The sequence below is a fragment of the Heterodontus francisci genome, chromosome 23 (genome assembly GCF_036365525.1).
Source record: "Heterodontus francisci isolate sHetFra1 chromosome 23, sHetFra1.hap1, whole genome shotgun sequence".
Lineage (NCBI taxonomy): Eukaryota > Metazoa > Chordata > Chondrichthyes > Heterodontiformes > Heterodontidae > Heterodontus > Heterodontus francisci.
Genome location: NC_090393.1, coordinates 14670509 through 14742597, shown reverse-complemented (window position 1 = coordinate 14742597; position 72089 = coordinate 14670509).

Here is a 72089-nt window from a genome sequence, read left to right as displayed (position 1 = left end):
TCCGATGCCAGGACAGATCTGGAGGTGCCCTTCAGTAGTCACTAGCCAGGGTTTCCAGAATGGGTGTGGTGTGCTACACTTTGCACAACACTGCAAAGCAGCAAGGTTTGGATCTGCAGGGGTAACAAAGTGCAGAGAACAGAACCTCTTCAGATGATTCCGAGGAGGAGGAGGTGGAACATGATGCGGCCAATGCATCAGCAGCGGCAGTCATTATTGTAGGATGCAGAGTCATAGAATCATTTAGGGCACAGAAGGAGGCCATTCAGCCCATCAAGTACATGCCAGCTCTCCACAGGGCAATCCAGTCAGTCCACTCCCCCACTCGATCCCCGTAGCCCCGCAGGCTTATTTCCTTCAAGTGCCCATCCAATTTCTTTTGAAACCATTGATCGTCTTCGCTTCCACTACCCTCATGGGCAGCGAGTTCCAGGACACTACCACCCGCTGCGTAAAAAAGTTCTTCCTCGTATTCCCCCTGCATCTCTTGCCCAAAACCTTCAATCTGTGTCCCCTAGTCCTTGTACCATCAGTTAATGAGTTAATGGGAACAGTTCCTTGTCTAACTTACCTATGCCTGTCATACTCTTGCACTCCCTTCAATCTCCCCTGCCCTCAGGAGAACAACCTAATCTTGTATCTAAAATCCCCCATTCCTGGAACCATTCTGGTAAATCTCCTCTGCACCCTCTCATGGACTCTCGCATCCTGCCTAAAGTATGGTGGCCAGAACTGGACACAATACTCCAGTTGAGGCCTAACCTGAGCTTTATAAAGGTTCAGCATAATGTCCAAGCTTTTGTACTCAATGCCTCTATTTATGAAGCCCAGGATCCCATATGCTTTACTAACCACACTCTCAATATGTCTTCTCACCTTCAAAGATCGATGGACATGCACCCCAGGTCCCTCTGTTGCTGCACTCCCTTTAGAACTGTGCCATTAAGTATATAATTAAGTATATAATTCCTTCTGCCAAAATGCATCACCTCACACTTGTCAGTATTAAATTCCATCTGCCACCTGTTTGGCCTTTCCGCTAGCCTATCTGTGTCCTGCTGCAAGTGGTTCATTTTAAAGGCCTGCTACCTGACCTGAACCCAATGGGACCCAACAACATGTGTCGGGCTGGGTCGGACACGCTCTATCACAGGTAAATGGCTCCGCTGTTAGTTTAATTTTTGGACTAGAAAGGTGGTTTTGTTACAATTATTTTAAGCTTGCGGAAATCAGCAACAAAGTGAAAAATGGAAGGTAAGTTAACTGATGGTCGGGTCGGGTCGGGTGCGGGAAAAAATGAAAGGACTCGGGTCGGATTTTTTTTTTGAAGACCCGAGCAGGCCTTTAGTTCATATCATTCTCACTGTTTGTCATGCCTCCATTTTGGTGTAATCAGCAAATTTTGAGATTCTACTCTGTATTTCAAGATCTGAGTCAGTCATATATAGCAAAAAAAAGCAGTGGTCCCAGCACTGACCCTTGGGGAACACCATTGTCTACTATCCTCCAGTCTGAAAAACAACCATTTACTCTATTATTTTTTGTCCTGAAGGCTATTTTTTATCCATTGGACACTGATCCTCTTATTTCATGAGCCTCAATTTTGTTAACCAAACTTTTATGTGATACCTTATCAAATGCTTTCTTAAAATCCATATAAACAACATCCACTGCATTCCCTTCATTAAGAGTCTCTGCTATTTCATCAAATAATTCAATTCGATTAGTCAAGCATGATCTCCCTTTTACAAATCCATGCTGGCTATCCTTAATTAACTCAAACTTCTCCAAGTGTCCTTGATTAATGTTTCTAAAGCCTTATCCATCACTGATGTTAAATTAACTGGCCTGTAGTTGCTAGGACTGTCCCTACACCCTTTCTTGATTGAGGGTGCCACATTTTTCACTCTCCAATCCTCTGACACTTCCCCCGTATCCAGGCAAGATTGGAAGATTATGGCAAGCCCTTCCGTTATTTCCACCCCCACTTCCTTTAGCAACCTGGGATGCAAGCCACCTGGACCAGGTGACATATCTACCCTAAGCATTCCCAGCCTCTTTATAACCTCTCAATTTTTACCCTATCCATTGCTTCTACTCTCTCCAATTCTACCGATATTTTTCCAGATTCCTCTTCCTTTATGAACACTGATACAAAGTACTCACTAAGTATATTAGCCTTGCCCTGCACCTCTAAGCATATAATACCCACTTTGTCCCTAATAGGTCCCGCTCCACCTCTTACTACCTGTTTACTATTTACATGCCGGTAGAAGATTTTTGGGTTCTCTTTTATGTTGGCTGCCATTCTATGCTCTCATTATTGTGAGGTTCACTTAGCTTCCACCAGCCCACCCATATGATAACCACATGCAAGAGTCACTTTCCTCATCCCTCCATTCTCCCACATTATGCAGTCCTGCAAACAGCTAAACATCCCGTTCATAGCCACAAAACCCACCCCTTCCCCCCACCACCTCATTGCTCAGCATCAATCCATGCCTTACCATTCATCACAAGTGAATAGGCCACTTGCTAGACAGCAATCAAAAACATGGGAAAGTAGTGGAAAAATAGTATTTACATGGCTGAAAGGTGAAACAGAAACTTAACAATCTAACAATGTGTATTAGATCTATGTGCATATCTAGTGCAACTACAAATCTTTACTCTTCCTCTTCCTAGCACTTCTGCATGGTGCAACCCCTATGGCATCAGCAGATGTAGAGGCCTGCTGCTCAGATCACTGCTTTGACTGCTGAGATGCTCTTGACCAATGGCCTTGGGGTTTGGAGCCTATGATGATCCCAGCAAAGACTGATCCTCCTTTATCCATGCAGAGCAGACTCGGCCATTGGGACATGAGGCATGTGTGGTACTAACAGAGGAAGGGAGGAAAAGAGGTGGCACAGGGAACAGGTGGGAAGTGGAAGTGCTTTGAGCCAACTACTAATTTCCATGTTCCCTTTCAGCATCATTCCTCTCATGGCCCACCCATTCTTCCCTGCTAGCAATGAGCTGGAGAATACTTTGCCCCACATTAGTGGGGCGATGAACAGCTAATGCTAGGAAATCATCCATCTTATTTAAGGTATTTATTTAATAGTATGCAAGCCATTGATGAAGGTCTGCATTCATTCATTTGATTGCAGATGGCCACACTTTCCTCGGACAAAGTCGCTATCACGAAGACCTGCAACATCATGCACTCATACTTGAAAAGAACTACTCCAATCTCTTTGTAAGTACTCACAGTGCGGCTGGAAAACTTGACAATACATTGCACAGTCTTTGCTGCTTCTACAGAAGTATCCTCTTCATCGCTGGCTCCCGAGGTTCAGCGTCTGCATCCAGTTGAGCAGAGCATGGAGCATCTGCAGCCTCCAGCACGGACTCTCCATTGCTGTCCCTGTCTCTACCATCTGCTCTTGCTCACTTTTACCATGTGAATCACCAAGTGAAAACCCAAGCATCTGCCTTATCAATCCCACCATGTATGAGTATCTGAACTGGTGCATGGTCTGCGTGAGTCCTGTGACAGTGCACCCTCAGAGCAGGTGCGCTCTTGCACCACCTCCTGCAGGCTGTTTGAAGGCTCTGTGGAAGATTAAAGACCTGAATTAGAACTGTCAAGATAAGAATGTTTTAAGTGATCATTATGCACATGATCATATTTCACTCATTGCTGACACCAAGTCAACATGAGTGAGTGTTGTATGCCGTCTGATATTTAGTTCTGTCACCAGGTACATGGGAGGCCCCCATCTCTAACTCCAATGGCCAAGCATGCCGAGAGTCCACTGATGTTCAGTACCTCCTCCTCTGCAGCTGTCAGTTGCAAGATGACTGGAGGGCCACCTCCACTTCTCTGTCTCTTCCTCATATTCTGTGCTCTCTTCTGCAAGGAGAGAAAGAAGAGACTTCTGAGTGAGGGTAATGGCAGGTGTAGAATAGATGGATGGAGAGCACTGGTTGTGGGTGACTATGAGGGAGAGGGGTGGAATTGCATAAAGATGGGGGTAGGTGTCAGTGGTAGATGAACGAATGAGGATGTGAGAAAGTACATAAACAGAGAGGGTTGGGTTTACCCGCAAGGTAAGTTGGTGTGAGGATTGATGTGCTGGAGTAGGCTTGAGAAGGCAGAGTGAGGGGTTTGAAATGATACATACATCAGGATTTAGGTGAAAGTGCTATTGTACTGACCTTTCCTATGCTGCTTAGGTCATTAACCACTTGCGGCATTCAATCCATGAGCCTGGCACCATGCTCTTGCTACTGAACTCACGGGCAATCTCCAGCCACACCTTTTTTGTTTCATGACAGGCTCCTTCCTCCCGCCAGTTGGGAAGAGCATCTCCTTGCAGGCCCTTACAACCCCCAGCAACAGATCCAGGGAAGCATCCCCAAAATGAGGCACAGCCTTTGAACGTCTGGACTCCATTCTATCAATTTCTTCCATTGTTCCCCCAACTCCAAACTCCATCAAATGATGTGTTTGGAGTGTCCCTTTAAATACTGGAGTTGAATTCGATTCATGTGCAACATCATTGCACCCATTCACGCTAATTGGTTGGAAAACACAGAAATGATATGGTAATGTAATATTGCGATTAAAAAGCCACTGACAGACGTGATGCATTTACTTGCATGCTTCCCGTGCATTACAAGACCTCACCACCCCCACTCCCACTTGCTTTGCATCAGGAACATACAATCCAGCCCACATATACGTGAATATTAGTCCTGCATTACAACAGTGATTACACTTCAAAAAGTATTTCATTGGCTGTAAAGCACTTTGAGACATCCAGTGGTCATGAAAGGCGCTATATAAATGCAATTCTTTCTTATTGTATTGTTTCACCCACCTTACTCAAAGTTTGTCACTCGCTAGGGGTCAGCTATAGCTTCGTGTTAGCACTCTCATTAGTCAGACGGCGGTAGGCTCAAGTCCCATTTCAGAAACTTAAGAACAAATCTACTGTGTCGTACACTGCAGTGCTGAGGGAGTGCTGCCCTGTTGGAGGTGCCATTACTAAAACAGGTAATCTAGTCATTCTCACATTGCTGTTTGTGGGAGCTTGCTGTGTGCAAATTTGTTGCTACATTTCCTACGTTACAACAGCGACTACACTTCAAAATTACTTCACTAATTGTAAAACGCTTTGGCTAATGCAAAAGGTACTATATAAATGCAAGCTTTCCTTTCAAATGATTATAATTATTTGTAACATTTCAAAGGGTGAATTCTCAAGAAGAAATTATCTTTGAAAATAGCGCCAAATTCAATCTAGGGGCCGATGGGTTAGGTGAGTAACGATCCTATTTTTACATGGCGATAAATACAAAACAGTTGGCAAACCATCTGTCTCCAGAATTTTGGCTTAATTCTTCTTAGTTCATGTGTTTCATTTATTAATTAATTGGGTCACTGAGAAAGACGCATTCTGCTTCCATATGTGTAAAAGCTTAAGCTGCCCAAGAATCCAATCCTAGTATATGCTGCAAAATTTTAATAACAAATTGAAACAGCAAAGTTGACAACAATTTGCATTTATATAGGGTAAAATGTTCCGGGGAGCTTATATTTAGTCATTTAAGTTGGTAATGCATTGCTGACTGTATTACTGCCTTAAAACCTACCTCAATGACCAAGATTTTGGTCACCTGTCCTAATGTCTCCTTGTATGACTCAATGTCTGATTACGTCCTATTTGAAGCACCTGGAATGTTTTACAATGCTAAAAATGCTAGATAAATGCAAGTTGTTGTTGTTGATGCATACGGACAGGAAGGTGATCAGGTTTGATCCCCGCTCTGTGCTCATCCTATGGGAATGGTAGGGATGCCACAGTTGACCTCAGTGCCCATGAGCCAGGGAAATTAAATCTGAAATTAAAATTCCAAGAGAAAACTGAAACAAGGTGAAAACAGCAATGCTGCACAATAACATATTGAAACTAATGCTATCCATTACCTAAATGTGTCTTGGCAGAAAGTGACATGGACTGAATACATGCAGTTGCTCAGAAACTGTCAGAAATATAGTATGAATGGAAGAAGGCTAATTGCTGTGTTGTTCCTGTGAAGTGCCTTGGAATTTTTTTCTATGTTAAAGGTTCTATATAAATGTCAGTTGTTATGGTGGCCAATACTCAGTAATATGATCAGGCTGGATTTTATGGCACCAGCAGGGCTCCTGGTGTCAGGCCACAAAGTTGGGGATCTCCGCCTCGGCCTTTCTGAGCTCTCCCCGGCATGATCTTGTATTTTTATGGCACTTAAGTGGCCGGCACTGGGATCCCAGTCCCTTTAAAGAGGGGGATCCCACCTCCAAGAGTTGCCAGCCAATCACAGGGCCTGAAACCCAGCAGTATCGGTAGTGCCACTGGGAGCGGTAGCCACTGCTGGTACTGCAGAGGCCTTGGACCCAGGCCCAGCCCTGGAACCCCGGACCTCAGGTAAGTGAGGTGGGCTCATACAAACATACAAACATATGAATTAGGAGCAGGAGTAGGCCACTCGGCCCCTCAAGTCTGCTCTGCCATTCAACAAGATCATGGCTGATCAGATTGTAATCAACTCCACATTCCCGCCTACCCCTGATAATCTTTCACCCCCTTTGCTTATCAAGAATCTATCTACCTATGCTTAAAAATATTTAAAGACTCTGCTTTCACCACCTTTTGAGGAAGAGAGTTCCAAAGACTCACGACCCTCTGAGAGAAAACATTTCTCTTCATCTCTGCCTTAAGTGGATGACACCATATTTTTAAATAGTGACCCCTAGTTCTAGATTCTCCCACAAGGGGAAACATCCTTTCCACATCCACCCTGTCAAGACCCCTCAGAATCTTATATGTTTCAATCAAGTCATCTCTTACTCTTCCAAACTCCAGCAGATACAATCCTAGTCTGTCCAACATTTCCTCATAAGACAACCTACTCATTCCAGGTATTAGTCGAGTAAGCCTTCTCTGAACTGCTTCCAATGCATTTACATCCTTCCTTAAATAAGGAGACCAATACTGAACACAGTACTCCAGATGTGGTCTCACCAATGCCCTGTATAACTGAAGCATAACCACCCTACTTTTGTATTCAATTCCCCTCGCGATAAACAATAATATTCTATTAGTTTTCCTAATTACTTGCTATACCTGCATACTAACCTTTTTTGATTCATGCATGAGGACACCCAGATCCCGCTCCATCTCAGAGCTCTGCAATCTTTCATCATTTAGATAGTATGCTTCTTTTTTATTCTTCCTGCCAAAATGGACAATTTCACATTTTCCCATATTGTACTCCATTTGCCAGATCTTTGTCCACTCACTTAACCTATCTATATATTTTTGAGGCCTCATATTCAGCTGGCCTCAGACACCGGAAACATCAGAGGAATGTATGATGGCATGAAGAGAGCTCTTGGGCCAACCATCAAGAAGATCACCCCCCTCAAATCTAAATCGGGGGACATAATCACTGACCAACGCAAACAGATGGACCGCTGGGTTGAGCACTACCTAGAACTGTACTCCAGGGAGAATGCTGTCACTGAGACTGCCCTCAATGCAGCCCAGCCTCTACCAGTCATGGATGAGCTGGACATACAGCCAACCAAATCGGAACTCAGTGATGCCATTGATTCCCTAGCCAGCGGAAAAGCCCCTGGGAAGGACAGCATTACCCCTGAAATAATCAAGAGTGCCAAGCCTGCTATACTCTCAGCACTACATGAACTGCTATGCCTGTGCTGGGACGAGGGAGCAGTACCCCAGGACATGCGCGATGCCAACATCATCACCCTCTATAAAAACAAAGGTGACCGCGGTGACTGCAACAACTACCGTGGAATCTCCCTGCTCAGCATAGTGGGGAAAGTCTTTGCTCGAGTCGCTCTGAACAGGCTCCAGAAGCTGGCCGAGCGCGTCTACCCTGAGGCACAGTGTGGCTTTCGTGCAGAGAGATCGACTATTGACATGCTGTTCTCCCTTCGTCAGATACAGGAGAAATGCCGTGAACAACAGATGCCCCTCTACATTGCTTTCATTGATCTCACCAAAGCCTTTGACCTCGTCAGCAGACGTGGTCTCTTCAGACTACTAGAAAAGATCGGATGTCCACCAAAGCTACTAAGTATCATCACCTCATTCCATGACAATATGAAAGGCACAATTCAACATGGTGGCTCCTCATCAGAGCCCTTTCCTATCCTGAGTGGTGTGAAACAGGGCTGTGTTCTCGCACCCACACTTTTTGGGATTTTCTTCTCCCTGCTGCTTTCACATGCGTTCAAATCCTCTGAAGAAGGAATTTTCCTCCACACAAGATCAGGGGGCAGGTTGTTCAACCTTGCCCGTCTAAGAGCGAAGTCCAAAGTACGGAAAGTCCTCATCAGAGAACTCCTCTTTGCTGACGATGCTGCTTTAACATCTCACACTGAAGAATGCCTGCAGAGTCTCATCGACAGGTTTGCGTCTGCCTGCAATGAATTTGGCCTAACCATCAGCCTCAAGAAAACGAACATCATGGGGCAGGATGTCAGAAATGCTCCATCCATCAATATTGGCGACCACGCTCTGGAAGTGGTTCAAGAGTTCACCTACCTAGGCTCAACTATCACCAGTAACCTGTCTCTAGATGCAGAAATCAACAAGCGCATGGGTAAGGCTTCCACTGCTATGTTCAGACTGGCCAAGAGAGTGTGGGAAAATGGCGCACTGACACGGAACACAAAAGTCCGAGTGTATCAGGCCTGTGTCCTCAGTACCTTGCTCTACGGCAGCGAGGCCTGGACAATGTATGCCAGCCAAGAGCGACGTCTCAATTCATTCCATCTTCGCTGCCTTCGGAGAATACTTGGCATCAGGTGGCAGGACTATATCTCCAACACAGAAGTCCTTGAAGCGGCCAACATCCCCAGCTTATACACACTACTGAGTCAGCGGCGCTTGAGATGGCTTGGCCATGTGAGCCGCATGGAAGATGGCAGGATCCCCAAAGACACATTGTACAGCGAGCTCGCCACTGGTATCCGACCCACCGGCCGTCCATGTCTCCGTTATAAAGACGTCTGCAAACGCGACATGAAATCGTGTGACATTGATCACAAGTCGTGGGAGTCAGTTGCCAGCATTCGCCAGAGCTGGCGGGCAGCCATAAAGACAGGGCTAAATTGTGGCGAGTCGAAGAGACTTAGTAGTTGGCAGGAAAAAAGACAGAGGCGCAAGGGGAGAGCCAACTGTGCAACAGCCCCAACAAACAAATTTCTCTGCAGCACCTGTGGAAGAGCCTGTCACTCCAGAATTGGCCTTTATAGCCACTCCAGGCGCTGCTTCACAAACCACTGACCACCTCCAGGCGCATATCCATTGTCTCTCGAGATAAGGAGGCCCAAAAGAAAAAAAGAAAGAAAGATATTTTTGAGGCCTCCTTATGTCATCTTCACAAGTTACTTTCCTATCTATCTTTGTGTCACCAGCAAATTTAGCAACCATAACTTCAGTCCCTTCATCCAAGTCGTTTATATAAATTGTTAACATTTGAAGCCCCAGCACTGATCCTGTGGCACACCACTCGTTACATCTTGTCAACCAGAAAGTGACCCATTTATGCCTACTCTGTTTCCTGTTAGCTAACCAATCTTCCATCCATGCCAGTATGTTACCCCCTACACATTTATTTTCCGCAGTAACCTTTGATGTGGTGCTGGGGCCAGTCCAGAAGGCCCTGGTGAAGGATCGGGAGGGAGAGTGGGCATGTAGTGCAGGGGGAGGATGGTCCATGGAGGACTCTCAATGGGAAAAGCTCCAACTCCATGGACCACAGAATGCCCGCGGAGGAGTGACTGCCCCCCCCACCCCACCTCCGGAAGCCCATAGGGAGGGTGTCTTGATCACTGGGTGACATCCCCACGTGACAGGGGCAAGAAATCCATTAGCAGCCATTATAAACCATTTAAGGGCCTCAGTTGGCCTCTGGACGGGAAGGCTGTCATCAGCCTATCCCACCCCCGACAAAATCGCTTGGCAACAGGGAGGCAATGGGCCCTCCACCCCCTGTCTCCCATCTCAATTCTATGGGCCCCCTCAGTCTCAGAGACAGGGGGGCCCATAAAATCCAGCCCCGTGTGTGGAGGTCCTTGAACATGGTTGTATGGTACTGAGGATCCTTTCTATGTTTGTAAAATATACGTAGAATTTATATGGAGCTGTAATTGAAGTATGACACCCAAAACTAATAAAAATAGAAGCTAGTATTACTGTGAGCATTAAGAATATTGGATTCGCAAATATAAGACCATATCTCAGTCTTGACTCATATTTACACTCACTTAACTTTATTGGGCAATTTTGTTCCTTTTTGACTTTACTGCTAGATCAAATATGGCTGTCATTACCAGTGGAGATTTCAAACATTCAATGGCATCATGTTTTTGTTTTTGTTTTCCCAGTGTTTTCTTTTTGGAGCAAAGAGGCAGGTTACTTATTTTTAACTGTGAAAAATATCAAACATTTCTTCAATTTTTTTCTGTGATTCTTTTTATTACTGCTCATTGTTATCTCCTTTTGAGATTTTTTCCTTTCATTATTCTTTCATGCAGGACTTTATAAAGTCAAAAGTAAGTGCATGGTAAGTTTCGAGTTGTCATATTGTTCAGACTTGAATGAGGCATGAGCATTCAGACATAGGGCTCGAGTTCGGTTTAAGAGGCCAAACATTCAAGCTGAGTCCAAACCTGAAGAACGCAACCCATGCTCCATTGCAAAGTGGTAGCACTCAGCAAAGGTTAAGGGTTAGATAATATTGCCCTGGCACAGTTCTGCTCTTGAGGCATTGTAGCCTAGTAAACCAGCCTGGCATTATAATACGAGGTCAGTTCATGCAAATACTAATGAAGCTCTCCCAGCCATGGGCATTGGGAGCCTAGATGTCAGGTGCCAGCAGCTATGTATGGGTTGCCAGCTTTCCTTAATATTGCATTTTTTTAAAATTCCCTGGTGTAAGAAGATCTGTTTCAAGAATTGGTCACTGGAGCCGGGCAAGTGTAGAGGCATAAACCCCAAGTGGCCCCATCACTAGGAGAAGGTCATGTAGGAGAATAATTTCATTTTAAAATCAGGCCTCCCCTTCACACCTGCTGTTAGCTGGCATTGACCATCTTCAGCCCTGCTCAGCTGTTGCAATCAGACTGAGAGTCTTTGACTTCACTGAATAAAGCTTTTGACCTCAATGATGCTTGTGCACAGTTAAAGTGAGTCTCCTGGTGCAGTGGGCAATTTTCAGTCACACTATCTCTCCCTGATTGCATTGGCACAGAAAAGGTCTTAGTCCTCTGGGATCAATAATATGGCACACACCCCAAGCATTACAGCATCTCAGGTGTTTTCATTTCATTGTCAGATCTATAGACTTGTTTTATGTATTCAAAGGAGTATGGGTAATAACTATTGTCATTTTGAGCTGTGTGCATGAACTGGACAGACACATTGCTACAATGAAACTAACTGCCAATATCTTTGCTGGACTATCAGCTACTGAACAGAGAGAACCTGTGACACAATCGCCTACACTCTTACACTACATCCCTCCCAGAAGGAGACTTAGCATATACCCGAAGCAATTTGTGGCCCATGGTAGCAGTGTAATCTTCCTTTCCTGGTTGTACAAATAGTTGAATTAATTTCAGCAAAATTCTGTTTGACCCAGATATACAACTGAAAACCATTGATGGCACTTCTGTATGTTAATCAACCATTAACTGTCACTTATTAAACTAGTAATTCTTTCACAATAATTGACCCTCTAGAGAATGTCATCATCTATGTCTGCATGAAGCATCTTGACTGGTGATGTTCATTGTGGCACTTGTTAAAAAACACTGACTAAAAACTGATAACTGAAAACAATTACTCACATGAACTATACATTATATTTTGTAATAAATGTTCTGCTTTCACTTTCCTTGCTAATGATATTGACTGAATAATCTGCTATTCTATAAGCAGAATTCTAACTGGTACAAAGCCAAGTTTGAAAAGTTGTTTAAGACTTTTTTTAAATGTTGCTAAGGATTTGGTGAGACAATCAACTTTCTCCTAATATTAAAAAGTAAACCATGTATGGATGCTGGTGACTGGAACTTTACACATATATGCACCAACAGATGAGTAGATTTCACTGGGCAAAGAGTAATGTGGGAACTAGTGGTATATGTCAGGTCTGACAATCCTGCATAGATACTGGTCCAGTATAACTGGCTCCTAAAATTTATTTGCCTAATTTGACTTTAAAGGGGTGATGTTTCATTATTAGATTAAGCTGGCAGATGGTGCAGGTCACCTGCCCCTGTTGAAAGATCAGCTTTAGGTTGCCCGAGACTTTTTTTTTATCTTCAGTCTGTATCTAATAAGGAGGACTACATGTTGGAAATCTAATATGATTTATTCTAGAGGTGTAAATGTATTACTTTTTTTGTCAGTTCTCTGAAGCTCCTGATCCTATAGCTTTAGCAAGCGGTTCAATTAATTTCAGAAGCATTAGAATACATCTGTAAGCTGCTCACTTCGAAAAACCCCAGCTCATTTGTATCCATTAGTGGAGCTGATCCTGAAAGGAGAATCACAGTATGTCAGTGGACATTTTCATTCATTGTTCTCATGGACAGCATTACTTTCTATTGCATAACATGAATGCTAAGTCTTGTATCAACCATAGAACTCTTCTTTGTGGCTCAAATAGTCTTGAGGAGATTTAAAACTGTCCCATAACTGCCCATAACTGCCTTTTAGGTAAATGGTTTCTAAAGCATTAATGCTGAGCAAAATGATGTAACCTCTAACCAGCTCCTCCTAATTTTGAGACACTGGTAAGAAAGAAAGACATTGCATTTAGAATGCCCTTTTCATATCCTCAGGTCATCCTAAAGCATTTCCCAGCCAATAAATTACTTTAGAAGTGTAATTACAGTTGTCATGTAAGCAACTGAGACAACCAGTTTGGGCATAGCAAGTGACCAGTCAATTTGTTTTGTTTTTTGTTTCTCTTAGTTGAGGGATGAATGTTGACCAGAACACCTTTGAATACTGGGACAGGATCTTTAACATCCACTTAAGCAGGTAAATGTGAGTTAACATCTCACCTAAGAGATCATACCTCTAACAATGCAGCACTCCCTTTGTACGGCACTACAATGTAATTCTGGACAAGATGTTCAAATCCATAGTAGAACTAGAACCCGCAATTTTCTAACGCAGAGAAAAGAATACTATTCATTGAGCCAAGCACAGAAGATTGGACAGAATATAAAAAAAGCAAAGAATGACTAAAAGATTGATAAGGAAGGTAAAATTAGAGTACGAGAGAAAGCTAGCTAGAAATATAAAGACAGATAGTATGAGTTTCTGTAGATATTTACAAAAGAAGAGTCAACAAAGTGAGCGTTGGTCCTATAAAAAGTGAGTCTGGGGAATTAATAATGAATAATAAGGAGATGGCAGATGAACTGAGCAGATATTTTGCATAGGTCTTCATTATTGAGGATACAAGTAATATCCCAGTCAGGAAATGGAAGGGAGGGAGGAACTCAAGAAAATTACAATCACCAGGGATGTGGTACTGAACAAATTGTTGTAGGGCGGGCTGATAAGTCCCTGGATCCTGATGGACTTCATCTTGGGGTGTGAAAAGAAGTGGCTAGTAAGATAGTTGATGCGTTAGTTTTAATTTTCCAAAATTCCCTAGCTTTGGGAAGGTTTTGTTAGATTGGAAAATAGCAAATGTAACTCCTTTATTCAAAAATGGAGGGAGGCAGAAAGCAGGAATCTACAGGCCAGTTACCTTAACATCTGTCTTAGGGAAAATGTTGAAAGCTATTATTAAAGACAGTATAGCAGGGCATTTAGAAAAATTCAAGGTAATCAGGCAGATTCAACATGATTTTGTGAAAGGAAAATCATGTTTAACCAATTTATTGGAGTTCTTTGAGGGAGTTATATGTGCTGTGGATAAAGGGGAACTGGTGGATGTATTGTACTTAGATTTCCAGAAGGCATTTCATAAGGTGTCACATCAAAGGTTATTATGGAAAATATAAGCTCATGGTGTAGGAGGTAACATATTGGCATGGATAGAAGATTGATTAGCTAACAGGAAACAGAGAGTAGGCATAAATAGGTAATTTTCTGGTTGACAAGATGTAACGAGTGGAATGCCACAGGGATCTGGGCCCTCAACTGTTTACAATTTATATAAATGAATTAGATGAAGGGACCAAAGGTATGGTTGCTAAATTTGCTGATGTCACAAAGATAGGTAGGAATGTAACTTGTGAAGATGACATAAGGGGGCTACAAAGGTATATAGTTAGGTTAAGTGAGTGGGCAATGACCTGGCAAATGGAGTATAATGTGGGAAAGTGGGAAATTGCCCATTTTGGCAGGAAGAATAAAAATGAATCATATTATCTAAATGATGAGAGATTGCAGAGCTCTGAGATGGAGAGGGATCTGGGTGTCCTCGTGCTTGAATCAAAAAAGGTTAGTATGCAGGTATAGCAAGTAAGTAGGAAAACTAATAGAATGTTATCGTTTATCGCGAGGGGAATTGAATACAAAAGTAGGGAGGTTATGCTTCAGTTATACAGGGCATTGGTGAGACCACATCTGGAGTACTGTGTACAGTATTAGTCTCCTTATTTAAGGAAGGATGTAAATGCATTGGAGGCAGTACAGAGAAGGTTTACTAGACTAATACCTGGAATGGGCGGGCTGTCTTATGAGGAAAGATTGGACAGGCGAGGCTTGTATCCGCTGGAATTTAGAAGAGTAAGAGGGGACTTGATTGAAACATTCTGAGGGGTCTTGACAGGGTGGATGTGGAAAGGATGTTTCCCCTTGTGGGAGAATCTAGAACTAGGGGTCACTGTTTAAAAATAAGAGGTTGCCCATTTAAGACAGAGATGAGGAGCATTTTTTTCTCTCAGAGGGTCGTGAGTCTTTGGAATTCTCTTCCTCCAAAGGTGGTGGAAGCGGAGTCTTTAAATATTTTTAAGGCAGAGGTAGATAGATTCTTGATAATCAAGGGGGTGGAAGGTTATCAGGGGTAGTTGGTAATGTGGAATAATCAATTCCGCCATGAACTTATTGAAAGACGGAGCAGACTCGAGGGGCCAAGTGGCCTACTCCTGCTCCTAATTCATATGTTTGTATGTACGTACTTGTGTGTTTAAGTCCCAGTTCAGAGATGAGTACAAAATCTCGGTTGACTCTTCAGTGCAGTGCTGAGGGAGAACTGCACTGTTGAAGGTGGAGTCTTTGGATAAAATGGTCAACCAAGGCCTCATTTATCCTCTGAGGTGGACATGAAAGATCACAGTGCAACATTCAAAGAAGAATAGGGAGTTCTCCCCAGTGTCCTGGCCAATATTTATTCATCAACCAATAGCTTAAACAGATTATCTGCTCATTATCACATTGCTGTTTGTAGGAGCTGGATGTGCACAAATTGACTGTCATGGTTTCCTGTATTACAACACTGATTACACTTCAAAAGTATTTTAATAAACTGTAAAGCTCTTTGGGGTGTGCTGACGACTGTGTATATAAAATAGTGATGGTTGGTACCATAGTAATATTCTGCCCCTACTCCATCACCCCACCCCACCCTCACCCCATGGATGAAATTGTGAATATTAATATGTGACCAGATCGAACAATTCATAATATTAGGAGTCAGTTATGTGAAAAAAATGTTCCCTAAGGAAGGTGCTTGGAAGTGGGCAATTGGGAATGGGAGGGATTGAGATAACAAAGCAAAGTAAGCTTACCTTGGGGAAAGGGCAAAGAAAAATAATTGTCCTATCTAGAGATTAAGATAAAATGAGAGCAAAACCAACACAACCAACTACTGTAACCCCGGGAATCTCTCTCTCTCTCTGAATCTAATTATGGATGGCTTGGAATGTCCATTTCAGAATTTGGAATGTCATTGAAAGGTGCTTGGTCTTTGCTCTGTGGTTTCTAACGTTGCCAGAAGCCGGCGACAAGTGCATTGCAGATTTGTAACTATTTCTCAGCCGAATGCTTTGTATATAAAAATCTAAAAATTGTCCCCCCCCCACCACCCCCACAAATACCCAGAGAGCGAAGGCACCAGCTCATAGAGTAGTAACTGTTAGAGAACAGAAGGCGCCAGGTTGATTCTTCACCTGTGATGAGTCAGTTGATTTTAGGGAGGTGATGAAGAGCTACAAGTACCCATGTAACCACAGCATAGCATGAGTGAGGAGAGAAGGGGCTGGGGTGGGGAAATTGTGGAGAAATAATCCAAAACTTGCCACAGTGTTACAATAAAAGTGGATTAAAATTATATATGCCACTAGGCTCCAACAAATTAATTTTTAACAAATCAAGTCTTTGACACTTCAAATATGCTTAGCCTCACACTGTATGCATTTGACGACGACCGGGAGAACGAGGAGCTATTATCAGATACAATGACATATATTGTACGAAAGCAAGGCGAGCTGTCATCCGAGAGTCACCAATTGCCATCATTCCAAACCCAATTTTACTTCTGAGAAAATATATTTAAAGGGGCAACCTCCTTACGAAAAACAACTTTTTTAGCAAACTCTTTTTGAAGCGGGGGAGGGTGATAAAGTCACATGAAGGCGACAGGTTTTAATAAATTTGGCCATTGTGGGAAAAATCTGCACTCGGGGCAGAAAGGGATACAATAGACATCCCAGTTTGATTTGATTTTGGTTTCGGTGTCTGCACATTATGCATTTAACACGCGATCTGCGTCCTTTAGAAAGTAAGGATAGCAGGTTAACAAATTGCACATTTCATTCTTTGCGAGGTCTGATGGGGAAGGAAGTGAGAATGTAAGGTGACTTGCTTTGGAAGAAATGTTAGGTTTGGGACAAAAACATGCCCCTTGTCCGAAGCCGCCAGCCAGCCATTTACATGAAGCGCACGTTTGCAATTAGCCGAAGCCAGACTTGAGGCAACGGTTTGGGATGAGATGGGAAGCGACTGACGGACAGAGCAGCATTAGACAGTCACAGCTAATTCCCCCACCCCCAGCAGCCAGACCCGGATCTGCCCAATTTCTAGCTGACAACCAAAAAAAAAGCGGTGACGCATAGAATCGATTCTGTGCGCTTCAGAATGCGAAAAGTCGCTTAGATCTCGGGTTGATTGCACACTCCTCTTAAACAAGCTCTGTCACCCAGGCTTTGAGTGAGAAGGGGGTCGGAGAGACAGGGAGGGCTGCAGTCGCTGTTGATATTGTGGGAGAAACTGTCAGAGAAAGGAGGATTCCTCTTTACATAAAAAAGACCCTTTGGAAATAAAGAAGCGAGGATGTTGTCTATTGGACTGGGAAACTCTAACGCTGTGTGGGTGCTTCACACATTCTTACTGATGGGAATTCAAGCCCAGGTACAAGGTAAGATACCCTTGTGTATAGACTTAAAATCAGTTTTTGAAATCTTCTCATTCTCACCTATTACTCAAATTCTTTCAATCTACTCTTTCCCACCTGAAATTAATCGTCTGTTTTGCCTATTGGAGAGCGGTATCCCGTTCTTATGTCTATATGTCCTCTGTTTGTGCTCTCTGTTCTCACTCTATCCCCTCTCGGCAGTGATTTCTTTCTCCAGTTGATTTTACTTCATGTTATACTTCAATTGCCATCGCTTGTACTGGAATCTTGTTTCTTCCTTTCTTGCTTTAGTTCCTCCACCCCTCCTCACCTCCCCCTAACGCCTCTCTCACTCCTTCCTTTTCCTCTCATTTTTCTCGGGATTCCTACTGTTCACTTAAAAATAAAAGACTCAAAGAGACAAAGAGCGATCAGCCCACGCACCGCTCCTATTCTTTACTTCCTCTCTCAAGACCAACGCCAACCTTTTAATAGTCTGACACATAAATTCTGTAACTCCCTCTGAAGGCTTCAGTAAAAACCGTAACGAGTCTTGTCAACAGAACGTATCTTTCCGATTTAATTATCTCGGTTATAAAACACATGCAGTATTTATCCGGTGGTTTTAGTCTCAAAGAGACCCAGCCGAAACGATAGGGAATGCGATGTAATCCGTCTGAACGCTTTAAATTGTCCCAGATAAATACATGCTGCACTGCATGGGTGAATCAGAGTAGATCTTTATTTCTGTTTTTTGTTGTTGAGTAAGATTATCCTGATTTGGGGAAGAATAATTCCCTGCTTGCTCGGGACTGATTTCCCCTGTCGATGGTCGATGCCATTATATTTTTCGTTGCAGCGTGCGGGACCCTCCCTTCAGTCGCTGGAGTCAGTAAGGTCATTTATCAAGCTCCGAATGTATTAAGAGTATATTTATTTGGCCATGTTTCCGGACTGTATGTGTTTGGACTAACCCTTTAGGGGGCAATTATTATCGATTTCAGTATAGGGAGGTGATTGTGAGTACAAGCTGTGCTCAGCTTGGAAAATTATTTGACTGTTGACCAACTTTACTTTTGCTTCTCGATTCTGCCCATTGTCCTACAAAAAAGTATATGAGAAAACGGTGTAACATCCATTTTGCTGTTCAATACTGTAAGGGTCACCAAAGCAATCTACTTTATGACAAAAATGATAAAGTTTTCATCTTGCAACAATCCAACGGCGCAAACCCCTGGATTGATGTCAGAATCTAAATGCTCCCGCTTTAGTTTCTAGTCATTGTCTACACTTGGTATATGCTTATGGTTAGAGCACTGGTCACTGTAACAGTCGCATGTAGTGCTGTCTATGATGGTACAATAATGCTTGTTAAAACAGATCATTTCTATCAAACCATTTACCATTTTGACAGTAGCCAAAGACTGCTTTGGACGTGAATTTCTGTTTTCCATTTTGCAAGCGAATGCCCTCAGATGAAAAATAAAACTAATTCTAAAGGAAATCATTACTATAAACTGACAACTGCTCGTCTGGTGATTGAAGCGCTTTGGAAATATGAAAGTTTGGTGATTTAACACTACGGTCAAAGTCAGTAGCGTGAATTGAGTTTGCGAATCAGTTTCAGCACCTGAAGCGTGGACAGCTCCGAGATCTCACTGAGCCTTCCGGAGGCTCAGCTGAGAGACCCTGTGATGACACAGGGTGCAATGTTGTGGCAGACACGCCCCTCGTAATGCAGCTTCTTTTTTCTACTGCTATGGGGACCTTATGTCACAGATCTACATTCCGCTTTAAGTGTATCTTATAATAAATTGCGGGGTATATAGCCTGATTCAAGTGCCTGAAGCCGGAAATGCGATTAAACGAGAGCTTTCGACTCACCCGATTCTTGTTATTTTCCGATTGAATACCTCGCATTGAAACTACCCTTCCTTTGTAGCATTCATTCAAACTGCGTAAATGAGCCGTCCGCTGGTCTGCTAAGGCTCACAGTGAGCAAGATAGGTAATTTATTAATTTGGTGTATTTCCCCTCTCCCCACTCCATGCTGAACATGCTGCTTTTTTGCTGGGGTATGAACCCCAGCAGCCCTCAAAGTACCCTGCCCAAGTGGCATTCTTCATTGCTGAAATGAGACAGTGTGAGCAGGTTATTGTATGAGAGTGAGAATTCAGAACTGCTCCCAATCCTGTCTTTATCCGGTCTCTACACATAGGGATAAGGATCACTGGATAGTCATCACCTGTGGAAACCCTGGTGGATTTTTTTTTCACCCTTTGGTTAGTGAAGGGGATTGTAGTCTGCCAGGATGAGGACAGACTAAAGGTCCGGTCAGGGATCTTCTGGTTTGAGTAGCTCAGTATCACAGAAGGTTCTGCAATTGTCCAGTAAACCTTTGGGGGAGCTATTTTGCAATTGGTTGACGTCTTGAAGAATATGAATCCCAAGAAATTCCAAAGATGCATCGCCAGTGACCCCCCACCCCACCCCAGGTAACCCAGAATATTAGTATCAATTTTGATTATGGAGGAGCCCTATTGCTTAAACTGGGAGGACAAGGCAGAGATTTAAATTTAAATATACTGGAAAAAACAGTTTGCCATAAATAAACTATGACTGTAAAATGATTATCAGTCTCCATGAATGGAAATCATTATCACACTTGTCATAACATGACTCTATTTGTATGGAGGTAGTCTTTGGATCAGGAAGACTGCATTTTTCCGGCTGTTGCTTTCATGTTCTTGACTCCTTTTACAATTTATTGGGAAGAGTTACTTTGCATATAAGGGGATATTGCCATCACAATATGTTATTTGTTCCTTTATAAGTGTATATAAAGAATTATAGACCAAAATGTAATTGAAATGATGCAGTAAAATATTTTTTAAATTAAAGATTTGTATGATCTGGGATAGAATACTAGTGTTGCAACACATTGTACAGTAGAACAACAAATAGTAAATTGGCGCCTGTGATGTTTCCCTGAGGACAAAAAGGCAACTTTTCCTAAGGTATGAAAGTGCAGGACTGAGACAAATATAATAATAAGGCAAAGGAAGTCAAGAAACGTTTAGGAGAGCTAATTTTTTAATTAAAATGAGGTTGGGAAAACAGAGCATATTAAAGGCAGCCTCAATTATTTCTGCAAGTAATTTTCAAAGTAAACAGATGAAGAAAGTACTGGGGCCATTAAAAGATCCCAAAAGTGACATGATGTCAAGTGTTGAAGGAACAGGAAACTTATGAAACAAATTATTTTCTGTGTTCATTGAAGAGATCATTGGCAGTCTGTTCAGCACAATTTCCAGTGTGGACAGAAGATGTACTAAAAGAAATAGAATGTCAAATATAATGTTACTGAGGAAGGTATGGGAAGACATTTTTTCACATCAATTTATCCAGTTGTACGTAAATTTGAATATCTGCCATGTCCTCCCAACATAAGCAATGGAATTCCTCCAAGTTTGGATGGATCTCATGCAAGAGTTCTTAAAGAAGAGGCTAGCAAACTTGATCACATCCCTATCACTATCTTTAGGAAATTATCTGAAGCAGGAGCAGTGCCCAGTAACTTCCTTTTAAAGAGGGCATAAGGACAATCAAGGCCACAAAACTTAGGAGGTATTTTTCAACTTACCATCAGAGTACAGAACTGGCTTTGCAGCTTAGCAGCCTGTTGTAAAAACTGGAAAGGGATATTAGATGACTTCTATAATGGGCACCTGACGCACAAGGCCAGTTTTACATCTGGTGATAAGCTGAAGTTATCACTGATGTCCTATATTCCTACATCCTGCTGCATTTTCTATACTGCGAAAGTACTTCATTGGCTGTAAAGTGCTTTGGGACATCCTGAGGTCATGAAAGGTGCTAAATAAATGCAACGTCTTTCTTCATTCTTTGCACTGTATAGAAATGATTTGGAGCTCAGGATAGAAACAAATCTGTTTATTTGGAAATAACACTAAAATGGAAGGGTGGGTCAAGGAATAAAGAAGAGGCAAATCAAATTCACAGGGATCTAGATAGGTTGGAAAGGAGGACTGATGTATGGCAAATGACATTTAATGTGAACAAAAGTAAGATAATGAAACTAAAGAGGGAAAATGAAGAATAGCAATATAGACTAGACTGCAGGACACAACAAAGGAGATAGATCTGTGCGTATTGGTGGATAGCTCACTGAAACCAACAACAGTGTGACAGCAATATCTTGGGATAAATGGTCAAAGGAGTGGAGCATAAATCCCAGGAGTTAATGATGAGTCTGTACAAAGGCATTGGTATGACCTGCAAAATAAAAGCAAAATACTGCGGATGCTGGAAATCTGAAATAAAAACAGAAAGTGTTGGGAATACTCAGCAGGTCTGGCAGCATCTGTGGTATGACCTCATCTAGAGTGCCATCTTGATTGGTGCAATATACAGACATTGGGCACAATGCAGAAAAAGGTGATCATATTGACCCCTAGTTTAGAGCATCTGAGCTATGAGTAGAGCATGAAAAACCTGGGAACAAAGATGGGAAAAATGTTAGAAGAACACAGCAGGTCAGGCAGCATCTGTGGGCAAGTCAATGTTCCAGTTGTGGACTGTTCATCAGAAATTTGAAGGCACTATTTTTGAACAGCATTTAAGAAGAAACAGAGCAAGGGGAAGAGGAAGGGAGAGCACATGCACACATTCAAGGTTGCCACATACTCTAGAACCAAGGGAGATGGGCTGAAGGTGGGAAAGTGCACAGTTTTGATGCTACATCATTCAGATCAGAGGAAATGTGAAGAATGGACCATCCAAGGTGGATGCTGATTGTGTGGAAAATAATTAAGGGAGAATTGAATAGATGTTTGAGGAAGTGAACAATTCAGAGGCCTTCCTTTATGGGATAGGTCAGCTGCATGGCAGAGTTTCTCTGGTGCTGTATGTCTTTACCTTAATTAGGTTATGAATACCTGATCTCAACAACAACTTATATTTATATAGAACCTTTGACATAATAAAACATCCCAAGGCATTTACAAGTGCATTGTAAAACAAAGTATGACACCAAGCCACAAAAGGAGATATTAGGTTAGATGACCAAAAGCTTGGTCAAACAGGTAGGTTTGAAGGAGTGTCTGAAAGGAGGAAAGTGAGGTGGAGAGGCAGAGAGGTGTAGGGAGGGTATTCCAGAGCTTAGGGATGAGGCAACTGAAGGCACAGCCACCAATGGTGGAGCAATTAAAATCAGGGATGCACAACAGGCCAGAATTAGAGAAGCGCAGATATCTTGGAGTGTTGTGGGGCTGGAGGAGATTACAGAGCTAGGGAAGGGTGAGGTCATATAGAGATTTGAAAACAAGGATGAGAATTTTAAAATCAAGACATTGCTTGACGGGGAACCAATGTAGGTCAGTGAGCACAGGGGTGATAGGGGAATGGGACTTGGTGCAAGTTAAGACAAAGGGCAGCAGAGTTTTGGATGACCACAAGTTTCCGGAGAGTAGAGTGTGGGAGACCATCTGTGACTGCATTGGAATAGTCAAGTCTAGAGATAACAAAGGCATGAATGAGAGATTCAGCAGCAGATGAACTGAGACAGGGGCAAAGAAGGGTGATGTTACAGAGGTGGAAATAGGAGGTCTTAGTTTTAGCACAAATATGAGGTTGAATGCTTATCTTGGCGTCAAATGTGACACCGAGGTTGCGAACAGACTGGCTTAATCTCAGACTGTTGCCAGGGAGAGGAATGGAGTCAGTTGCTATGGAGTGGAGTTTGGAGTGGGGCTGAAAACAATGGCTTCAGGTCTTCCCAATATTTAATTGGAGGTAATTTCTGCTCATCCAATATTGGATGTCAGATAAGCAGTCTGATAATTTAGTAACAGTAGAGGAGTTGAGAAAAGTGATGGTGAGGTGAAGCTCAGTGTCATCAGCATACCTGTCAAAACAAACACCATGCTTTCGAATGATGTCACCAAGCGGCAGCATGTAGACGAGAAGTAGGAGGGGGCCAAGGATAGATCCTTAGGAACACCAGAAGTAACGGTGTGGGAGCAGAAAGAGAAGCCATTGCAAGTGATTCACTGGCTATGATTAGATAGATAAGAATGGAATCAGGTGACAGCAGTCTCACCCAGCTGGATGACAGTGGAGAGGCATTGGAGGAGGATGGTGTGGTCAACCCTGCCAAAGGCTGAAGACAGGTTGGGAAGGGCAAGGAGCGAAAGTTTATCTTTGTCACAGTCACGTAGGATGTCATTTGTGACTTTGATAAGAGCTGTTTTGGTACTGTGGCAGGGGCGGAAACCTCAGCCAACTTACTAGATAGAAAATGGATGTTTTTCTACGAAGAAGAAGGGAGGCAAATTTTCAAGTAAAGCATCCAAGGTTCCACAATCTATAAGCGGATTGAAAATTGGTATCGGCAGGAATACGTCAGATGGGGAATGGTTCGCAGTGTGGGTTACTGATGAAGAACAGAAAATAACCGAACCACAAAGGAGAGATTTTAAGAAATGAAACCACTCAGTACTTAAAGGCCATGATGAACATTAATTTTGTACTTGCAAATTCAGTTTCAGAAGTCTGCAGAGGAAACTTTAAAAAATGTTGCAGGCTTTAAAAAGAAGTGACTTCATTATGTAACTGTCAGTTGAGATCCATGATGATTTGTAGTCAAGATGATTACCACATGAATAATTGCACTCAAGAAACCCTCAGGAAGCTCTTAATTATTTGTTGGCTCAATTGGAATGGAGAGGGCTGTAACTGCATGAACAGCCATTTCTTTAATTGCATTAAACAATTGCCAAAGCAAAATCTGTTTCACCATCAATAAGGAAACAGTTACACAATTCACACATAAAAATTATGAGCTTTGATATTTTTTGAAGAGAACAGGTTAGGAATTACAGATCTTCTATTTTTATAATGATTTAGATGTGAAATGTCAGCTACAAAATGTCAGGTTAATCCTTACTATTGGATTGGAAGGAATTTTTAATTTTCATTTGGCCTCTTGTACATCCCTGATTTTGATCACTCCACCATTGGCGACTGTGCCTTCACTGCCTTGGCTCAAAGCTCTGAAATTCCCTCTCTAAATCTCTCCACAAGATACCCTCCCTCTACAAAATCTACCTCTTTGACCAAGCTTTTGATCTGTTTTTTTTTATTTTAGAGATACAACACTGAAACAGGCCCTTCGGCCCACCGAGTCTGTGCCGACCAACAACCTGTTTTAATATTTCCTTCTGTGGGTCGGTGTCAGATTTTGTTTGATAATGCTCCAGTGTGAAGTGCCTTGAGATGTTTTACTATATTACAGGTGCTATATAAATGCAAGTCGTTGTTATTCTTGTTAATTTGACAGACAGACGGTTGAGTGATTTTTGTTTGTATTTTGTGATTGTGGATTGAGGCTATTACTATGATACATAGCACTCAAATTCTGATTAGTGACGCATAGCAGTTTTCATAATGTACTAACATTTGATTTATTTTGATCAGCCATAGAGACCCAATGCCTCCAATCTCTTGGATATTTGTTGATTTTTTCATAGAAAGTCATGACTCTCATCCATTTTAGAACAGTGTGGGAGGCCGAGGACAGAGAGATCAGAGTGGAATTGGGGCAGAGAATTAAAAAGGCAAGCAATCGAGAGCTCAGGGTCATGCTTACAAACTGAACAAAGGTACTAAGCAAAGAGATCACCCAACCTACATTTAGTGTCCCCAGTGTCGAGGAGACAGCAAAGTGCATTTGCTGCTCATGTTGTGGCCACTTTCTTTTTGAAGGGGAAAATTTTCTCTTTATCCAATCTTATCCAACACATGCATACTGTTTTTTTTTGCATAAGGTGTCTAACAAATGTTGCTAATTAAGATCAGTTCGATTGTTCTGAAAAATTTTCCTACAATTTGACATTTTTAAAACAACTTTATGAATATTTGCCCTCTTTTTGTTAGTAGCGATGGGATGTTTCAAATGTTAACCTACTTATCCTTTTAGCTTTAGACATAGATTCAGATCCATGCTTGAGATGTTTGCTTTTCCATTGTTCATCCATGAGTGTGAAAGATGCATGATTGCCACAGGCAGTAGTCAATGAACTTTCAATAGTATTCTGAACTATTCTAAGGGCATGGCTGGGCTGTGACATCAATTCATGGAAGGACAATATACTTGTCACAGTCCATTAATTTAAAGAGGCAGGTGTTTCACAAGTAATGTATATTATAGTTTCCATTGCAAGTGAACCCTCATCCATGCCTTTGTTACCGCTAGACACAACTATTTCAATGTCCTCCTGGCCGGGCTTCAAACTTACACACTCTGTAATCTAGAGCTCATCCAAAACTCTGTTGTCCAATCTTAACTCACATCAAATCCCATTTGCCCATCACCCTGGTTCTTGTTGACCTACACTGGTTCCCAATTAAGCAGTGCCTCAATGTTAAAATTCTCATCCTTGTTTTTATGGCCTCAGTCAGCTCTTTCCTCCCCATCTACTCACGGCTGACACTGTACCCTTTATTTTCCTCTGATGGCTAACTTCAGTGACGAAGTAGACATGGGGATAAAGCATTGTTTTTCAAATTGTTATCAGCAAGATGACCATGAGTTCTCATGGGTATCAGATTTCAGTTCAGCTGGGGCTGGGCATATCATGTGGCACAAGCGGTTTGTCCGTTTCGATATTGTTCCCTACTTGTCAACTTACTAGCATGTTATTTCCGTTGTGTGCTAATAAAGAGAATGCCAGGTCATAGTCAGTGTAATACTTGCAAGGGATCCCTCACAGAAAAGTTTGAAAATCACTGTTATAAAACACTGTTTACAGACTGCCTTCAGAAAGTGGTTGCTAGCACATAGACCAGGAGTGTCCCGGGTTTTTTTTATTCTTTCATGGGATGTGGCTGTTGCTGGCAAGATCAGCATTTGTTGTCCATCCCTAATTGCCCTTGACAACTGATGTGGATCTGGAGTCACATGTAGGCCAGACCTGGTAAAGATGGCAGATTCCCATCCCTAAAAGGGGATTAGTGAACTAGATAGGTTTTTATAACAATTGATGATAGTTTCAAGCACCATTACTGAGACCAGCTTTCAATTCCAGATTTTTTTTATTAAGTAATTGAATTTAGATTCCACCCACTGCTATGGTGGGATTTGAATCCATGTCCCCAGGGCACTAGCCTGGGCCTCTGGATTACAAATTCAGTGACATTACCATTACGCCATCATCGCCTCCAATTAGGTCCATTTGATGATCTTTGCCACCTTAGCTGATCTCAGCCACATAGCAGTAGTGGTTGCTAGAGTTGGCCTCAATATGTCTGGGCTAGGGATGGTTAAAATCCCTCAGGGCTTATTTCCTAAATGCTGTCTAGTGACCTCTCCTGGAAAGTGAACAACTGGTGAGGGAAGGATTGCGTTCCACTGTCAAGCCCCCTCTGTTGACAGTTGAATAAAATGCTCATCATTGAGCTCATGCGTGAAGAACAGTTAACCAAACGTGGCTGTCTTTGCAGAATTGCACTTTAACATGTCAGCAGCTTGATGAGCGAAAGTCAGAAAAGCAAATAATGAGGACTGCTGCTGAATTCAGTGTAAAGTCGGGTGGATTTGACTGATGAGGATTATACCCAGGAGGGGGTGGCGTTACACCAGTCAGAGTATCAATCCAAGAAGAAACTAAGTCAACATATTTTTATTAAACGAAAGCAAAATATTGTGGCTGCTGGAAATCTGAAATAAAACAAGAAAATGCTGGAAACACCCAACAGGTCAGGCAGCATCTGTAGAGAGAGAGAAACTGAGTTAACATTTCAGGTCGGTCAGAGAAATGTACGTTTTTCATGAAGTACAGTTCTTAATGGAATATTGGAAGTTCTGAGAAGTCAAGGGGACAGGATAATCAAACAATGATGTTTTACATAAACTTTAATGACTTCTCTGAAATTCAAGCTGTCCTTCCCACATTGCCTTGACTTCTTGGAACTTCAGTTACTTTGAAAAAAAAACTCCCTATAAAAAATGAATAGCTTGTGTATTTTCCCCCCAAATATCTGGTGTTCTGCAAAGTCAGCATGGGGGAAAGTGTATAGCCCTAATCATCCCATTACCTGTCAGCAATACTCCATGGTCTCTGAAATTAAAATTCATGTGGCATTCAACCAAACATTTCAATCAAAATAATTGCCTTGACTTAGGCTCTTCGGGTTAACATATTGCATTACTGAGGCTTTTCCCTGGGTGCCATTTTAAACTGAGGTTGCAATGATGAAAGACATAAGTTCTCTTAATCACATCAAATTAACATTTCTAGGTATTGTTGATTTTGTTACATAAAATTCACCCAAATAGCCAAATACTCAATTAAGTATCAATTGTTTATGTTGCAGTCCACAGTTGGGTGTTCTGAATGTGCTATTACAATGGAATACTGATAAATGGACATAATTGAAATATATTATGCTTGTCCCACTTTATTCAGGAACTGCAGAAAAAAATAATCGATTTACAAGTTTCTATCCCTTGGCTCATTTAATCCTTTCTTCATGTAGTTGTCCTCTACCCTGCCCATACTCCCGCAAAATTTCTTCATCTTTCCTAAAGATAAAGGAGAAAGAACTTGCATTTTATAGTAATAAAAACAGAAAGTGCTGGAAATACTCAACAGGTCAGGCCGCATCTGTGGAAAGGAAATAAAGTTAATGCTGCAGGTCGATGGAAGTGTACCTACATACTGTGCTCAAGTCTGTAGTAGTAATTGAACCTAGAGTCTTCTGATTCAGACACTAGTGCTACTTGCTAGGTTACTTGCTGTTCAAGGTTTAGCTCCACTGATGCTGGAAACCCTCCCACATCTTCTTCATGTACATACCGATTCAGTCAGAGCTGGAAGAGTATTCCACTGTAGTGAGCATCACAGCTCGGCCCAACCTTATTCTCACCCAACATCCATGCATGTATTGTTTCCAACAGGAGTCGTTGACAATAATTGGCTGTGGAATTATTGGCTGAACCCCAGTTCAGAGCATTTGAGACTAGATGTAGCACCTCAATTACTATAAGAGCAAATAGCTCACATTGACAATTGAACCTGGGGCAATTAGTCAGAATAGTTCAATGCCATAACAACATGGTCTACAGTACTTAACCCACCAAACTAATCTAGGGAGTTGTCTGCAAGGTAAAGAAAAAAACATCCAAGATGTTCAAGAAAAAGCCAATATGACATAGACCAAATTAGATTTGTGAATATCCTGCTGCTTTTAGGTAAATTGAAGCTGTGAGCTGATGATATTTTGTGTGGATGATTAGGAAACATTTTCTTACTTGATTGTTGAAATAGGTTGACTCTAACAACAGCGAGTCTTATGGTTTCAGACATCAGGCAAGCTCACAACAACCAATTGCCCTTAATGACTTTATTAGCAGCACTGCCAAATAAAGAGTTATTTACCTCAGTTCAGAGAACAGAAGTACAGTGGCTTCAACACCGTATCTTCTTATGTCTGTTCGAACAAGCTATGGTGACCCTAATTGTAATCATATGTGACTTTACCATATTAGAGAACTGTCCTTGGTCAATACTGACCACAGGATATCTGTACTTTGCTCTGATTACATACCCAAGACTTCTGTTCGTCAGATAGAAATACCATTTCCTTGTTCCACATCTCCATGTTCCACATATCTGTTGATATATCCTCCTTGTGTACAACTGTAACAACAATGAGCAGGATGTTAGGTTCTTATGAGATGCACATGTCAACATTATTCAATTTAACAATGTTGACATTCTAGCTCTAAAACTACAAAAAAGCCATACTGGTACAGATATTCAGTAATTCTCCATTGTAAGCAAGGAGTACAATAGTACAACAGTCCACTGGCTAAGCCAGCAGAATCTCATCAGCCTGCAAATACTATACTTTGGATCAAGGACTCGATGTAAAAGGAGTGAACGGAAATCAGTTTGGTCCATTTAGATATTATAAAGGGGAAGGAATGGGAAGTTATGATTAGAATTCTATTTTTGGATCAGAATTCTGCTTGAATCGTGTCTGTGTTCAGCTGGAATTCAGCACCAGTATCACAGCAAACACATCTAATAAATGAATAGATATAGAAAATAATCACAAACCACATTCCACCTACACCCAGTGCACTCACTCCAATTAGCCAGATACATACCTGCTCGGATTTACCATTGTTTCAGCTCAAATCAGATAATTGGGAGGAGTTTCTGTATGTTTGTGAGGCTGGGGGAGCTGCCTGTTTACCTGTCTCAAAATGGTATTAATGATGGCTCCGAAAAGTTTGACAATGTGTAATGACTTTGTTTCTATCAGGAAATTTCACCTGAAGGCAAGGAAGGAAAGATTGGGGGGTCATCAATAAATAAATAATTTTGGGGAATTTAGGATTGAGTTGCATGGTGCAGTCTACACAGTGGGAATGAACATCTATATTTTGTCTTGGATAGAGTGGCACAGTGGCGCAGTGGTTAGCACCACAGCCTCACAGCTCCAACGACCCGGGTTCAATTCTGGGTACTGCCTGTGTGGAGTTTGCAAGTTCTCCCTGTGTCTGCATGGGTTTCCTCCGGCTGCTCCGGTTTCCTCCCACATGCCAAAGACTTGCTGGTTGATAGGTTAATTGGCCATTATAAATTGACCCTAGTATAGGTAGCTGGTAGGGAAATATAGGGACAGGTGGGGATGTGGTAGGAATATGGAATTAGTGTAGAATTAGTAGAAATGGGTGGTTGATGGTCGGCACAGACTCGGTGGGCTGAAGGGCCTGTTTCAGTGCTGTATCTCTAAACTAAAACTAAAACTAATCCCAACTGCAGTTTTGACCATTGAGATTGTGATTCTGTGAGTATTAAACCAACTGAAGGAACAAGCTCTCAAAAGCTCAACTCAGCTCCACTTACCTCAGAGTTCAGATGATACCATAAAGATTTGTAACGATGCTTCAAGCAATGGGATTAGATTTTAGATTTGAGTTTGTCTCCTGCTATCTATATTATCTTACATAATAGTGTTTGTGTTCAAGATTTTACCGTTGCAGCACTGCTTAATGTGAATATGCAATACTGGAGGAGACAATTGGGGTACTAGCATTGAAAAATTCTGTTCAGTACTTCTTCTCCTCAATCTCTTTCTCTCGATTTGCCAATGCTATTTATGTCTGTTGGCTCCCTGGGCAAACAATTCCACACACTCAGCAACCTATGTGTGAATAGTTTATTCAAAACCTTCCCCCTTGTGAGTTTGGGTCTCTTCCTCATGCAATGCTAATGGCAGATGGTGGAGCACAATGTCAGCTGAAGGCCCCAAATGGAGATGAGGCAGAAGTGGTCTTGTCATTGGGCTGGGAATGCTCACTTCCACAGGACCTTGCAAGAGAGGTTGAAGCTGGGGAACAGATCACCTGTCCACAGTCTGGGCTGCAGGACATGGGTAGCACAAAGAGAAAAAAGATAGTTCCTTACCACATCACAAGAGGTCACGGTGATGTCTAATGTGAGGCTGCTGAAGAGATATAATCTTGTGACCAGATATTAAAGTATCAACAGGAAGTCGTTTCTCGTAAATGAACAGAAAATGATACACATATTTAATTAAATGTAGCAGTGGTCTGTGTTGTGCTAATAGACAGAGAAATGTAATACGCTTGACGGCACAGGCACGCTGAATCGAATAGCCTCTGTCTGTGCTGGATCATTTTATGTATCATTCTAAAAAGGCTTGATTTTGACGAATTCAAACAAGCTGTTGTAGTGGCGTTTAGCTCTAGGAATTATGCTCAACTCACGCTCAGTGTGCAGCCACGCAGAGCCGACATGCATCAAAAAACAACAAGAAACGAGACATCAGCACAAGGGGAGTCATGTCCTTATGTCTAGTTAATTGACAAGAGTCTAGGGAGCGCTGATGATACCATGCGGTCTTCTGCATTCAGCTTGTGTGTTCAACTAAATCAATGAATGCATTCTTAGTACAGGGATAGGTGTGGAATGCCTTCTTACAACAGCCTCTTTAACACTTCCCGGTTCAGTGATGTTGTTTATTTGGATTGTTTGGAACCAAGAGAATTAAATAAAAAGGAAGAAAACCCTTCTTTTCCCTGCCCCCAACATTCTTCTTTCCTTAGCCAGAGGCACTGGCTCCTGCTGGGGCCACAGTTCCGTTGACACTGGCTTTCTTAGTCAAGTGGCCATTCTTCATGACGAAGGCTGCACGATTCGTGTTGCCAAACTCTTTGACCATGGCATCTTAGCCTGGTGTCTAATTCATGTTGGAGAGTGTGGAAAGAGAATGGATAACATCATGCAAAGCGCCGCTTTCTGAGTTCATGCTATAAATTAAATCCATAAAAGCATTCATTACTACAGCGATAGCTGCAGAATTCCTTGCTGCATTACAGCCAAGTCTGATCCTGCCTGCACCTGAGATCCAGGTATTTTACTTTTCTTTCCTCCCTGTCTCTAGCTTAGTGGTCCTAAGCCAATTCCAATGTCCCTACTGCTACCCTTGTAGAGATCAGCAGGGCTTGGGAGTCAAAACAAGTTACACACTGGTGCTGTGGGATCTTTCTGTGCACAAAGTGGGGTCCATGTTTGCCAACATTGTAGTCACAGCACTTCAAAATAATTCATTGTCTCTGATGTGGTCATCAACTAAGCCATGAGAGTAGTGAGGATTTTTTGGAGGGTTGACCACTGTGTCAGCAATGAGTTTGAGGTAGGGTGGGACTTACATTAGGGGTCTTAATCTACAGAGTCTATTCAAATAGAGACTGTATGAACTGCAACAAATAGAACTTGTGACTAAAACTACAACAGAGTCTCCCAGTAAAAACAAGATGATTTCTCCAGCAAAATTGAAGGATAATGCAAACTATGTGAGTGAACTCAATATCAGTCACTTCCAACAGTGCTATCTCCAGGAGTGAATGACATAAGAACATAAGAAATAGGAGCAGGTGTAGGCCATTCGGCCCCTCAAACCTGCCCTGCCATTCAATAAGATTATGGTTAATCTGCCCCAGACCTCAACTCCTCTTTCATGCTAGCTCCTCATAGCCCTCAACTCCCCGATATTTCAAAAATCTATCTAACTCCTCTTTAAATACTTTCAGTGATCTAGCCTCCACAACTCTCTGGGGTGGAGAATTCCAGACATTCGCTACCCTCTGAGAAACGAAATTCCTTTGCATCTCAGTTTTAAATGAGGGTCCCCTTATTCTGTAACTATGTCCCCTAGTTCGAGATTTCCCCCACTAGTGGAAACATCTTCTCAACATCTACCCTATCAAGCCCCCTCAGAATCTTGTACGTTTCAAGAAGATCACCCCTCATTCTTCTAAACTCTAATGAATAAAACCTGTTTAGCCATTCTTGATAAGTCAACCCCTTCATCCCAGGAATCAGCCTAGTGAATCTCTTTTGAACTGCCCCCAATGCCAGTATACCCTTTCTTAAATACGGGGACCAAAACTGTGCACAGTACTCCAGGTGCAGCCTCACCAACACCCTGTATAGTTGTAACAAGACTTTCTTATTTTTAAACTCTAACCCCCGAGCAATAAAGGCCAAAATTCCATTTGCCTTCTTAATTATTTGCTGCACCTGCATGCTAACTTATGGTATTTCATGCACAAGAACACCCAAATCCCTCTGTGCTGCACTTTTTTGAAGTCTCTCTCCATTTAAATAATAGTCTGCCTTTTGATTCTTCCTACCAAAGTGCATGACCTCACACTTACCTACATTAAACTCCATCTCCCTAGTTTTTGCCCACTCACTCGACCAATCTATATCCTATCTTGCAGATTCCTTATGTCCTCATCACAACATGCCTTCCCACCTATTTTTGTATCGTCAGCAAATTTGGATATATTACACTCTGCCCCCGCCTCCAAGTCATTAATATAGATAGTAAATAATTGTGGCCCTAGGACTGATCCTTGTGGCACTCCACTAGTTACGTCTTTCCAACCTGGATCTGGGTGTTCTTGTGCATAATACACAAAAGGTTAGCATGCAGGTGCAGCAAGTAATTAGGAAGGCAAATGGAATTTTGGCCTTTATTGCTAGGGGGTTAGAGTTTAAAAATAGGGAAGTCCTGTTACAACTGTACAGGGTGTTGGTGAGGCCACACCTTGAGGGCTGCGTACAGTTTTGGTCCCCGTATTTAAAGAATATACTAGCATTGGAGGCAGTTCAGAAAAGGTTCACTAGGCTGATTCCTGGGATGAAGGGGCTGTTTTATCAAGAACGGCTAAACAGGTTAGGCCTTTATTCATTGGAGTTTAGAAGAATGAGAGGTGATTTTATAGAAACATAAGATTTTAAGGGGGCTCAACAGCGTAGATGTTGAGAAGATGTTTCCACTAGTGGGGGAGTCTCGAACTAGGGGGACATAATTACAGAATAAGGGGGCATACATTTAAAACTGAGATGCAAAGGAATTTCTTCTCTCAGGGTGGTGAATCTCTGGAATTCTCTACCTCAGAGTTGTGGAGGCTAGGTCACTAAATGTATTTAAGGAGGAGGTAGATAGAGTTTTGCAATCTTGGGGAGTTGAGCCTTAGGCATAGCAGGCCCGAAAGAGAATTTGAGGCCTGGGGCAGATCAGCCATGATCTTATTGAATGGCAGGGTAGGCTTGAGGGGCTGAATGGCCTATTCCTGCTCCTATTTCTTATGTTCTTATGATCCCTTTATCCCAACTCTCTGTCTTCTGTCAGTTAACCAATCCTCAATCCATGCTAATACATTACCATGAGCTCCTATCCTCTGCAATAATATTTTATATGGCACCTTATCGGATGCCTTCTGGAAGTCCAAATGCACGACATCTACCAGTTCCCCTTTATCAACTCTTGCTTGTTATATCCTCAAAGAACTCTGACAAATCTGTGAAACATGCTTTCCCTTTCACAAAACCATTTTTACTCTAAAAACAAGAAATGCTGGAACCAGTCAGCAGGTCTGGCAGCATCTGTGGAAAGAGAAGCAGAGTTAACGTTTCGGGTCAGTGACCCTTCTTCGGAAGGGTCACTGACCCGAAACGTTAACTCTGCTTCTCTTTCCACAGATGCTGCCAGACCTGCTGAGTGGTTCCAGCAATTCTTGTTTTTATTTCAGATTTCCAGCATCCGCAGTATTTTGCTTTTAATATACCATGTTGACTCTGTTTGATTGCATTAGGCTTTTCTAAATGTCCTGCTATTTCTTCCTTAATAATGGACCCTAGCATTTTCCCAATGACCGATGTTAGGCTGACTGGCCTATCGTTTCCTGTTTTTCCTAATCATCTCCATTCTAGCTGGGACTTGTAGGTCATAGAGTCATTTACGGCATAGAAGGAGACCATTCAGCCCATCGAGTCCATGACAGCTGTCTGCAGACCAATCCAGTCTGTCCCACTTCCCCACTCGATCCCCGTAGCCCTGCAAGTTTTATTTCCTTCAAGTTTCCATCCAATTTCCTTTTGAAATCATTGATTGTCTCTGCTTCCACCACCCTCGTGGGCAGCGAGTTCCAAGTCATTACTTTTATATAAGGCTGTAAGGGATGCTGGATACAGTGAGAGCAATCCCTCCCACTGTAAGAGTGATGATGTAACAGTCACATGGTAATAGGCATTGGAGAAGAAGAGGTAGCAGGATGATGAATGCTAGCTTAGAAGGCTTGATGTGAGTGTATATAGTGTTATGTAAATAATAGAGTTCTTAGTTGACCTTATCCTGAGTCTGAGACTTTCTCCAGATCATCCCAGCTACACTGCAAAATACAACACACAATTATCACCCATTGCATAAAAAAGTTCTATCTCATATTCCCCCTGCATCTCTTGCCCAAATCCTTCAATCTGTGTCCCTTAGTTCTTGTACCATCAGTTAATGAGAATAGTTCTTACTTATCTAACTTATCTAAGCCTGTCATAACCTTCTACATCTCTATCAAATCTCCCCTTAAACTCCTTTGCTCCAGGGAGAACAACTGTAGCTTTTCCGACCTAACCTTGTAACTAAAATCCCCCATCCCTGGAACTGGTAAATCTCGTCTGCACCCTCTCAGGGACACTCACATCCTTCCTAAAGTGTGGTGCCCAGAACTGGAAGTAATGCTCTAGTTGGGGCCTAACCAGAGCTTAATAAATGTTCAGCATAACTTCCCTGCTTTTGTACTCTATGCCTTTATTTATGAAGTCCAAGATCCCATATGTTTTGCCAACCACTCTCTCACTATATGTAACCATTTTTTAAAATTGTATTTTTACTTTGTTTGGAATCTCAAGTGCTTCCATATCTGAGTCAACCAGAAATTTCAAAGTTTGAGTCCTTGGGTTTCCAGTTATTTTCTGTTAGGGTAGAGTTTAGCAGTTTTCAGGAGGGAAACTTCATGTTTCTATGCATGCATGCTGATATTTTCCGAATCCCACTTTGCATTTCACACCTATCATCGGGGTTCAAGCAGGGCAGGACTCAGCCGCTATCCATCCCATTGTTGAATGATTTGCTGAAACTCACGAATCAAGGCTCATGTGAAAAGTGGCCCCTTGAGCCAGGTAATGGAGTTACTGCCACTGGAAATATATCCCAGCTCGAGTTAGCACCTTCATAAGAAAACAGAATGGAACCAGGCCAGAAGAGAAAATTGATTACTGCCAGCGTCTAGAGGATTATGCCTTGTATTTGAGCTTGGTAATTAACGGTGTTGTATGAATATTCAAACTAGTCCACTAACAGTCATTTGAAAGCAATGCAAAGCAGATGATAAAGGGGTGATGAGCAGTAAATGTAATTGCTTCAAGTCCATGTTTTAGTTTATTTCCTATGGGCACTTTCTCATTTATTGGTGCATTTCTGTAGCTGTCTTGCTACTGGCCAGAATGGAGGACGGGGGAGGGGGGCATATAGATGAGATATCAGGAAGCAATTTTTCAACACAAAGTGTAGTATAAACCTTGAACCCTCTGCCCCAAAAGGTTGTGGATGCTGGGGGACTGTGATTGATAGATTTTTGTTAGCCAATGGTATCCAGGGTTAAAGCAGGTCAATAGAGTTGAGGTGCAGATCAGCCATGACCTAACTGAATGGCAGAGCATGCTCGAGAGGCAGAATGGCCGGCATAGACACAATGGACCGAAGGGCCTGTTTCTGTGCTGTATGATTCTATGACTCTAATGGCCAACTCCAGTTCCTATGTTCCTGACGTCAGTAACAGTATTGAGAGGTTCTTCATTTGTGTTTCTTGCATCTCTCAGAAACATCTCAAAACACTTCAGACAATGAATTATTTTGAAATGCAGTGATTGTTTTGTAATTAGGAAAATCCAGAGTGAGAAAGGGCTATTTATCCATATATGGTTTTTCTGCATTGGATTCTGTCCCCTGCATAAGTAGGCAAACACGGCAACCATATTGTGCAGCGCAGGATCGTAGAAGAAATCAATGAAATACATGATCAATGAATCTGTTTTGCTGTTCTTGTATTCGCTGATGATAACATCAAGAGAAATGCTACTGAGATATTAGGAATTCATTTGAATGATGCCATGAAAAGAAAGTTTTGCATTTACATAATGACAGGGTAGTGTCCTAGGCCCAACCATCTTCAACTGTTTCATCAATAACCTTCCCTCCAACATAAGGTCAGAAGTGGGGATGTTCGATGATGTTTGCATAGTGTTCAGTACCATTTGCAAATCTTCAGCAAGACCTGGACAAAATTCAGGCTTGGCCTGATAAGTGGCAAGTTACACTGGCACCACACAAGTGCCAGACAGTGACAATCTCCAAGAAGAGAGAATCTAACCATCTCCCCTTGACATTCAATGGCATTACCATCACTGAATCCCCCACGATCAACATCCTGGGGTTATCATTGAACAGAAACTTAACTAGATCAGCCATACAAATACTGTGGCAAGTAACTCACCTCCTGACTCCCAAAGACTGTCCGCTATCTACAAAGCACAGGTTAGGAGTGTGATGGAATACTCTCCACTTGCCTGGATGAGTGCAGCTCCAAAAACACTCAAGCAGCTCAACACCCCTCGGACAAAGCAGCCCACTTGATTGGTACCACATCCAGCACTTAAACATTCACTCCATCCACCAACAGCGGGTAGTGACAGCAACCTCTACCACCTAGAAGGACAAGGGCAGCAGATGCATGGGAACACCACCACCTGCAAGTTCCCCTCCAAGCCACACACCATCCTGACTTGGAACTACATCGCCATTCCTTCACAGTTGCTGGGTCAAAAACCTGGAACTCCCTTCCTAATAGCACTGTTGGTGTACCTACCCCACATGGAATAAAGAGGTTCAAGAAGGCGGCTCACCACTACCTTCTCAAGGGCAATTAAGGATGGGCAACAAATGTTGGCTACGCCTGCAAATCTCACATCCTAGGAATGAATAATAAAAAAAAGTATCTGACAATGTTGTAATTGGGCAAGTGGCTTTATCCAAACTACACTTGTCATGAGTCTGCATGCAAGTAATGAGTAAATGGTTGTATCCAAGGTTGTTTTAGACCTTAATAATTCCTTTTCTCATTTAGTATTGGTTTACAATGAGCTCCAGAACAACTTCAAATAGGAACAGTACAAAAAAGGGGCATGCAGAACTCAGACTTTTGTGCTTTTGGGATCTTATTTTGTTCCTGCTCTCAAATTCCTTACAGCAAACAACCCAGATTAACACTTACTCCCCTCCACATTGTTAAGCATCACATGAGGCTCTGGGCTTTGACTAATGATCTGGAAGGCTGTACAAAGATGGATAAGGGACCTAATTAATAGATCACTCCAGGTTTTACCTGAAACTTAAATGTAAATTGCTGAATGCATAACATTCAAGCAAATGTAGTTGTAGTTTAAAAGAAAATGAGTCACAAGATTTCTGGATTTTATGATTATGCTAAAAATGATCAAAGGATCTATAGCTGCGGCGTAAGGGAAGAGGATGATGAAACATCATAGTCTGACCTTTGTTATTCTGTTGCTTTGGTTTAATGAGAAAATGGTATTAATCCCTGCATCTTATCACACTTCCGGTTTCATGAAACATGCTGAATTGGCATGCACTATGGAAGAGAAACATGAATATTTTTATAATGTCTGTATATCATGATGTTAAAGGTCAATGTAGATCTTACCTTTTTAAACCATTGGATTTCAGGTTTATGTTCTTCTGCAACACATGTCACAACTCAAAATATTCATTGCCTTTATTGAAAATTGAAATATCTTTGCCCTATCATTTTTGGTGAATTTAGGTGCCCAAGTCTATTTGATATCCTTTTGTGTAAAGAGCATTCGAATCAGAAATGCACTGCCAAGTGAGCTTGAAATTAATATCCGTGAAGCACAGTAGATGTGAATGTGTTCAATGGCCCTTTAGGAGTGGGTAACTTTATTCCTGTCCTATCCTGAAAGTGCTTACTATTGTTGGGGTACAGGTCCATGGCCGCTGTCTGCATTCTGATACTGGACCCTTGTGAACATTCTTCATGCCAGAATATAGACAGTACATGCCAGCAGAGAGTTAGGAGAGAGGCAGTTATCTCAGTCCCCACTCCTCCAGTTGCTGATTGCAATATAACAGCAGTGACAAAAGAGCAAGTGCCCAAAAAAATGGTGGGCAATAACATTGAAAGGAACATCGCCATATTTCCAGGACAAATCCACTACTGATGTCACTGTTTTATCAGCAACAGGTTGGTAATGCGAACATAATTGTGAAATTGGCAGTTACATGTGGAATATGTAGGCAGTGGGTGAGGTTTACACTTCATTAGTTTAATGGCACCAAATACCACCTATGCAAATGCTAATCTGTCGTTCATCTAAATGAAAGCAAAATACTGTGGATGCTGGAAATCTGAAATGAAAATAGAAAATGCTGGAAATACTCAGCAGGTCTGGCAGCATCTGTGGAGAGAGAAAAACAGTTAACGTTTAATGTCATTGACCTTTTGTCATCGACCTGAAACCTTAATTAAGTTTCTCTCTCCACAGATGCTGCCAAACCTGCTGAGTATTTCCAGCATTTTCTGTTCATCTAAATGAGTTTGTTTAACACCTCATTATTCACTAGCTTCTATAGTCGAGACAGTGCAAATGTTGCACTTATTTGCTCCATTTAAGGCACTTGTACATTACAGCTTGGTGCAGCTAAAGCCTCAGAGAATAATGCCAAGATGAACTTGTAGCATCACTTTCCTGATTTTACTTTAGAATTATAGAATTGTACAGCACAGAATGAAGCTATTCGGCCCATCCTGCCTGTGCCAACTCTTTGGTACAGTTACCCAGTTAGTCCCACTCCCTTGCTCATTCCTCATAGCTTTGCAAACCTTTCCTTTTCAAGTATTTATCCAATTCCCTTCTGAAAGTTACTGTTGAATCGACTTCTACCACCCTTTCAGACAGTGCGTTAACTCACTGCATTAAAAAAAATTCTCCTTATCGCTCCTCTGGTTCTTTTGCCAATTACCTTTAAATTTGTGTCTTCTGGTTACTGACTAACCTGCCAGTGGAAACAGTTATTTTCCATTTACACCATCAAAATCCTTCATGATTTTGAACATCTCTACTAAATCTCCCCTTAAACCTCTGTGCACTAAGGAGAGCAATCCCAGCTTCTCTAATCTCACCACATAACTGAAGTCCCTCATCCCTGATATCATTCTGGTAAATCTCTCCAAGACCTTAACATCCTTCCTAAAGTGTAGTGCCCAGAATTCGACTGATAAGCTATTGGAGCCAGAGGGGTGTTTACAACCTGCTTTTCTGAAGCATGTGTCTCGGGCAATTGGCAGCAACTAATTATAAACCTGATGAACTTGGAATGCCACTGCCTGAGCTCTCCCTGCAGCTTGGTACATTCTCCATAAGGATTGGCATTCTACATAAGGATTCTACATAGGGATTGGCTCTAAGGGCTGAGTTGGTCGGGCTGGGGTGTGAAGCGGGCTGGGCACATGCCGCGGCTGGATGAGACATCGCCCTTTGGGGTGGTGGCAACTCTGGACGCGTGCCGGGCCCTTCCTGTGGATAAAATCTTATATTTCCCAGAACGCGCTGCTGACAAGCTGAGACAATCAATAACTTCAAGAGGAAGTTGGATGGCCACTTGAAGAAAGTAGACCTGCAGGGCTACGGGGATCGAGCAGGGGACTGGGACTGACTGGATAGCTCCATGGAGAGCTGACATGGGCTTGATGGGCCGAATGGCCTCCTCCTGTGCCGTAAATGACACTATGACTCTTTTACTTCAAATGTTTCCCTTAAAGATGTGAAAGTTTGTGTCTCAGCCACTCCTTGTAACATGCATTTCATTCTTTAACAACTCTCTGTGCAAAGATATACCTCCTAATCTCTCTTCTCACTTGCTTCATGGTGATTTCAATTGAGGACACGGTCCAACTAGAGGAAATATTCTTTCCCTATTTATTATCAAAACTCTTCCTGATCTTAAAAACCTCCAGGAAATCTCTGAACCTTCTTTGCTTGAGCAAAAATAGTTCAAATATCTCAAGTCTCTCCTCATAAGTCTGACCAGAGTACTGATCATTTGCAGAGCATTTTGCGAAAGAAAGGCTAGACATTATAGGGAAAATTGGAGCTTTTCTTCCATTTAAAGTTTATATTGCATCTTGCAACCAATACTGTGGAGAACCCTGTTCTGTATCATGCTGTGTTTTCTTATGTTCTGAATTAGCCTTGTTTAAATTATGGGGTGGATTTGGAGGCTGGCAGTAGCATCAAAGCAACAGCACAGCTGAAGTTGTTCTCAAGTCATTTTCCAACTGTGTCATGGAATTCCACCAGTTGCTGGCTGGTACAGATGTACTGCGATCTGTGCTTACCTTCAACTGGAACAAACTGGCAGCCACAATAGTATGATGATACTGGTTAGACCTCAGTTGACTATGGAGTTCAATTCTGGGCACCACACTTTAGAAAGTATGTAAAGGCCTTGGAGAGGGTGCAGAAGAGATTTCCTGGAACAGTACCAGGAATGAGGAATTGTTGTTATATGGAGAGACTGGAGAAGTTGGGGGTGTTCTTCTTATAACAGGGAAGTTTAAAAGAAGAGCAAAATACTCCAGAGGCTGGAACTCTGAAATGAGAACAGAAAGTGCCGGAAATACTCAGCAGGTCTGGCAGCATCTGTGTACAGAGTAACAGAGTTAACATTTCAGGTCAGTTACCTTCATGAAACTGCTTTGTTTTGGATGGTGTTGAGCTTCTTCAAGGCCCTTCAAGCCTGCTCCGCCATTCATTATGATCATGGCTGATCATCCAACTCAGTAACCTGTTCCCGCTTTCCCCCCATATCCTTTGATCCCTTTCGCCCCATTAGCTATATCTAACTCCTTCTTGAAAACATACAATGTTTTGGCCTCAACTGCTTTCTGTGGTAGCGAATTCCACAGGCTCACCACTCTCTGGGTGAAGTAATTTCTCCTCATCTCAGTCCTGAAAGGTTTACCCCGTATTCTTAGACTATGACCCCAGGTTCTGGACTCCCCCACCATCGGGAACATCCTTCCTGCATCTACCCTGTCAAGTTCTGTTAGAATTTTATAGGTTTCTATGAGATCCCCCCTCACTCTTCTGAACTCCAGAGAATATAATCCTAACTGACTCAATCTCTCCTCATACGTCAGTCCCGCCATCCCAGGAATCAGTCTGGTAAACCTTCGCTGCACTCCCTCTATAGCAAGAACATTCTTCATCAGATAAGGAGACCAAAAATGCACACATTATTCCAGGTGTAGCCTCACCAAGGCCCTGTACAACTGCAGCAAGACATCCCTGCTCCTGTATTCTAATCCTCTCACTATGAAGGCCAGCATACCATTTGCCTTTTTTACCGCCTTTTGCACCTGCATGCTTACCTTCAGCGATCTGTATATGAGAACACCCAGGTCTCCATCGCACTCTTGACTTGTGCCCCTTCTAAGATTGTGGATAGGCATTGGGGGGGTCAGGAGGTGAGTTACTCACTGCAGAATATCCAGCTTCTGAGCTGCTCTTGTTGCCACCGTATTTATGTGGCTGGTCCAGTTCAGTTTCTGGTCAATGGTAGCCCCCCAGGATGTTGATAGTGGGGGATTCAGCAATGGTAATGTCATTGAACATGAAGGAGAGATGGTTAGATTCTCTCTTGTTGAAGATGGTCATTGCTTGGGACTTGTGTGGCACAAATGTAACTTGCCACTTATCAGCCCAAACCTGAATGTTGTCCAGGTTTTGCTGCATGTGGACACAAACTGCTTCAGTATCTGAGGAGTTGCTAATGGAGCTGAACATTGTGTATTCATAAATGGAGAATAAGGAGAAACTTACCAGTGGCAGCGGAACTGGTAACCAGAGGACGCAGATTTAAAGTGATTGGCAAAAAAAACAAAGGCAACATAAGGAAATATTTTTTTTAATACAGCCAATTGTTATGATCTGGAATGCACTGCCTGAAAGGATATTGGAAGCAGATTCAATAGTAACTTTCAAAGCAGAATGAAATAAATACTTGAAGAGAAAATGATTTGCATAACTATGGAGAAAGAACAGGGCGGTGGGATTAGTTGGATAGCTCTGCCAAAGAGGCATGATAGGCCGAATGTTGTATCATTCAATGATTCTATGATTGTATAACTGTCTATTTAACTTTTCCAACAGTGGCACCTTGCCATTGCAAGAAGGGAACAAAGTCACAAAAAAACAAAACAAGATGGTGATTCCTATTTCTGGAGGCAGCGCTGTCATATAAATAGGGTGTCTCAGAATTGTCATCATCTCTCTTTGAAAATACGTCAAAGCAATGCTTGTCTCAGTTGTAACACTCTTTCTCGTTGGGATCAAGCCTGACACTAGCAGTTGGGTGCCTAATCCAGGCTGAAACCCCATGGCAGTGCTGTAGGATGTGCTTCAAAAGCAAAATAATGCAGATGTTGGAAATCTGAAATAAAAACAGAAAATGCTAGAAGTTCTCAGTAGCTCAGGCAGCACCTGTGGAGCAAGAAACAGAGTTAAGGTTTCAGGTCCATGATCATTTGTCGGGAGTGCCACGCTGTCAAAGGTTCTGTCCTTCAGATAAGGGATTAAATTGAGGTGCTGTCAGGTGGGTGTTAAAGTTTTCAAGATCAGGGGGATTTCCTGATATTTTCAACCGATAGATGTTTTGGTGATGCATTCCATTGCTGTATCTGGGGCATTGCTGGTGAAAGATGGCTAGCACTCTGCCTTCACTTAACAATCATTACAATATTCCAAAAATAATTCCAAAGCATGTGAGATGTTTTGACATTATGACAAGAATCTGTGTAAATTAGACATTTTGTCCTAAATATATCATCATAATCGAATCTTATAGGGTCAAAATAGCTTGTTTCTAATCAGAAAACATGAAAAGTGTCCCAGTATTTGGTAAGTCTTGTTCACAATTTCAGTTTACAAAAATAAATGTTATAAGAACATTATTCCTCTTTCAGCAATGTTTTCTCCATAGTTAATTGCAAGAAGGTATGATATTGAATCAGGTGACTTCCATACTTAGTCTGTAATGCTGGAAAGAAAAGAACATCCTTCTGGTTTTCCAATAAATAGGGAGATTTTCCATCTGCATGACAGTGTAAATCAGGTAAATGATGCATCAAAGATATCTAAGATAGAAGGAAAGATGCTGAAAGTACATAATGAGTCTTAGCAATGCCTAAAACCAAACAGCCCATTAATATTTCAGGTCACTGATCATAATTGAAGATCAAACAATTAATCTATATTTTCTCTTTCAGATGCTAACTGACCTGTTGTGCATTGACAGGTTTTCAGCCTCCCCTTTTTAGCATTTCAAATATTTAGCTCAGTTGGATATGGACTCTTCATTTTGTTCTGCCTTTCCCTGTCAAAACCAATTTCTTTCCAACTGAAATGAATGAGTGCAGTTGTGTATGGTTCATGATGGCTTCCAACACTCAGCTCTATTACTTTGTGCTTTCTATATAAAAGCTCCAGAATAAATTTCAATCCAAAAAATTGGAGTCCACAAGATGCAATTCACGATAATGGGGATGAAGCAAATTGCTGTAATGTGCGTTTGGCTGCCTTTCATGCTTGGTGTGTAACCATTGAATTGCCAGTCACAGAACTTCAAAGCAGTGTTACTAACTTTGCACCAAGGGCCACATTACCCAACCATTGTGTTGCTTGTGTGCCAACTTAACGAAGGCTGTACCACAGTTGGCTGGCCGTAGATAGGAACAGTAATAGACCTTTCAGCGCCCTCAAACCTGTTCCGCCATTCAGCTAATCTGCATCTGTGATTTCCTACACAGCGAGCTCTTGAGTTCAGTCATACACTGTGGCCAGTTACCATGTGGAAGACAAGCACCTCTCTGCTGGAAGAAGAAAGAATCTAACAAGAACGATAGTTTTTTTAAATAGTTCTAATTTAACCAAACTTTTATTTGATATAATTGAGCTGGGATAATCTTGCCTGCAACAACTGTTGCTTTGCCTCTTTCTGTGAATGCCTATCCATAAACTCCATTGATCAGAAGATATTGCCCAGAACTCACGCTAAGATTCTACCCCTCACCCAGCTTCAATCTACGTCCTGTCCAGTTGTGGACTTGATAACTAGATGGAAATCTTTGCGAATAACACAATTGTGTTTGTGCTCCAATTGGTAAAGGCCATTATGCTCAACAAGCTTGTCCTTTTATCAAAAAGCAATTCCACCATATTTTCACCATAAGGGAAGATTTCCACTTCATTTCCAATTTGGGTAGCACTAGAAGCAAAGCAGGAAGATTGCCTCTAATTGTTGGATGTTGGAAATAATATATTGCTACAATGTTTGCAATGTAACAAGCACGTAGTGACCAACGGAAAATCTCCTTGGTATTCTTCAAACAGTTCCCTCACCAGAAACACGCACGAGTAGATTTTCAGCTTCCACCCATCCCACTCGGCATAAAATTAACATAGCGAATTGGCCATTCATTATACAAATTGCCAGATTTTTCATTGGAATCAATGGAAATGAAAATCGGGCAGAGGCAGTTCCAGACCCACATGGTGCAAGTCATATAACTCACAAAACAGTACCGATATAAGTAATGGCAGCTGCAAAACTATTTCACAGAATTGCCAGTGTCACACTGAATGTTTGGCACCAATGCAAAGACATTCATCACAACCGTGTCAAGTATGTAGAACGAATAAGGGGTTAATAATCTCAAGAGGAGGCTTCAATCACAGCAACCTGTCTTGAATACAAATTGAAATCCCAATTGTATAAGGACAGTAGTACTGGCCCACTATATCACCCAGTTCCCTTCAGGCCATATCTTGTAATGGTGTGGTTGGTATTGTGTAGGTTATCAACCATTCCACTGTCATTATGTATCATACAACAGGCAGAGTCCCCAGTTTCTATGCTCCAATATCAATCAATGAGTTTTCTATTATTGTAAAAAAATGGGTGCCAATTGCACTTTCTTTGTAAACCTTATAGAATCATACAGAGCTGTTTCAGGCCATTCAGCCCATCATGCATATGCTGGCCTTTTGAAAAAGCTATCCAGTTATCCCCTGCTATTTCCCCATGGCCCTGCAAAACTTTCTAAAAAGCTTTTGCTGGTGAAAAGACAGAGGAAATACAACACAGATCTCTAAAATATTGAAAGTTACAGATTGGTTAGAGGTCAGCAGACTACAATTTGAGCAGAGGACAGAATAGTTACATTTGCAAGCTTCAAGCAAGATTAGAATGCTCCTCATCACGGGATAGTGTGCATGTGGAATAGACACCTAGAAAAATGGTTAGTTCTGGGCAAAGTCTATGTTTGAGGTAGACCGAGCTTAATGAACCAAATAGCCATTTCTTCTTCCAAGCTTATGTTAAGTGATTTACTATTTGCTACCTTCAACCTCAGAATATACCACTTTCTCCAGTGGTGACTCCATCCTCAGCTGTTCTACCAAGAGGTCATCCAACTGCCCAAATTAAATCCAGAATCATCCTACTTTGTAATTTCACATATAGTTATGCACATACTTACCTGCAGGTTATACGAGATACGCTCCAGCCTTTGATTCATTTGGTTACATAAACAATTAAAGCTATGTGTACATTTAGTACTGCTGTATTTACACTGAAGGGCAGAGTCCACAAATGAACAACTGTAGTTTTAAAATCGCAGACTGTGTTTATATCCCAGGAGCTGCTATTGTTACCATCCTCATCCCAATCCCCACCAAGTGGCTGGGGACGGTCAACACAGCTAGTGCAAGCAAATCTGCTGTGCAGGTCCATTTATGCTGGACAAGGGTATCTCATACACCAATCAGCTGACAGCTAATTCCTATAGTAACCCATAGTGTATTCATGTTGCCACCAGAGGTGGGTTTGGGTTTTTGCACCTGCCACGCTATTGAAGCCACTCTTATCAAAGTCACAAGTGACATCCTATGTGACTGTGACAAAGGGAAACTTTCCCTCCTCATCCTGCTCTACCTGTCTGCAGCCTTTGACACAGTTGACCATGCCATCCTCCTCCAAGTCCTCTCCGCTGTTGTCCAGCTGGGTGGGACTGCTCTCAGCTGGCTCCATTCTAATCCATCTAATCATAGCCAGAAAATCACTTGCAATGGCTTCTCTTGCTGCTCCTCTGGTGTCCCCAAGGATCAATCATTGGCACCCTCCTATTTCTTGTCTGTGCTGCCCTTCGGTGGCATCATCCGAAAACATGGGTGGAATTTTATGCTCTCCCCCGCGTTGGTTGGAGGCAGGGAGAGCATAAAATCGGGCAGGAAGGTGGCGGGGGGGCCCCGCCACCATCCCGTCTCTGCTGAAATTTAGTCCGGGGCGTGAAGGCCTGTGAACAGCCTTCACACCCAGCTGCCAATTGAGGCCCTTAACTGGGTAATTAACCTCGAATTAAGGGCCTCTTCCTGGCGTAGCCGCAATTGCCCTTGTGGCCAGTGGCAGGCAGCCCTATCACTGCACGGGAAGCATGGCACGGAAAACTGTGCAGGCTGCATCCCAGCTGCCAGGGTGAGCCTTTCCGTACAAGAGCCGATGCGGGGATCATGACGTCAGTTTCCCCCGACGTCGAGACCCCCACTGCCAGCACAAAATTCCGCCCCATGGTGTTCGTATTCACATGTATGTTGACGACACTCAGCTCTACCTCACCACCACTTCTCTCGACCCCTCCACTGTTGCTTATCCAACATCCAGTAATGGATGAGCAGAAATTTCCTCCAATATTGGGAAGACTGAAGTCATTGTTTTTAGTCCCGGTACTAAACTCCTTTCACTAGCTACTGACTCCATCCCTCTCCCTGGCAACAGTCTTAAGATTAAGCCAGTCTGTTTGCAATCTTGGTGTCACATTTGACCCCGAGATGAGCTTCTGACTTCATATCTGTCCCATCACTAATACTGCTTATTTCCACCTCCGTAATATCACCCAATGTCACCTCTGTCTCAGCTCATCTGCTGCTGAAACCCTCATTCATGCTGTTGTTACCTCTAGACTTGGCTATTACAACACACTCCTGGTTGATGTCCTACATTCTATTCTCTGTAAACTTGAAGTCATCCAAAACTCTGCTGCCCGTGTCTTAACTCTCACCAAATCCTATTCCCCTAACACCCCTGTGCTCACTGATCTATATTGGCTCCTATTAAAGCAACGTCTTGATTTTAAAATGCTCATTTACTATGACAATTGTCATTTTGATACCGATTTTCTAGGCTATAGTCAGTTGCATAGAAAAGCACAATTGAAGGAAAGAAATGACTTAAAAACAGAAAGTGCTGGAAATACTCAGCAGGTCAGGGAGCATCTGTGGAGAGAGAAGCAGAGTTAACGTTTCAGGTCTGTGACCTTTCATCAGAACTGGCAAAGGTTAGAAAAGAATTAGGTTTTATGCAAGTGAAGTGGGGGTGGTTTGGTGGGGAAGAGAACAAAAGGGAAGGTGCATGATAGGGCAGAGGGCAGGAGAGATTAAGTAACAGTGCTGTCACGGAACAAAGGCAAAGAGCATGCTAATGCTTGTGGTGAAAGACAAAGCATGAGTCCAGAGAAAGTGTTAATGGCAGAATAATGAGCAGCTCTGTCTACATGAAAAACAGGCACATGGTTAAAAAATAAAATTAAATAATAAAAAAAAGAAAAAAAGGCCAGTCATGCTCTGAAGTTATTGAACTCAATGTTCAGTCCGCAAGGCTGTAGAGTGCCTAATCGAAAGATCAGGTGCTGCTCCTCGAGCTTGCATTGATGTTCACTGGAACACTGCAGCAGGCCAAAGACAGAGATGTGGGCATGAAAACAGGGGGGTGTGTTGAAATGGCAAGCAACCAGAAGCTCGGGGTCATGCTTTCGGACTGAGTGGAGGTGTTCCACAAAGCGTCACCCAATCTGCCTTTGGTCTCCCCAATGTAGAGGCAACCACATTGTGAGCAGTGAATACAGTGTACTAAATTGAAAGAAGTACAAGTAAATGGCTGTTTCACCTGAAAGGAATGTTTGGGGCCTTGGATGGTGAGGAAAGAGGAGGTTCAAGGATAGGTATTACACCTCCTGCGATTGCATGGGAAGGTGCCGTGGGAAGGAGACAAGGTGTCGGGGGGTGATGGAGGAGTGGACCAGGGTGTCGCAGAGGGAATGATCCCTTCGGAATGCTGACAGGGGAGGGGAAGGGAAGATGTGTTTGTGGGGGCATCACGCTGGAGGTGGTGGAAATGGCGGAGGATGATCCTTTGGATGTGGAGGCTGGAAAGAAATGACTTGTCTGGTGCTACATGCCAATGAGGGAGAATTTATGATGGACTATAATGACCTTTATGCCCTACATGATACTTTATTTTTCTCCTACGTGGGGGGTGGGCAACAGAAAATTTATACTTGGTCCTTCCACCATCTGTTGTGCTTTTTTACAATCAGCTTGCCCTACAAAGAGATTTAGCAAACCAGCTCTGCTGTCAGGTCCCCCTCGTACCTCAAGCATATTTTTCACAGCTTCTCTGTACTTTTCCCAGAAGGTTGTGATTTCAGGTCCTCCTTCAGGACTTGACCATTCAATTTAGGTTGAAACCTCAGCGTAGTACTGAAGTAATGTTGCTCTGTCAGAGGTTCCTTCTTTTAGATGAGATGCTAAACCAATGCCCCGTCTGCCTGCTTAAATTAATGTAAAAGATCCCATGGCACTACTTGAAGAAGTTCTCCAAGTGTCCTGGCCAACATTTACACAGAATGTACAAAACAGAAACAGGCCATTTGGCCCAACTGACCCTTGCTGGTGTTTATGTGCCACACAAACCTTCTCCCACCACTTTTCATCTGACATTGTCAGCAAAGCCTTCTATTCCTCTCTCCCTCATGTGTTAATCTAGGTCCTCCTTAAATGCATCTATGCTATTGGTCTCAGCTGCTCCTTGTACTAGCAAGTTCCACACCCAGAACAGATATCTGGTCATTATTTCATCATTGTTTGTGGCACCTTGATGTATGCAAATTAGATTTTGTGTTTGCCCACTTAACAACCCTCACTATACTTGAAAGGTAATTAATTGGCTATAAAGCACTTTGGGATGTTCTGAGATTGTGAAATGTGCTTCTATAAGCGCAAGTTCTTTCAGATTTTTCCCATTTTTTCTGGATTCTGGAAGATAAGTGTCTATGACATAGTTTATGGAATTCACACTTCCAAATCCCAGTGACAAACTCAAAGACCCATGATAGCCCGGGCCTACTATTGCTGCCAAGATAAAGAATTGTAAATGTTAGGGAGCTGGCACATGGATGCCAGTCACCTAGAATCTGAATGAAATCAGCCCTAATATCAGCTGTGCCAACTATGGCTCAGTTGGTAGCATAGTTTTCTGAGTTAGAAGGTTGTGAGTTTAAGTCCCACTCCAGTGGCTTAAGCACAAAATGCTAGGCTGACACACCAGTGCCACACAGAATGAATGCTGTCTTCTACATGAGATGTTAAACTACTCTTTCACGTGGGCATTAAAGATCCTGTAGCACTATTCTGAAGAACAGCAGCAGAGCTCTCCTTGGTGTCTTGCACAGTATTTACCTCGCAATCAAAATCACACAAAAACCCTCCCTCCCAGAACCGTGGCATGGGTCCCCTTGCCCTCACTTTTCACCCCACCAGCCCCCACATCCAAAGGATCATCCTCCACCATTTCTGCCAGCATGATGCCACTACCAAACGCATCTTCCCTTCCCCTCCCCGTCAGCATTCCGAAGGGATCGTTCCCTCCATGACACCCTGATCCACTCCTCCATTACCCCCAACACCTCGTCCCCTTCCCACGGCACCATCCCATGCAATCACAGGAGGTGTAATACCTGCCCTTTTACCTCCTCTCTCCTCACTATCCAAGGCCCCAAACACTCCTTTCAGGTGAAGCAGCAATTTACTTGTACTTCTTCCAATTTAGTATACTGTATTCACTGCTCACAATGGGGTCTCCTCTACATTGGGGAGACCAAATGCAGATTGGGTGACTGCTTTGCAGAACACCTCCGCTCAGTCTGACAACATGACCCCGAGCTTCCTGTCGCTTGCCATTTCAACACAGCAACCACAACCCCCCCCACCACCCCCCCCCCCCCCCCGCCCCCCACCCCGCTCTCATGCCCACATCTCTGTCCTGGGATTGCTGCAGTGTTCCAGTGAACATCAATGCAAGCTCGAGCAACAGCATCTCATTTACCGATTAGGCACACCGGCCTGCCGGACTGAACATTGAGTTCAATAATTTCAGAGCATGACTGGCCCCCTATTTTACTTTTAGTTTTATTTTTTATTTTTATTTTATTTTAGTTTGTTTCATCATTCAATTTTTTTTTACCATGTGTCTGCCCACTGTTTTTTTATCATGTTTGTGCTTTTGGCTAGGGCTTTCATTATTCTGTCATTTAACACCCTCTCTGCAATAAAGCTTTGTCTTTCACTACACCATTAACACATTCTTTGCCTTTGCCTTTGCCCCATGACCTCCTTTGTCAGTTATTCTCTGTGACCCTCTGTCCCTTTGTTCTCTTTTTCCCCACACCTGCTTTATTTGCTCAAAACTTTACATTTCTAGCCTTTGCCAGTTCTGAGGGAAGGTCACTGACCTGAAACATTAACTCTGCTTCTCTCTCCACAGATGCTGCCAGACCTGCTGAGTATTTCCAGCACTTTTTTGTTTTTATTTCACACAAAAACAGATTACCTGGTCATTACCACATTGCTGTTTGTGGGAGCTTGTTGTGTGCATATTGCCTGCTGTGTTTTCTACATTACAACAATGACTACACTTCAAATTAAAAGTAAAATACTGCAGACGCTGGAAAACTGAAATCAAAACATTAAGTGCTGGAAATACTCAGCAGGTCTGGCAGCATCTGTGGAGAGAGAAGCAGAGTTAACGTTTCAGGTCAGTGACCCTTCATCAGATGCATCAGGGTTCTGATGAAAGGTCACAAACCTGAAACATTAACTCTGCTTCTCTCTCCACAGATGCTGCCAGACCTGTTGAATATTTCCAGCACTTCTTGTTTATATGACACTTCAAATTACTTCATTGGCTGTAAACTGCTTTGGGAGGTCGTGAAAGGTGCTATATAAATGCAAGTCTTTCTTTTAAATTAGGTCACTTTTCCAGGTCTACATAAAGAGAAAAAACTGCAAGAACAAAGGGCCTCAAAGAGTTTAATTGTCTCTGGTACACACTGGAGAAAGTTATATTGTGTGCTAATTTAAAGTGTTATTTTTAAGCAGGCAATTGTGTTGAAACAGCAGGTAAAGGAATTTCATCTGAACACACTGAACAAGATGCTGTCAAAGCATAAGAAACTCCTTAGCTGGTTAAAGCCGAGACTTGGTGCATAGCTACATACAAGCAATTACACTGGAGTTATAACTTACTCCGTACTTTGTAATTGATTATCCTGAAGAAATGCTCTGGAGAGATTTTTCAATGTGGTCAGTGTTGTAATAGGTAACAAATGTAATAATGAATGTAAAATTATGGATGGGAAGGGTTGGTAAGGTGTTGCAGAATAAGTTATATAAATGACTAGCTCCAGACTGTACCAAGGAGATTGTCTGCTGAACACTGGAGCAAGGACATGAATAAGTAATGACTTTGGAATGAGCCTATTGTATTTTAATAGAGCAGGCTGAAGATATATGTGAAATAAAAACAGAAAGTACTGGAAATACTCAGCAGGTCTGGCAGCATCTGTGGAGAGAGAAATTGAGGCTGGAATTTTACGGCCCCCCCCCAACGAGCAGGCTGGTGGCGGGGTGGGGGCGGGGGGTGCGTAAAATTGTGTGGAGAGGGGAGTGCCATTCCTGACACTCTCCCACACCGGACCTCCTCCCACCGCCGTGGGTATTTTACCAGCGGCGGTCTGATGGCAAAGACCCCAAGAACCCCTCCTGGTAAAACCAGGTGGCCTTCTTGTGGGTTGGCGGCGGGCTCTCCTGATTGGGCACCCTATGCCCCAGGGAGGACCACCCCCGAAGACCCAACTGCCCCCAGTGCGCAACACCCCCGCGCCCCTTAACTGACCCTTTGCCTCACCGGGACATGGCCACTTGTACCCGTCAAGGCCCTAAATATTTACCTAAGTTTCGGGGCCGTCCTTCCTGTTTCCTCCCATGGCTAGGTGTAGTCCCAGCAGTGGCCACCGCTTCCAGTGGCGCTGACTGGAATTAAGAGCTGCCGCCCGCTGATTGGCCAGCAGCTCCAGTAGGTGGGACCTCCTGCCTCAAGGAGGTGGAAGTCCCGCCCAAGACCAATTAGGGGCCTGGGGTGCGAAAAATCCCGGCCTAGCTCCCCAGGCCCAGTGGAGGCAGGCTCACCACCTACTTTTCAGACGGTGGGCGGGCTTCCAATAAAATTCCAGCCAGAGTTAACGTTTTGGGTCTGTAACCTTTCAGAACGTATGTGAGTTGGGCGAGAAAGAAATCATGAAACAAAAACAAGAAATGCTGGAACCACTCAGCAGGTCTGGCAGCATCGGTGGAAAGAGAAGCAGAGTTAACGTTTCGGGCCAGTGACCCTTCTTCGGAACTGACAAATATTAAAAATGTCACAGGTTATAAGCAAGTGAGGCGGGGGTGAACAGTTTGCTTACCCACTGTTTTTTTTCATGTTTGCACTTGCTGCTGTTCAATATTCAGTCCGTTAACACCTATTCTGTACTAATGCTTTGTCTTTCAACACACCATTAACGTATTGTTTGCCTTTGCTCCATGACCTTTTGGTCAGCTATGTGGCCTTGTCCAATCTGCACCTTTTCCTTTGTTATCTCTTGCCCCACCCCCGCCTCACTTGCTTATAACCTGTGACATTTTTAATATTTGTCAGTTCCGAAGAAGGGTCACTGACCCGAAACGTTAACTCTGCTTCTCTTTCCACAGATGTCGCCAGACCTGCTGAGTGGTTCCAGCATTTCTTGTTTTTGTTTCAGATTTCCAGCATCCGCAGTATTTTGCTTTTAAAGAAATCATGAACTTGCATTTATAAAGCACCTTTCAGAACCTCAGGGTGCCTCAAAGGGCTCCACACAATGAAGTAATTTTAGAGTGTGGCAGTGTTGTAGTTTAGGGGAACGCAGCAGCACTAGAATTTCATGGAATGAAGATGGTGTAAAATGAGATTGTAATAGCATCAGTGCACAATACTTTACAGAAAGATTAAGTGGAGTTATTTTGCAATTGGGATGCATTTTTGGGATTAGTGAGACTATTGTAAGTATTGTACAAGATGATTGTTTAGTCCAATTAAAGAATGCTAAGAAGCAATTGTATTGATTAATCAGTTAGTTGTTGCTTTAATTTTAGGTGGTGGGTGGCCAAATTGTGGGATTTTTCAACTGAATTCATGATTGGTGCTCTCCAATTAACTATATGGAATTGCACAAGACATGCTCAAAGAGATGAATGCAGCAGTTTTCCTTCACTATCTGACCTTCATTCACTTCCTCACAGTAATAGAACAGCTGAGACTGGATAACCTCACAATGACCTCCTATCCTACCACTATCCTACTAGGCATCATGCATTGGAATTTTTAGTATAAAATCCTGAATCTGAACCCAAGAGCCAACTGACATCTAAATCGTGGGGCTGGATTTTGTTCTAAAGATGGACGTCCCAGCGGTAGATGGGTGGTGACCCACCTCAGCCCTCCGTCGAATCCCCACTGCAATAACAATTAACTGCCTGCCGTCAGGGACACCGTCCCTTTAAGGGACGAGCTCCTGCCTCCAAGAGCTGCCAGCCAATCGGAAGGCCAGCAGCTCTGCCGTACCAGCGGCACCACTGTACCGAAGAACACCGGAGATCCCAGGACAGGTGAGTGGGGTTGGGGTCATTGGGGCCATTCAGGTAGGCCCTTGGCAATGGGATGAGGGTTTGAGTTAGTGAGGTGGAGGGTTGGGTCTTCCCGGGGGCCTGTGATCACTGCCAGGGGGGCCCTCCAGCACCCATGGATTGCCCCAGGGAGAGACCACCCCCTCACAACCCTGCTCGGAGGCTGCCAGGTTTTACCTCTCCGTATTCAATTAAATTGAGGCGGAGACAGAAAGAGCCCTTAAGTAGCCTTTAATTAGTGACATAAGGGTCTCAATTGGCCTGGGGCAGGAAGGCTGACCTCAGCCTTCACTGCCCCGGACTAAATTGGAAGGCGTCGGGAAGGTGACAGGGAATCTTTTCCCCCACACCTTCCAAAGCAATTTTATGGACATCCCCCACCTACCCCCCCCCCCCCCCACCACCCCCGCCTCTGATCCCATCTCGAAAGGGCCCATAAAATTCAGTTCTAGGTGTCAGCTGGGGCTCAGTAGAAGGGCTCTTACATCAGGAGCTCAGGGGTTCAAGTCCCACTCCAGAGACTTGAGCTCAAAATCTAGGCTGACATTCCAGTGTAGTACTGATGGAGTGCTGCATTGTCGGAGGCGCCATCTTTCAGATAAGCCATAAAATTGAGCCTCCGTCTACCCTCTCAGGTGGCCATAAAAGATCCCATGGCATAATTTGAAGAAGAATAGGGGAGTTTTCCTGGCCAATATTTATCCTTCAACTAACATCACTAAAGCTGGTCATTATCACATTGCTCTTTCTGGGACTTTGCTATGTGCAAATTGGCTGCCACATTTTTTACATTGCCACACCGAGGACACTTGATTGGCTGTAAAGCATTTTGGGACATCCTTAGGCTGTGAAAGGTGTTATATAAATGCAAGTCTTTCTTTCTTTAACATTGATTAACCCTTGGTGGGTGCTCTCAGCCTGTTCGTTAAGATTCTATTTCTGCAAAGTTTTCAATCAAATGATTTACTTCAAATAAAAATCCAAATGGCACTAAGGATTTTGCTGTACAATCAGATGAACGTGCCTTCACACAAGTAACCAGCACTTTTCCCAACAGACGAGCCTCCAAAAAATGGTTAATGCGTGGATTAATTATATAAATATCTCATAGCAAATAGCAGCCTAATTTGGGTCTGTTGTGTAGCAGTCTGTTTGTTGAGGCTGAAAAATTGGTTTACAGATAACAGTTGTTTTAAAGGCATAAGGCTGAAGTGACTGTAATTACAATGACTTAAAAGGCAGCACTGATATCGATCTTTGGAAACACAGTAAAACTGCAACTCAGCATCAGGACTAGAAGTAATGCAAATGGCTTTCCAATGCAAATGCCCCAGTTTCATCTCCTCATAATTTAAGGCTACATGAGCACACCAGATTTTTGGTAATGATTGTGAGTGTTTAATTTATAGCTAGCCACCTGGCAAAAACAAAGTAAATCTGACAGCAGCGTTCAGGAATTCAAGCCATCTGTGTAGATAGCTTTGATCTAGAAAGCCAAATGCAATTGTATAACTGGATTCTCTGAAGCTAGAAAGGAATATTTCTGTTGCCGGGTTAAACTATTATGAGGTGCTATATTTCAGGAACATTGGCTTGAGAATAATGGGTCCTCGGAAAGTATTACTTAGCTGTAATATGGTAAAGAGTTTCGCTGACTTACAAGCCATGAGTAAACTCGGAAGGTATTATAACCATCATGTTGCTACAAGCTTGCAATAATTTCCAGATATCAGTATTGCCTCAGAGTATAAATAGTAGTGTTTATAAAGAGACAGCTAATTGTGTTTTGGTCTCCTATTCTTTTTGTCAGTGTTGTGTGTTTGATGGAGACTGGTTACTGCATAGTTCATGCCTGATGATAACGTCATTGAAGAACTAATGACTGTGTAAGATTGCTGAGTGATCATCACAGTTTCAATAACAGTCCGCACATTACTAAACTGAATCCCGTGTTTACATATGTTCTTGATTCTTTTTCAATCTTTAATGGCCAAGATGGCTTTCATGTAGCTGAACATTTTAGTCCTTGCAAGCATACAGAGTGGAGCAACCAAAATAATCCCAGATGCATGAAGTGCTAAGGGAAAGTTAATCAAGTTTGATTTGGGTTTTTTTTTGTAAAAATATTTTGAGATGACCAATTTGAAGTTTTCATGATTATGAAGGCAATCAATAAATAGCCGTTTGGTAGCACAGAACTTGAGTATTGCTGAAAACAGACATTTTGTCGAAGCTTTTTGTCTTGCACTCTTCAGGACAATTCGTAAGAATACCAAAGTAAGGGAAGGTATTTTATAATATTTATACTATAACAAATTTATACTATATGAGAAGATAGTGCTGATTGGTTGGCAAGTGGACTCTGATTGGTAGAGGCATTGCCATGGAGAATGCACCAGTTTATGGTGACTGACAGTTAACTGCCAAGCTTTGTTTGAAATTTAAACCAGGCAGCTTGATTCTGATTGGTCAAGGCATTGCCCTGAGGAATGAACTAGTGAATGGCTGTCCACCACCTGCAAACAATTAAACACAATTAATATACAATTAACAATGCTGTTTGGCTGAGAAGTCATCCTATTGAAACCGACTCGGGTACCATCACAATCCAAATGTTAATGTAGGTATATTGTATACAATCATAGAAATTTAAAGCACAGAAGGAGGCCATTCAGCCTGTTGTATCTGTGCTGTCTCTTTGAAAGAGCAGTTGTGCATAGTCCCACATCCTGGCTTTTTGTCCGTAACCCTGTAAATTCCTCATCTTCAAGTACCTGCCCAAATCCCTTTTAAAATTATTTACGGAATCAGCTTCCACCATCTTTTCAAGCAGACCTTTTCAGATCCTGACAGATCTCTGAATGAAAAACATTCTCCTCATCTCGCCTCTAGATCTTTTGCTAATAATTTTGAATTGATGACCTCTAGTTACTGACACACTCGCAGAGGGAATAGATTTTCATTATTTACTGTAGCAAAACCTGTCATTATCTTGAAAACCTCTATTAGGTCACCTCTTAACCTTCTCTATTCCAAGAAGAGCAGTCCTAACTTTTTCAACCTCTCCTGATAATTGAAATCCCTCATCCCTGGTAATATACTGATAAATGTCCTTTGCACCCTTTCTAAGGTCTTTACATCTTTCCTGAATTATCTACAATACTCCAGCTGGGACCTAACCAGTGATTTATAAAGTTCTAGCATTATCTCTTTGCTTTTATATTCTATTCCTCTATTTATAAACCAAAGTAACTCATATGCTTTTTTAATCACTTTATCAACTTGCCCTGACACCTTTCAGGATTTGTGTATATGGACCAAGGTTTCTCTGCTCATCTACACTTCTGAAAATCATGCCGTTTATAGTACACTATCTTTATTAATCCTCGCAAAGTGCAACACTCCATCTGCCATGCTTCTGCCCATTTCACTATCCTGTCTATGTCATCTTGAAGACTATAACTATCTTCATCATTACCTACTATTTGGCTGAGTTTCATATCATCCGAAAACGTTATGCTGTTAGGTCACTATGCTGTTCCTACAACCAAATCTAGGTCATTTGCTTCCTGTCATTGAACCAATTTTGTATCCATACTGCCACTTTCCCTTTAATTCCATTGGCTTAATAAGCCTCCTGTGTGGCACCTTTTCAAATGCTTTCTGAAAGCCCATATATACAACGTATTCTGCAGTACCATGCTCAACCAATTCCATAACTTCATCAAAAAATTCAATCAAGTTAGTCAGACATGATTTGCCTTTAACCAAAACCATGCTGGCTCTCCTTGATTAACCGATGCCTCTCCAAATGAAAGTTTATTTAGCCCCTGATAATGGTTTTCAATAACTTCCCCACCACCAATGTTAGGCTGACTGGCCTGTAGTTTTCTGGTTTATCCCTCCTTTCCTTGCATAGTGGTATAACCCTCTGGTCCTCCAGCAATACTCCTGTATCCTGAAAAATTGTGATCAATGCCTCTGCTATTTCTACCTTTGCTTCTTTGAGCAAGCTAGGATGCATTCCATCTGGACCAGGTGACTTACCAACTTTCTGTAATTCTAATCATTTTAATATGTCTTCTCTATTTACTGCTATCCAGTCCATAACTACTCTCCCCTTTCTTAGTGTGACCTTCACATAATCCGCTTCCTTTTTGAAGACAGATGCAAAGTACACATTTAATACTTTAGCCATGTCCTCTGCCTCGACATGAAGATTTTCTTTTGGGTCCTTAATAGGCCCAACATTTCCCTAATGCTTACACTTTATATGTTTATAAAATGTTTCATGGTTCAGTTTAATGTTGCCTGCTCATCTTCTCTCGTAACCTCTCTTTGCCTCCAATATTGACATTTTCAACTCCCTCTAGTATTTTCTATAATCCCTCCTGGTTATTTGCTGAATCTTGCGGAACGCATGTTGCGGGGCCGCCGCGATATTAGATGCAACAGCTCATTTAAATGGCTGTGGCGGACCGCCCACCCCGATGATGTGGAGGGGGCGGGCTGTCTGTCCCCGGCAATGGCGTCAGCCGCCTTTGCCGCAGGAACTGACACCATTTTTAAAGGGCTTCAAGCCCTTCCATTTAATTTAAATATTTAAAGAAAGAGGTTACAAAAATTTTTTTAAACATTTAATTTGCCCCTCTCCCACCCTCCCAATAACCATGCAATGCATTACTTGCCCTCTCCCTCTCCAAAACACTTACCCTGCCCACCTGACCTTCTCCCTCCATAAACTATGCACTGTAACCCTTCCCACCATCACCGACACCAATCAGATGAGTTTGACCCGGACGGGGATCCGAAGGTGTTGGAGTGCTGGCAACTGGCACCAATATTGCTCCGGGACAGACGGTCATTAATTCAGGTATTTAAATTAATTTACATATTGAAATTGGTCTCCCGTCGCCAAGCGGCAGGGGGGCTGCTACGAGGCCTTGCTGCCACTGGCAATATGGAGCCAGGCCTTCTCGGCGTCGAGATCCGTGGCGGGCCTCTCCCGGAGGCATTTTCCGCACAACCCCCCGCCACAACCCCCGACATTGGGGGGGGGTCTGTAAAAATCAGCTCTATGTCTTATTTTAACTTTTGTTTGTTTTATTATCATCAGAGCATCATAACAAAGAAATATGGGGGAGGATTTTCGGAGATCAATGGGGTTAGGAACTGAGGTGGATGGGCAGGTAATTTCATGCCACTGGCCAGCATGCTGGTTTGTCGGCAGCATCCTGCCCGCGAGCCATTTTTGGCAAGGCCAGATCAGGCATGGAATGGCTCCCTGTCCGCAAACGCGGGTAACTTATTAAGTTAATTAAGAGCTCAATTAAGGCTGATTATCAGAGGTTGACTGGAATTTTTCATTCAGCCTGCGGGCCCCCTGCGACGTCGGGAACATGGCAGAAGCCCAGAGTTGGCCTCCCGGAGGCAGACTGGAGAACTAACACTCCAGAATCACTTTGAGGCCTCCCCACCGCCCACCTAGTCACAGTTGTGGCCATGGGCTGCCGTCCACAATGATGGTCCAGCAGTTGTGCCCATTTTTTTTTTTCAAATATTCTAAAAGTGCTAAGAAGGCTTCTCAGGATGGAGGCACCCTCTCTCTCCCTTACCTGCAACGGCAGGCTGCAGCTCCTTCAGTGCTGGAGGGCCTCCTATTGGCCTTCCAGCTTCGAAAGCCCACCCTCCATCCTTAATTGGATGGCAAGTGCACCCTCTGGCCACTAATTGGCCAATCCGGCCAAAATCGATGTCACGTTACTGCTTCCGACATGGTGTGGGGTCGAGACCCGCATTTGACTATGACATTGGGGTCCTGACCCAAATCAGAAAATACTGCCCATAGGAACAGGAGGCATTTAGCTCCTCAAGCTTGTTCTGCCTGCCATTCAATGAGATTATGGCTGATCTGCTACCTAACTCTGTACCCACCTTTGCCTCATATCCCTTTACACCTTGACTAACAAAATCTATCAGTCTCAGATTTAAAATTAATGATTGATCCAACATCAACTGCTGATTGTAAAAGAGATTTCTAAATTTCTACCCCCTGTTGTGTGTTGCAGTGTTTCCTAATTTCATTCCTGAAAGGTCTGGCTTTAATTTTTAGACCAAGTCTGAGAGTCTATAACCAGCAGAAATAGTTTCTCCCAATCTACCCTATCTGTTCCCCTTAATATCTTGAAAACTTCCAACAAATCACCCTTAACCTTTGAAATTCCAGAGAATACAACCATAGATTGTTTAATCTCTGACATAGCTTAACCTTTGGAATTCAGGTGTCATTCTAGTAAATCTATGCCACACTCTTTCAAGGCCAATCTATCCTTCCTAATTTGTGGTTCCCAGAACTGCTCACAGTAACTCCAGGTGTGGTCTAACCAGGGCTTTGTGTAGATGGAGCATGACTTCTATCCCCTTGTATTCTCGCCCTCCAGATATAAAGGCCAGCATTCCATTAGCCTTTTCGATTATTTTCTGTACCTATTCAAGACATTTTAATGATCTGTGTACTTGGACACCCTGGGGCCGATTTTTAAAGCCCACTCAGGGCAGGAGCAGGTGCACACCCGATTTAAAGCTCGTGTATTTGGAGGTCGGCACTGGGTCCATTTACCTCCGGAACACGAAGCCATTTTTAAAGGGACGCCAGGAGGGAGGGAGTAACAACTCCGCGCACCTCCAATTAAGTGCCTGTTGAACTCAATGAGGAGCTCACTAACAGGCTTGTCAGCAGCAGTTTACAATTTTTAAAGGAAGGGAACGTGGAAAACGCCATGACTGGAACATGACAGGGTGTACAAGTCATGAACACTGTGGGGGAGTGCCATGAGGCCTTGGGAAGGGCTGATTAAAATAATGCAGAAAAACAGAGCTTCAAAACTGCCACAGACAAACCATTGCTGGAGCTGTAAGACTTGCTTTCCTCAGTGGTGAATGGCAGGAATCTGGAAAGGGACCTGAGGCCACGAACATCACTTGGGCAGCTGGGATGGTAGGGGAAGGCCTGGTGAATGCACAAAGCCCAGCTGAGGGAGTTCGTATGGGAACAGGCTACTCTGACATTGGACAGAGCAGCCAGGATGAGCTGTAGCAGATGCAGCCTCCTGGACAGCGGGAAGGCAGAGGAGCAAAGCGGAGGGCTGCAAGGGGAAAGAGGCGTAACCCAAGACGTCAGGTCTCCTGCCAAAGAGTCAGCGACCTGCAAATGACACAGTGCCAGTGCCGTAGGAGGCTGCGCTATCCAGGCAGATGATCTTGGACTTGTGTGCTCTGATCCACAATGACCTGAGGCCTCACGGCCCCCATGGTAGTCACTTACCTGCAGCCAAGGTCTCCTTGAATTTTAATGCAACCGAGTCATTCCAGGGATCAACTGTGCACCTAGATGGCATCTCGCAATTGGCAGCTCATCATGCCATCAGGATGCCATATTCAGCATACCAGGGAATACATCCACTTTAACACAGATGGTCCAGCGCAGACACAGAGGGCTTTGGGCTTTGCTGCCATCGATGGATTCCGTTAGTTCCAGGAGGACATCGATTGCATCCAAATAGCCATGAAGGCACTGACAGACCAGCCAGACAGAAAAGGCTACCGCTTATTGAATGTCCAGCTGGTCTGTGACCACAGGCAGTGAATCTTGCAGGTCTATGCCCAGTTCCCAGGCAGCTGTCATGATTCCTTTATCTTGAAAAAGTCCCAGTGGCCGCACCTCTACAGGCCCACATCCAGACTCCTTGGGTGGCTGCTGGGGAATAAGGGTTATTCCCTAAGGAGGTGGCTCCTGATGCCCATTCGAAATCCAGACACGGATTGGGAGAGGCGCTACAACCAGAGGCACCTCCTAACATGGACCTATATTGAACAGACTGTTGGCTTCTTGAAGATACACTTCCTTTGCCTTAACCCTCCGTAAGAGCCAGCAAGAGCGTCCCGTATCGTAGTCATGTGCTGCGCCCTGCACAACATGAGACTGAAAAGAGGCCTGGAGATGGATGAGGAAGAGGAACTGGGAGGAGAAAGAAGAAGAGGAAGTAGAGGTAGGAAGGGATCGCTCCAGAGGTGGCCAGCACCCAGGCAGTGGAGGGCACCTGTAAATGCCGACCCAGACCACTGCGTGAACTGCAGGTTGGCATGGCAGTAAGGGCCACACTAAATCAACAGCACATCACCTGATCTCCCCTCAGCCCCTGCGGGTGATGACCCCACAACACACCTTCCAGCATAGAGAGCTATTTCACTGCTATGACCCATAACTGTGAGGTCCCATTGGCAGCCATGAGCATGCAGATGGAGGGTTCTGCCATCCACCTTTGTCCAACATCATAAGGCATGAGCACATAACATTCTCAGGGCCCCACATCCCCACCACCCACCCCACAATGCGATGTCCCCCTTTTAAGATGAGACATCATCAACACACCTGTCAGAGTAGTGAAATAAAGATGTTATATTGTGAGGCAAACAACATAAGGGACAGCTGTAGACAACAGCTCCTAGGTATCCCATTAAGTGAATTCAACACTATGGTGCCTTCCTCTCCCCAACACTTCTACAGGGTGCTCCCCCTGTGGCAGAGGATGAGGTGGAGGCAGCTTGCTCCCGACTCTCTGCCACTGGCTGAGATTCCTGTGGCTTCTGTCCTGATCTTGGAGGTGTTGCGGGAGCTTCACCACAGGCTGCTGTGCCTGCATCATTGCAGGGGCTGCCTCTGCCACAGGACCCAGGCACATAGATGGCTTCTGAGTCGGAGGAGGCGAGGGACCAAAGTGTGACACCAGTACCCCCTGAGGATTGGCCCCTTCATCTGACACCAGGGCCGTCTCAGCCCTTTCCTGGCGCTCGTGGATGTGGAAGCAGCCACCAACTGGGACGCAGCTGACATCTACTTCAAGCACCTTTGGGCCATCAGTGACACTGAGCTGCCAATGCTGCAGAAAATTTCACTCCCTCTGTGTACATCAGTACGCTGCTGCTGCACCCAGACTGCTGCATTTGGCTCTCCAAGAAGTTGGCCAATCTCTCATTGGAGGAGCTCATGCGATCGAATCCCTGGGTCATGACAGAGCACATGCACTGCAAGTACTCCTCCATTGCACGCTCATGGCTCTGCAATGCCCCAGGGAACACTGACAGACATGCACCGATCTGGTTCTCGAGGAAGACCCTCCTTGCCTATGACACCTGAGACCCAGCATCTTCGCTCAGCAAAACATCACTGTGTCTGTTCTCCATCATCCGAGGGGGACTGCCCAAAGGTGACTCTGCCTCAAACTCCGCCTCCTGCTGGGGTGTGCTGTGAGGCTCTCCCAGTGCTCACCGTTGTACGCATATCTATGGCCCAACTCAGGTGAGTGTCCCTGCACTGGTGGAAGATGCTGAGGTATGATGTTGATGGTGCAGGCTCCGTGGACTTCCCCCACCACCCCCACCACCCCCCCCGCCATCAAGGACATCAGCACCGATAAGGCAGGTCCACTTTAGTCCCACTCTGCAACTGACCCTATGAGAGACACAAGAAAATGGGAATGAGCACTGGTCCAACTCAACAAGGGCCCCAGCACAACCAAGCCCTCAGGTGACAACGGTCTAAGATCCATTGCTCGCATTGGGCAGGAGTCTCCTGTATGCCCTTCAGCTCAGGAAAGAGCTATCCAAACAATGTTGTTGTTCACAACCTCCCGTCTCGCCATCCCCCACCGAGAGCCTCGATGGCAGCCTCGTGATCTCCAGCACCGCCTCCTCCACTGTTGTTAGTGTGTGGACCTGGGCCACTCCACCTCACGTTCTAGCCATCTCCCACATATTACGGGCTTTCTTCTCCTACAGGATGAGAGGAGAAACATTCATGCCGTCCCTCATCTCTTCCAGCTGATGTTCCCCTCAGTAATGTCACCATCTGAATGTCGCCCCCATATTTGAGGGTAGATGTGCCTCAGTGTTGCAACCGTTCACTCACTCTGACAATGTGAGGGAGAACTACGGACATTCTGTGAGGCCAGCTCGTGTGCTTTCTGGTGTTTAGAGAGTTGGTGCCCAATGAACTAGGGGCCCCTGGCCACTCACCATACCAGACTGCAAGAGGTCATTGAACTTTTATCTGCACTGGACCCAGGCCCTTCTCTTGGGACCCTGGCTGCTCACCTCCATGGCCACCTCCATCCACGCCCTCTTGATCTTGCTGGGCAGATTTCTCCTTCCTGAGGCTGGTAAGAACAGCTGTCTCCTCTCTAACACTGCGCCAATGAGCACCTCCAGGGAAGCATCAGAGAAACAGGGTGCCAGCCGTGGACACATGTCTATTCCCACAGAGTCCCTCTGATCTCCCCAATGCTGCATTACTGAAGGCAATGGCCAGCCCAGCCATGTCTGCCGTTTGCCTTTCAAAATTCCCCTCAGTGACCTGTTCCTGCCAAAGGACGAGTCCGGTGCCTCTAATTGGGCAGCAGACTGGCACCCAGGCCAATTAACAACTTTGCATTTTAAAATAACAGAAGTGTCATGTTCCCAACCCCATAATGAAAATTCAACCCCAGGTCTCTCTGGACCTCCACTGTTTCTAGATTTTCACCATTAGAAAAGTTCCATCCTTTTTACATCCAAAGTGGATGATCTCACTTTTGCTTACATTGAAACCCATTTGCCACAGTTTTGCCCATTCACTTAATGTATTAATATCTCTTTGTGATTTTATGCTTCCATCTACACTGCTTACAATACCACCTATCTTTGAGTCATTGGAAAATTTGGATATCTAGCTTTCTATTCCATCACTTAAGTCATTAATGAATACAGCGAAGAGTTGAGACCCAAAACAGATCCTTGCGGGACATTGTTCAATTGGCAAATATCCATTCATGAAAATCAAGAAGCAGGAGACAGTCTATGATCCACAACTGTTTTATTCACAATCCACAGTTCAATACAAATACCAGTTTCTCTACTTCCCTTTTGGACTAACTCCCTGTCTAGAAGTAACTCACTGACTGAGGCAAAACCCACCCCTTAAATACAAGCTGCAATGAGCATCACCTGCCCTCTATTAACTCTGAAGTAAGTCCTAGTTAATTAAAGGGCCCAGCAGTTTCAACATTGTCAGACACCACTAGTCTTATCCTGCCAGTTGGAGCACCTGCCCATTATCCCTACTCTCTGTTTCATTCTACTCAGCCAATTTCCTAACCAGGTGAATAATTTGCCTTCAGTTCCATGAACTTCAGCTTTAGCTAACAGTCTGTTATGAGGGACTTTATCAAATGCCTTCTGGAAGTCAATATAAATAACATCCCTAGACATTCCCCATTCCATAACTTTAGTCAGCTCTCCACAAAATTCATCAGATTTGATTGGCGTGACCTATCCTTTACGAATCCATGCGAGCGAGCTCTGATCAGCTGGAAATTTTCAAGGTGTTCTGTCACCCTATCCTTAATTATAGACGCTTGTATTTTCCCGGCAACAGATGTTAGGCTAACTGGTCTATAATTCCTTAGGTTTCCCTTTTAAATAATGGAGTGACGTGCACACTTTTCCAATCTAAAGGTACGGTTTCCGAATCGAGAGAACTTTGGAAGATTATAGTTAAGGCATCTGCAATATTCTCACCTACTTCTTTTAAAACTCTGGGATGGAAACAATCTGGTCCTGAGGATTAGCTAGGGTGCATTGGCTTTGGATGTTCTATCTTTTCCCTTCCAAGGAATATGCCTATTTTGTAGCTGAGCTCTCTCTTCCCTGAATTCCCTCCATTGCTTCATTACTGCTTTACCCTACAATTGCCGTTTTCAATCTGCCTGTGCTATGTCCTTTCTTAAATCATGGAAATTAGCTCTTCCTCATTTAAGCATTTTTACCTTCGATATTTATTCTCTGGTGTCTTTCCATCATTACTAGAAACGGAGTTATGTTATGGTCACTGTTAGCTGGACGTAGCACTGTAAAGATTAACCCAACACATCTGGAAAACCACAAGGACTTGATTCAATACTCAAAATACTACTAACAGCTATATCATTTAACAAAATCTATAAGACTATGGTTGATATCATGATAAGATTCAGCATTAACAATCACAATAAAAGCAACTGATGGCATAGTATAACTGACAATCTAAATTGTGCGATATCACATCATTAGCCGCGGTTAACCCAACAGTGATGGTAATGTCCAGTTTTCAAAGTTGCAGTAAACATGTGTAAAGTTCAAGGCCAAAGTAGCTCTCAATTTATATTGCTAACGTTATATTTAATTGCTTAAGTTGTGTGCTCATTCATGCACTAGTAGGTCTACGAGAGTGTTAAACAATTCAATTGATTTTGATAACGCACAAATTCCTGTTTTGTTGAGTTTCCTTTCATCATCGTGCTGCTTGGCAACCTTCCAAAATGCTTCTCCAATACAATTCTCTTCAAAATTTTCCATGTTAAAGGAATTATGTTCGACCTTAGATACAACAATGGAATATCTCTTCTGGCAATTGAACCAATCGTAACAAATAGATTTTTAGTTGCCAGACTTTTCAAAAGAGATATATAATTAAAAATAGAATAGACACATCCATAAAAATAATGGATGGCAAAATAATTGATAGTTTTCGTTCAAGGATTTTACTGCAACAGGATATCGACTACAAGACCACAGAGTCATAGAGTTATACAGCACAGAAACAGGCCCTTCAGCCCATCGTGTCCATGCCTTCCCCCAATTCAGTACCTTTATTTCCGATCCATCTTTGTTCTTTTCCATAATTACCTTAAATCTTACAGAGTTATGGTCACTATCCCCGAAATGCTCCCCCACTGACACTTCTACCACTTGTCCGGCTTCATTCGCTAAGATTAAGTCCAATACCGCCCCTTCTCTTGTAGGATTTTTTAACATACTGGCTCAAAAAGCTCTCCTGGATGCACTTTAAGAATTCTCTTCCCTTTAAGCCTTTTGCACTAAGACTATCCCAGTTGATATTGGGGAAGTTGAAATCCCCTACTATTATTACCCTATTATTTTTACACCTCTCTGAGATTTGCCTACATATCTGCTCCTCTATCTCTCCCTGACTGTTTGGAGGCCTGTAGTACACTCCCAGCAAAGTAATTACCCCCTTTTTGTTTTTAAGTTCTACCCATATGGCCTCATTTGAGGAACCTTCTAAGATAACATCCCTCCTTACTGCAGTAATTGACACCTTGATCAATAGTGCAATGCCACCTCCTCTTTTACACCCTCCCCCCGACCTCTGTCACGCCTGAAGATTCGATACCCTGGAATATTGAACCGCCAGTCCTGCCCTTCCCTCAACCATGTCTCTGTGATAGCAATAATATCATATTCCCATGTGTTAATTAGTGCCCTCAATTCATCTGCCTTACTTGTAAGACTCCTTGTGTTAAAATAGATGCAATCCAGCCTTGCATTATTCACTTGTGCCTTAACAGTTCTATATTTGCTCTGTCTTCCAGACTGACTTAGTTTCTCTTCTATATTTGACTGTGCATCACCCCCTACTGTACCTCCACTCTGGATCCCATCCCCCTGCCAAATTAGCTTAAAACCCGCCCCCAAACCCCCCAACAGCTCTAGCAAACCTCCCAGCAAGGATGTTGGTCCCGTTCCGGTTCAGGTGAAACCCGTCCGACTTGTACAGGTCCCACCTTCGCCAGAAACAGACCCAGTAATCCAGGAAACTAAAGCCCTCCCTCCTGCACCATCTCTTCAGCCACGCATTCATCTGCTCTATCCTCCTATTCCTATACTCACTAGCACCTGGCACCGGGAGTAATCCAGAGATTACAACCTTTGAGATCCTGCTTTTTAATCTGCTACCTAGCTCCCTAAATTCTTGTTCCAGGACCTCATCCCTCTTTCTACCTATGTCGTTGGTACCAACATGAACCACGACCTCTGACTGTTCACCCTCCCCCTTCAGAATGTCCTGCAGCTGCTCCGTGACTTCCTTGACGCTAGCACCAGGGAGGCAACATACTATCCTGGAGTCATGTTTGTGGCCACAGAAATGCCTATCTGTAGCCCTGACGATAGAATACCCTATTACTATAGCTCTCCCACTCTTTTTCCTCCCCTCCTGTGCAGCTGAGGCACCCATGGTGCCACAGACTTGGCTCTTGCTGCATTCCCCTGAGAAGCTATCTCCCTCAACAGTATCCAAAGCGGAAAATCTGTTAGAGTAGGAGATGGACCCAGGGGACTCCTGCACTACCTGCATAGTTCTTCTACTCTGCCTGGTGGTCACTCATTCCCTTTCTGCCTGAACAGTCTTTACCTGCAGTGTGATCACCTCCCTGTATGTGCTATCCACGATGATCTCAGCCTCGGGGATGCTCCACAGTTTCCCCAGCTGCCGCTCCAGACCCGAAACGCAGATTTCGAGTAGCTGCAGCTACAGATACTTCCTGCACACGTGTTCGCCCTGGACACTGGAAGTGTCCCTGACTTCCCAGGGGAAATGAGTTCCAGTTGTTTGCTTTTCATTGTGCTAGACTAGTGTAACAGAAATTATAGCTATCAAATTAACTTTTATCTATATAAACTTTAATATTACCTGCCACAAGGTCATAGAATGAATACTGTTTTCAGGCAACGAGGTCCCGTTATTTACATATCCAATTTTAAGCTGTTAATCATGAGTTTGAACAAAGAACAAAGAACAGTACAGCGCAGGAACAGGCCATTCGGCCCTCCAAGCCTGCACCGATCTTGATGCCTGCCTAAACTAAAACCTTCTGCACTTCCGGGGACCGTATCCCTCTATTCCCATCCTATTCATGTATTTGTCAAGATGCCTCTTAAACGTCGTTATCTTATCTGCTTCCACCACCTCCCCCGGCAGCAAGTTCCAGGCACTCACCACCCTCTGTGTAAAGAACTTGCCTCGCACATCCCCTCTAAACTTTACCCCTCGCACCTTAAACCTATGTCCCCTAGTAACTGACTCTTCCACCCTGGGAAAAAGCTTTTGACTATCCACTCCGTCCATGCCGCTCATAACTTTGTAACCCTCTATCATGTCGCCCCACCAACTCCGTCGCTCCAGTGAAAACAATCTGGGTTTTTCCAACCTCTCCTCATAGCTAATGCCCTCCAGATCAGGCAACATCCTGGTAAACCTCTTCTGTACCATCTCCAAAGCCTCCACGTCCTTCTGGTAGTGTGGCGACCAGAATTGCACGCAATATTCTAAGTGTGGCCTAACTAAGGTTCTGTACAGCTGCAACATGACTTGCCAATTTTTATATTCTATGCCCCGACCAATGAAGGCAAGCATGCCGTATGCCTTCTTGACTACCTTATCCACCTGCGTTGCCACTTTCAGTGACCTGTAGACCTGTATGCCCAAATCTCTCTGCCTGTCAATACTCCTAAGGGTTCTGCCATTTACTGTATACCTCCCACCTGCATTAGACCTTCCAAAATGCATTACCTCAGATTTGTCCGGATTAAACTCCATCTGCCATTTCTCAGCCCAAGTCTCCAACCGATCTATATCCTGCTGTATCCTCTGACAATCCTCATCATTATCCGCAACTCCACCAACCTTTGTGTTGTCCGCAAACTTACTAATCAGACCAGCTACATTTTCCTCCAAATCATTTATCTATACTACAAAGAGCAAAGATCCCAGCACTGATCCCTGCGGAACACCACTAGTCACATCCCTCCATTCAGAAAAACACCCATCCACTGCTACCCTCTGTCTTCTATGACTGAGCCAGTTCTGTATCCATCTTGCCAGCTCACCTCTGATCCCGTGTGACTTCACCTTTTGTACCAGTCTGCCATTTGGAGCAAACAAAACCATTTTGTTTTTATTCATTATTTCTGATAGCACAATTTTAGAATTGTCTGCACTATGGTACCGATATTAATATAAAAAAATTTGAAAGCATTAACCCTTCATTCAACTTGTAAATTGAGCTTCTCCTACAATTTTAAGCATATTCCCCCTAATATTACACTGCAATGTTCATATTGGGTATGAATTAATAGAAAGAAAGATTTGTATTTATATAGGGCCTTATCATGTCTCCCAGAAACATCTCTAAACATTCCATATACAATGAAATGCACTGACTTGTTCTGTGGACAGCAATGTTGCACAAAAGAGCTGAACTTTGTTGGAGTGATGGGGGCCCCAATCCAGGCCAGAAAGCTTGGGGCAACTCCGCCTTAGCCATTTGGGGGACCCCTGGCCACATTTTTTGGTGCTCAGGCAACTAAGGAGGCCTCAATGTCAGGATCTGTGGCAGGAATGGGTGGCCTGAAGATGGCCCCGGATGAGACCTGCCACAGACCTCGATGTCAGCAGGGCCTGGTCCGATCCTCCCGGCGGTGACAGGGCACCGTGGCGACCCCGCACCCCCCCCCCCGCCCCCCCGCGCCTCGGCAACAGGAACATAATCACAATATGCAAATAAAATAAATTAATACATTTGTATGTACTTATCATTAAACTTGATGCCCCGCTGAGATCTGCAGCCCGGCAACCAGCACTTTTGGTTGCGCAACACTGGTGGGGAGGTGGGGAGGAGATATGTTTTTCAGTGCACGATGTTGCAGGTGTTGGGGGGGTGGGGGAAACGGGGTCAAATTAACGTCATGGCTGGAGAGGAGGGTGGGAAGGGTTGTAGATTAAAGTTTGCGCAGTTTTGCGGGGGGATGGTCAGATGGTAAGTGTTTTGGGGGAAGGGCAAATAATTAGTTTAATTGTTATGGGGGGGCGTGTAAGAGGGGAAAAAGAAATGCATTTATTGAATTTCATTCAATTGCTCTTCAAATATTTAAAAATGGCGTCAGCCGCCTGCTAACAGGCAGCTGACGCCATTGCTGGGAATGGACAGCCCACACCCTCCATGTGATCAGGAGGAGGGACGACCTGCCCCGACTTTTTAAATGAGCCTCTGCGCTTGAGATTGTGGTGTCTCTTTGGCGTGCGGTGGCGGCGGGCACATAAAGTTCAGCTCACACGTTTTAATACCTCATCTGGAAGCCAGTAGCTCATATGAACTGCAGCGCAAATCTAAATGATGTGCCCAAAGCTTGGGCAGAATTATAAAATTAACAAGACTTGGCTGAGATTAGAGATTTAAATTCTTCAATGCCCCTCCCAGAATAGGAGATATGTGTGAATGAGTTGGAACAAAAGCAATGAATTCCATGTTAATCCCTTACAAAGAAGCTGGACAAATATCTATTCCG